At 35.2% G+C, this 72,089-nt stretch overlaps 3 protein-coding genes and 2 long non-coding RNA genes across 8 annotated transcripts; 4 read left to right on the top strand and 1 right to left on the bottom strand.

Annotated features, from left to right (window-relative positions):
- Positions 1–18,318: 18,318 nt before the first annotated feature.
- LOC113710152 (lecithin-cholesterol acyltransferase-like 4) lies at positions 18,319–25,552 on the bottom strand. Its single transcript, XM_027232993.2, has 11 exons — positions 25,108–25,552; positions 24,560–24,651; positions 23,963–24,081; positions 22,477–22,612; positions 22,340–22,391; positions 21,530–21,630; positions 20,731–20,913; positions 19,931–20,088; positions 19,792–19,846; positions 19,591–19,644; positions 18,319–19,091 (listed from the first exon to the last, which is right to left on the bottom strand). Exons 1-11 carry the CDS (start codon positions 25,358–25,360, stop codon positions 18,672–18,674), a joined length of 1,623 nt encoding a protein of 540 aa, XP_027088794.1. The 5' UTR covers positions 25,361–25,552; the 3' UTR covers positions 18,319–18,671.
- Positions 25,553–26,303: 751 nt separating this feature from the next.
- On the top strand, positions 26,304–31,736 carry LOC113709559 (cytochrome c6, chloroplastic-like). 4 transcript variants are annotated; one of them, XM_027232350.2, is made up of 7 exons: positions 26,304–26,462; positions 26,540–26,675; positions 29,805–29,902; positions 29,990–30,021; positions 30,604–30,667; positions 30,747–30,899; positions 31,352–31,736. In XM_027232350.2, the coding sequence occupies exons 1-6, from the start codon at positions 26,403–26,405 to the stop codon at positions 30,885–30,887; spliced, it is 531 nt and encodes a 176-aa protein (XP_027088151.1). In that variant the 5' UTR covers positions 26,304–26,402; the 3' UTR covers positions 30,888–30,899; positions 31,352–31,736. The 4 variants fall into 4 exon arrangements, with proteins under 4 accessions (XP_027088151.1, XP_027088152.1, XP_071921447.1 ...); XM_027232351.2 differs by lacking the exon at positions 31,352–31,736 and adding an exon at positions 31,004–31,046; XM_072065346.1 differs by lacking the exon at positions 31,352–31,736 and adding an exon at positions 30,988–31,046.
- Positions 31,737–43,663: 11,927 nt separating this feature from the next.
- On the top strand, positions 43,664–45,506 carry LOC113709498 (uncharacterized). Its single transcript, XR_003452721.2, has 2 exons — positions 43,664–43,924; positions 44,204–45,506. It is a non-coding gene; the product is annotated as an uncharacterized lncRNA (long non-coding RNA).
- Positions 45,507–60,808: 15,302 nt separating this feature from the next.
- On the top strand, positions 60,809–62,694 carry LOC140014542 (uncharacterized). The gene is made up of 2 exons (XR_011821319.1): positions 60,809–61,459; positions 61,949–62,694. It is a non-coding gene; the product is annotated as an uncharacterized lncRNA (long non-coding RNA).
- Positions 62,695–65,620: 2,926 nt separating this feature from the next.
- LOC140014695 (uncharacterized) lies at positions 65,621–66,067 on the top strand. The gene has a single exon (XM_072065789.1). It carries the CDS (start codon positions 65,621–65,623, stop codon positions 66,065–66,067), a length of 447 nt encoding a protein of 148 aa, XP_071921890.1.
- The last annotated feature ends 6,022 nt before the right edge of the window (positions 66,068–72,089 follow it).

Raw genomic sequence — 72,089 nt, 5'->3', positions numbered from 1 at the left:
TATTATTTGTACCAAGTTTTTCCGTCACTCATATCCTCATCACATGAGAATGGAACCTTAACAAATAATAATGGACAACATTCAATCAAATCTAAACCAAGAATAATTGAATCAAGAAGTGCCATTTTATTTTAATCAAGACAATAATTATTAATGCTCTAGGGCATACTGCTAACAGTCTCCCACTTGCACTAGAGCCATTCAATACAATATTTGAGTCCCATCTTCTCAAGATGGTGATCTAACTGTCGTTGTGTCATGGCCTTAGTAAGCGGATCAGCTACGTTATCAGCTGAAGCTATCTTGTGCACGTTGACATCACCTCTTCCGATTATCTCTCGGATAATATGGAAACGACGCTCAATATGTTTAGACTTCTGGTGAGACCTCGGTTCCTTAGCCTGAGCTATTGCACCATTATTGTCACAGTAGAGAGGTACCGGCAATTCAATGGTAGGAACCACTCCTAGTTCTGTGACGAACTTTCTCATTCAAACAGCTTCCTTTGCTGCATTTGATGCAGCAATATACTCAGCTTCCGTAGAAGAATCAGCAGTCGTATCTTGTTTGGAACTTTTCCAACTCACTGCTCCTCCATTACAGAGAAAAATGAACCCAGAGATAGATTTTCTATCATCTACATCTGATTGAAAATCAGAATCTGTAAAACCATCTAGTCTTAAATCACCTCCTCCATAAGTCAAGATCATATCTTTAGTCCTTCTTAAGTACTTAAAGATTGCCTTGACTGCACCCCAGTGTTCTAAACCTGGATTAGACTGAAACCTGCTAGTAACACTAACAGCGTAAGCTATGTCTGGTCTTGTACACAACATTGCATACATTAGACTTCCAATTGCCGAAGCATATGGAATCTTAGCCATTCTTTCTCTATCTTCAGATGTCTGAGGTGACATCTTTTTCGATAGGTGAATGCCATGTCTAGCAGGTAACAGTCCTTTCTTAGATTCAAGCATATTGAATTTTTTCAATATCTTGTTTATATAAAGACTTTGGGATAACCCTATAGTTCTTTTCGCTCTATCTCTATAGATACGAATTCCTAGAATATAGGTCGCTTCTCCCAAATCCTTCATAGAGAAGGTGTTTGATAACCATAATTTTACAGAACTAAGCATCCCTATGTCATTGCCCAATAATAAGATGTCGTCAACATACAAAATTAGGAAAGTGACTGCACTCCCACTGACCTTTTTGTAAACACACGGTTCATCCTCATTTCTAATGAAACCAAACGTTTTGATTGCATCATCAAATCGGATATTCCAATTCCTCGAAGCTTGCTTAAGACCATAGATGGATCTCTTAAGCTTGCACACTTTATGTTGCTCACCCTCAGATACAAAACCTTTGGGCTGATCCATATAAACGTTTTCCTCAATGTAACCATTAAGAAAAGCTGTCTTGACGTCCATCTGCCAGATTTCATAGTCAAGGTACGCTGCTATGGCTAATAGAATCCTAATAGATTTGAGCATGGCTACAGGCGAGAAAGTCTCCTCATAGTCAATTCCCTGCCTTTGGCGATACCCTTTCGCCACTAGCCTAGCTTTGAAGGTTTCGACCTTGCCATCAGAACCAATCTTTCTCTTATAGACCCATTTGTTCCCTATAGGTATTATACCTTCGGGTGGCTCCACAAGTTCCCAGACTTGGTTTGTGTACATCGAATCCATTTCAGATTTCATAGCTTCTAGCCATTTTGAGGAATCTATATCAGATATAGCTTCTTCGTAAGTAGTAGGATCATCTGTATGATCAGTGTCTCCATGTATGAATAATTCTTGCATATTCTCATGGAGATACCCGTACCTTTGAGTAGGACGAGACACTCTACTAGATCGTCGAGGCTCTTGTGTTGTGACATTATTATCAATGGACATTGGCTCTTTACCAGGCACATCATTCTTTTCCTGATCATTTTGTTGCTCATGTGAAATTTCATTAAGCTCTATCCTCCTTCCAGCACCACCTTCTTGAATAAATTCTTTTTCAAGAAAGGTAGCATCTCTACTGATGACAACAATTTGTTCATCTGGAAGATAAAATTGATATCCAATACAATCCTTTGGATATCCAACAAAATGACCTTTGACAGATCTTGATTCCAACTTGTCTGTCTTTAGTTTCCTGATATGAGCAGGACAACCAAAAATTTTAACATGATTAAGGCTTGGCTTTCTTCCAGTCCACATCTCATATGGAGTGGTAGGGACGGACTTAGATGGTACTCTATTGAGTATATAACATGCTGTAAGAAGTGCATAATTCCAAAATGAAATAGGGATATCAGTATAGCTCATCATGGAGCGAACCATGTCCATATAGGTACGGTTCCTCCTTTCAGATACGCCATTCAATTGTGGCGTTCTTGGAGGAGTAAGTTGAGAAATAATACCTTGATCTTTAAGGTATTCCCTGAAACCAGTGTCTAAGTATTCACCTCCTCGATCTGATCGGAGAGTTTTAATACTCTTACCAAGCTGATTTTCTACTTCAGCCTTGAACTCTTTGAATTTTTCAAAGCATTCATGCTTGTACTTCATTAAGTACACATAACCATACCGAGAGTAATCATCAGTAAAAGTTATGAAGTAAATAAATCCACCTCTAGCCACTTTGGTAAATGGCCCACATACATCACTATGTATGATTTCTAGAACATCATTGGCTCTTATACTTTGTCCCACAAAAGGCAACCGAGTCATTTTGCCTTGAATACAAGGTTCACAAGTTGGATAAGGTTCAGAACCCATGGGTTTGAGTAATCCCATTTTCTCCATCTTTGAAATTCTGTCTCCCGCGATGTGACCCAGTCTAAGATGCCAAAGATGTTTTTGATTGAGGTTAAATTTAGTCACGACGTTTAAATTCTCAAACTCAGTTCCATCTTTATCATCAGACATGTGGTATAAACCATTTTTCTTGTACGCCAAACCAATACAATCATTATTGTAATAAATCCTACAAATATTACCTTTGAATAAAAATTCATATCCCACATCAGTCAAAACCGAAATAGAAATAATATTCGTAAAAGTGTTTGGCAGACATAAAACATTGTTTAGGAATAAAACATGTCCTGAAGATAAAGCTAAAGAAGTAGATCCTATAGCAGTAGCAGCAACTGTTGCTCCATTTCCGACCTTTAGGATCACCTCGTCCTTCCCAAGGACTCTACTTTTGGTTAGTTCCTGTAAAGATGCACAAACATGATATGATGCACCTGAGTCAAGAACCCAAGAAGTAGAATGAGAGCTAACTGTACACAGAGGATTGAGGAAACATGAAATGGTACTACCTTCATTTGTCTTTCCTTTTCCCTTGTCCTTTATCGACTCAAGGTACTTAGGACAATTCCTCTTCCAATGTCCTTCCATTTGGCAGTGGAAACATTTTGCACCAACCTTGAAGTTGCCCTTCTTTTTAGAGACACCTCCTGTAGGCTTAGGATGAGAAGATTTAATTGATTTCTTCTTCTTCTTTTTGGACTCTCCAGAAGAAGAAGCAATCATTAAAGCCGCTTCCTTTCCGTTTCCTTTCATCGTAGACTGAGCAGTAACAAGATGGTTATGAAGTTCTGAAAGCGATACCTCAATCTTGTTCAAGTGAAAATTTACAATGAATTGGGCAAAGGAATCTGGTAGAGACTGCAAAATCAAGTCTGTCTGAAGGTTAGCATCCATGGAAAAATCCAAGTTTTCAAGACGCTCAATCATATTGATCATCTTGAGAACATGAACTGACACATCAGCTCCTTCAGTCAGACGAGTTCTAAACAACTCCTTAGATATCTCATATCTGGCAGTTCTGGATTGTTCACCATACAATTCTTGTAGGTGAATCAAAATATCTTTTGCGGTCCCCATCTTTTCATGCTGCCTTTGCAATTCATTGTTCATAGACGCTAGCATGTAGCACCTAGTTTGCATGTCATCCTCCTCCCACTTTCTAAAAGTGGTTTGTTGCGGCTCAGTCGCCCCTTCAGGCAAGGGATTAGGAACTGGAGTCTCTAAAATATACCCAATTTTTTCGGAATTAAGAACAATTCTTAGATTCCTCAGCCAATCAGTGAAATTGGGCCCAGTGAGTGTATTTTTTTCAAGGATAGTTGAGAGAGGGTTCATGGGTGCCATAATATCCAAATATTAGAAACTGCAGAAGATAATAAAATTGCTTAGCAATTATCCTGATAGATCCAATTTGTTTTTGGCCTTTAAAACAAACTGGTCCTCCCACTAAATTTTTCGAATGTCATACTTCCAAAATGATAGACAGAAATCTTTATTAAAAAGATCTCTAGTGGGAGATGGGATTCTTATAAAATATTTAATATACCTCAGGTGATTCCTATATTGGTACAATAATATTTTGTAAGTGACAACTCTTTGTCAATACATCTCATGTATACCCCAACCGAGACTTGGCTCCTAATACTTAGGACCTCAGGCATATCCAATCTTGGCCCATCATATTAGTTAAATTGAATCCACTAGACAGTAGGCAAGATAATTTGAATATCAATCACCTCAGGTGTTTCCTATCTTGATAATTAATATATTATCCGACCCACAACATCACATGCTTTATAAAATCTACAAGAGTACCCCTTACATATTTATACTATCCCTATGTGTTCATAGCCAATAGTACAAATTGTAAAATATTCTTTAGATCTTAATCCAGTGGAAAGCCATGATACTATATCAAAAACAGGTGGATTTTCTGGTCTTACTGTTGTGCTCATTAATATCTTTTGATGAACACGCATCATATACATATATCAAAAGCGAATAAATAAACTCAGATAATGATGGTTAATTAAATGAACAATTACAACCCAACAAAACAACTGAATTAGTCTTCCTGAGCCCATGATTATCGTTTAATTTCATTGCCTTTCAAAATTAAATTACTAACATTTAGTTAATCAATTTTGAACAAAAATTGTTTTCAATAGTTAAGATTCTTAACATTTTAAGAATACTTAATTACTAGAAGGAAACCTTTTTGGAATGTAACCTTAACCCATTTAAGATAAGTCCGAAACTGAAACAATATGAACCCTTTGTTTAGTACCACGGCCGAGACAGCAACTATTGTAGCCTTTGTGGCATCATGCAAAGGTGCTGCACATTGTCATTTTGTTTCCTTTCCTTTCTTTCTCGTTTAAACAATTTTGCAATGAAACCAATATAATCAATTGCAAATTCGAAGCAAGGTGGCTCTGATACCACTGAAAGAAAAAATTATTTGCGCAGCGGAATGAGCAAACAGTTTTGTTTTGTTCTTCTTGCTTGAAGTTGCAATTTGATTCAGGCCTTGATATTTCAAAACAAATAAGTACTTACTTGTTCAGACGAATTTGCGATGCCTGATGTAGATGTTTGAATTCCAGCAATAAGCCTTCCACACGTCAGGCCTCTAGTTCGTCCACACAGACTCAAACCAATAGGTAACAGAATTTTGGAGTTTTGTTTCGGTAGTGAAGAAACAACGATATTGCTTTGTTCCTATTCAAAACAATCCTGATTGTTTTGCACCCTAGTAGACCCCTTAACAACTCTTTGTCAATAAGGCTTATTTATACTGTTGTTTTGATTAGATCAATATCTTGTATCATCTTGACCAAATCATAACAATCAGTTTATATTTTTATTCTTATCTTGATCAAATCAAAAATAGAATACAATTAATATAATTATTTAATTCATGTTTTAGTTTTGATCACATCAAAATATAAACACAATTAATATAATTATATTAACTATTATTTTCATCTTTATAATATTTGAGTCATACTCAAATACCACCTCCAAATTCCGTCTAGCTTGGGTTTCAAGATGTGCTAGCATCCTTATCAAAGTCTAAACCCATTCTAATCAAACTTCCCTATTAGTTCAAATCCTTTTTGTGTGTGACTATCTAGGTCCATTACCCAGTTGGCAATGTAATAAACGTTAGCCTATTAACGTTAGTTAGAACATTTCTAACACTTGAGAAGTTCTCCAAATATACCTCAAGTTAACATAGTTCATGAGTGATGCCTAGCAGCATATCATGACACCCAACCGGTGATGAAAAGATTGGAATCCTTTTATGTGAACCATGACTGCAATTGTTTTGCATACAAATCCTTCTATTACTATATCCCTATTGAGTTCAGTTTAGTAATAATGTCAAACTCTAAAACTCAATCGTATGACTTAATCTATCAAATTACTTGACTATAAAATTGATCATCTACATGAATCAATTTGTCTTGGCCAAGAACTCCTTTAGTCAAGATTGATAGATTTCATAAGATATCAAACCATTCATGATGGAATAATAGATCCCATTTTGCATAAACACTTGGCTCCATGCATAACTAATTAGAGGTACCATATGCCAATACTCATCCGTGATTAGAACAAGTATTTTCTGCATTGATAGACTTTAACCACCCATGAATGAGCCAACCGTGTCATCTCAGGTCTAAGGATCACATGCACCATTGCAATCAATAATGAATCATTGACATTAATAAGCTAATGATTCATTATTTAAATTAGTCAGTGTTCAAGCCAACTTGTCACACAAGTGCCTCTCATATTTGTTCTAGTATCACATACTTAATGGTATGAGACTCGCCATTCTATTATCATTAATATCTCATATTAATCATAGAAAATAAATATGAGACTAATCTTCCGGATTAAACTTGCCCAATTAATAATCCTATGATTAGGAACAATTTAATATTATTTGTACCAAGTTTTTCCGTCACTCATATCCTCATCACATGAGAATGGAACCTTAACAAATAATAATGGACAACATTCAATCAAATCTAAACCAAGAATAATTTGAATCAAGAAGTGCCATTTTATTTTAATCAAGACAATAATTATTAATGCTCTAGGGCATACTGCTAACAAAAATTTGCAGTCCAAACTAGATAGCACCTTTAACCTTTTGCTGGAATATGCCTCCTGTCTCTTGCATTCTCCCACCTTTAACTAGTTAGCATTCTTTTTGTGTACGGTTAGCATCCTGTCCACATTAGGGTCAAAGGGTAATATGGGAATGGTTCTTATTGATACCAGTAGTACGAGCGCGTTTTGCCCACGAACCGTCACGATGAGTTCATTCCGTCTATTTGACAGTTTAACCCAAACCACAGAGAGTTTATGTATAGCTTTTTGAATCATGGGGGGGTTATGTGGTTTTTGCGAAAATCACAGGAGGCTAAAATGTAATTTGCCCAAACAAAAATGTTTTCCTAGAGAGAAAAAAAAAAGTGAAAATGACTTGACAATATTGATTTGAAGTTTGAACTCTTAGTCTTAAGGGGCAGCTCAACAAATTATCTAAGAATTCCTGGTTTTGCTTCCCAAAAAATTGCCTATTTTATTTTCCTTTTTCTCTTTCTCTTTTTTTTTTTTTGTTTTTTCTCTATATGATTATTAGCAATTGGACTGCTGGGATTCAAAACTTTATATACGCAATGATTACCTGATATTAGTTGGTTTTAAATTTTGGCACTGTGAATGATTTGTCGAACGTCATTAATAATTGCATGCACTATAAGCCAATTTCTGATCAGCCCAGTAAAGTTGAGCAATTCTTCCTGTTATTCCACACTTAAACATTGAACCCAGATTTAAATTATTACTGCTTCTTGTTTCATTGATAGTAAATGTAATGGAGAAATGATCTTGAACATTTAATATCTCTTCATCATTAATAAATGTGATCCAATGCTAGAATTGACGAAATAATTGAAAAAAACTACTTAAGAATTAATTTTTCTTTAAAATTAAAGGACTAAACAACGTTTGTTGGCTTTAAGCTGGCTAAAATTTTCTGTTGGTTCATTAGCATAGAATAAGAGCACATAATGAACTATAGCTTCTGGAAAGCTATCATCCTTATTATTCTTTTAATCATACTATGACTAAATTTGGAAAACAATTTGGTAAACTTAGTATAAGAATCTAATTAAAAAAAAAAAAAGTCCCTCATTCGTGTTTCTACTTCTTTGATGTCTCAAGGTCAGAGTTTATATATTTTAAAGTTAAAGAAGATATTGATTACCTTTGTAATTTTGCCTATTTGAAAATTGATATTTTCACATCTTGATTGATCCTGTGACTAGATTAAACCAAATGGTGAGTGATTACGTTCAATAGCAACTGTATGATCAATCTGGGACCAAATTGTAGATGTAGAGCTGCTGTTTTGCTAGGTCCGGTGGCATATTTCACAAAGAGCACAAGCCAAATTCAGCTTGAAAGAGTCCATCTTCGTTCTTCTCCAATATTTGATCCCATTGCTCTGCATTTTCCTCTCAAAAGTCCCAATTCCCAACTGTTTCATTCTTCTTGATCCTCCAATCTTGAAAAAATTATAAAACAAAAAAACTACTGAAGTAAAAAAAAGAAAGAAAAATGCCAAGAATCGTACTACTGCTTGTAGAAAATTTCTGGCTTTTTCAGTCACTACTCTCACTTGTTCTGGGATTCTATCTAGATCAAAAAGGATACCAGTTCCCTTCCTCATGCCCATTGCAGGTCCCAACAGCCTCTGCCAATTTTCTCTGCTGCCTCGTCGGAACCCAACGCTTTAACTATGACATGGCATTCATATTTTTCCTGCATTATATATTCCTCGGTTGCCTGCCCTTTGCTGCCGTCCTCAACTGGATACTGCTAACAGTGCTGATTTTCAACGCCATTCCCTTGCTCTTCTATAGCATTGTTGCCTACTTGTTTAACACGCAGGGACTGGCTCCTCCTCGTCTAAATCAGCTCGGATATTGGACCATAGCCTTGAGTCACATCTCAAGCGTTAGTGTTTTAATCTGGAGATGTGATTATCACAAAGACGGCGGGGATCGAGTTTTGGAGGATTATATTGGCATTGTTGTGATGATATGTAGCGTCCAATTTCTCCTGTCTAATGTTCTAAGCCTTCTGAAGCATCGCTTTTTTCCAGGCCTAGTTGCTGCTGCTGAACTCATCAAGGACTGCTGCTATTGTTTTTCTTTCTTTAATCTTTTTGTTTTTTTGGTTTTGAATTATTTTGGGTTTGATGTTTTGATTGCTTCTTCTATCTTTCGATCATTCTCTGCTTGCTCTTGTAACAACAGTGCCACCTTTTCTTCCTTTCTTTCAACTTCGGCAATTTTATATACAATGAAAATCTGTTCAGCAGAAAAATTATACTACTTGTTCATGAGTTACAATGGTGTATTTTTTTTTTTTTTGAATCGAACTTGGAAATTCCTCAACAATTACTTAAAAGATGCTATCTGTTCAACTCTCAAGTTTTGAAACCTCAAAAAGGGCTCGTATTAAATAAAAGAATTTTCTCTATGCAATTAGTTAGACAATATTTGTGATTACAATAACATGACAAGTATTGTTCTTTTATTATTCTTAGTGTGGCATTTTTGGTACATATTTCAGTTCTGGTTTATATATGATTTGTAAAAGCTTTTTCCTTCCACATTAAGAAGCATAAAATATATTGCAAGACCGGCATAATTTGGTGCAATATGTAATAGTAGTAAGATTCCTAAGAGCTAAAGAGCAAAGCTTTATTAGTAAATGTTCTGTTCTCAGCTTTCCTTTTATCGATTCCGTGTTCTTTCAACTCTTAATCATTTCTGGATAAAGGATAGTAACAGAGAGTAATAATAGCTTTGCCATGTTTTCATAGTAACATTTTTGGGTATATATAAGATAATCAGAGAGTAATTGCTTAGTCATTTTCACATCCCAAGTATGGGAAATGAGACAACTGACATTTGAATAAAGGGTTTCTTCTGGCTGCTTCATTGGCATACGATGCTGAAGAGCTTTAATTACTTGAACCAATTCAAGAAACACTTAGCAGCTTAATTGAGTGTCTATATATATGAATCAAATGCACAAACAGTTGTTTTGGGATACAGTCTCTCAATAGTTTTAAAGGATCATGACAATTTGCACCATTTCATGCGAGATGTGGCAAGGGCCAGGCTTAATTACATTTGGAAGACACATAAATTACTACTTAATTGTTTTATTTAAAAGAAAGACTGGTTGAGATTTGTTAATCTAACGAAATAGTTATTTCATCTGGATAATTTATTTCATCATTCAAGATAATTGCATGGCCATGTTAATTATTTAGGCCCAGAGTCCGCAATCAAGTCAAAGAGACTTGTGTAAGAGATCCATAATTCTTGAGCATCTACAACATTAAATTATCTTCTTCGTGTCTGGCCTTTAAAATAAACTATCATGATTTGGTCTTCAAGTATATAATTAGTGTGCCACTCTCTAGTTAATTATCGAGGTCACTTGCAAAATGTATGGAGAATAAAAATGGTGCGCATTTCTATGCTTAAAGCCTTGAAGATAATCATGAATGATTTTATGGCACTAACGAACCAATGAAGCAGCATTTCTTAGGGATGGCAACGGGGCGAATTTGGGACGGGATCCCGGCATCCCCGCCTATGTGTGATTCAACCGATTTTGCACGATTCCTGCCCTATGTGTAGTGCTGTTAATCGAGTCGAGTCGAGCCGAATATCTAAACGCCGAGCTCGACTTGTGACGAATTCGAGCCAAACTCGAGCTCGCTCGATAGCACAGACGAGCCATGATATGTACTCGAACTCGACTCGAAAAATGGAAATGTGACTCGAACTCGACTCGTTTATCACAAACGAGCCAGGCTCTGACGAGCTCGAGTTTGAGGCTCGAGGCTCGATTTAAGACTCGAGTTCGAAGCTCGAGGCTCGATTTTGAGGCTCGATTTCGAAATTCAACAATCAGTTATTACGAAGTTCTACTCCAGCATATCCAGATTTAGGCTATCCATTTTTATAATCATCCCAACTCCACATATAAGAATTGGTATAGGGCTAAATTTTTTAATGGTTTTAATTAGTCTAATGCAGAAAGTGAACGAAACAGGAAATTGGCCAGGTTATTCCGTTCTGTCCTAGTTACATGACCCAAACCAGGTCCTGAAGCTTGCAAGTAGTACATGCAAAAAGGGAAATTGGGTACATGGAAAGGGGAAACGTGGTAATTCTTTATTTGGTTTTTCTTTCTAGCTAAGACATTGTAGAAAAGGAAAATGGGGTCTTTTAATGACAATAATGTCGGCCTGTAATTCTTGCTGTGGATGTAATTGACAAAAATACGAGATGTAATACGAGATGTAATCCGTAAGCATATAGCATTGACCCGTGTAGTCCACTTTTGATTGCATCATTTCATGGAATAATACAATAAGATTATCCGAAAAGAAGAAAAGATATGGCATAGTGGTGAGGGAAAAGCTTTTAGAGTTCTCTTCACCTTCGTCAGATTTACGGCTGGAATCCTGCCTACAGTTGGAAATGAAAAGAGTTTAAGGAGAGATGGAGGTAAAAATAATAAAATAAATTAAAATTTGACCATTTTATCCAAAATTATGAACTAAGTAAAAGAGATAAACGCATTTAAGAAATTCAAAATTTATGAAATATAACAAGAACTTTTGCACATATTTCAGAAATTCAAAACTTATAAAATATAACAAGAACTTTTACAAGTATGCAGCCAGACATTAGAATCAAGCACTTATTAAGTACTTCTACTGCTGTATTTCTTCACAAATTATAAAAAAGTTTTAACACGGGGCTCTCGCTGTGACTTGGCTAATAACCCTACTAGATATGTTGGGTCTTAAGGGCAGCTAGTATGAACTTTGAAATCTTATATTTAGAATTGTCAATTGGTCAATCACTAACTAGATTATAATATGTTATGGTCGATGTTAATGTTGATACTAAAAAAAATTACTATGTTCAAATCGACCGACGAAGACTCTTCAGAGTTCTAATTTTGTTGGTGTATATTGGTGGGAGAGAATTGAAGCAGGAACAATTGTTAGTGTAATCGTTTCCGAATGGTGTAAAAGTGCTTCATCAGGCTGTAACTCACTATCTACTGCTTGTAAATTTTTAGAATGGAGATGTTATTATTAAGTACAATTCATGTGGGTGCATACAAAGTTGGTAGAGTTAGAGTTAAGCATCACTATCTCGTCCTTACCATTTGAATTTTTGCCTTGTTGATAAAATCTGTACCGTAAACCTTTTAGTGACAACCGGTCATGTCCTTCATCCTAAATTGGTTTAATATACCCAAGAAATAAACTTATTTAAATATAAACAATGATTATTCCAAGCATTTTTTTTATTAAAGTTGAAGTTGTTAATAATTTTCTATTTGGCAGCCCTGCTTTAGGTAGGCCTGTCAACGGGTCGGGTCTAGACCCGGATCCGGACCGGATCCGTGAAATTATTGCGGGTATGGGTAGGGATTTAATTCCGTTTCCCGAATCCGGATCTGGATCCGTTTTGTCAAACAAAAAACGGGTCGGATACGGAATATAGTATTCCGACCCGTATTAGACCCGGATCCGGATATAAATGAATTAATAATTTAAAAAATGTATATTTATCAATATAATTTGATTAGGGTGATGTATTTTAATAAAGTTAATTTCATTTCTTTTCTTATTTGGTTTTTTCTTTGCATTAGTTAGAAATTAGTTTACAAATATATTTTTTTCTCATTTTTATTAGAAATTATAAATTTTGGTAAATTTGTTTGGGTAGACCCGGATCCGGATCCGGGACCCGCCGGATCCGGATCCGGGACCCGCCGGATCCGGATTCGGAACATAGAATAAAAGACCCGTCGGGTAAACGGGTCGGATCCAGATCCGGCATAGTAATTCGGGTCCGGGTCCGGAATAATGAATTCCGGCCCGGACCCGACCCGTTGACAGCCCTAGCTTTAGGGATGTTTTAAAAAGAAAAGGTTTAATAAAAGATCATTTACAGTAACATTCTAAAACATCCAACAACCCTATTTTAGGGATGTTTTGAAAAGAAAATTTTTAATAAAAGATCATCTATAGTAATATTCTAAAACATCCAGCAGCCTTGTTTTAGAGATGTTTTAAAAAAGAAAGGTTTTAATAAAAGATCATCTATAGTAATATTCTAAAACATCCACAAGTTTTAGAAAAGCTCTACAAAAAATTATAAATAGGTGCCAGTGGTTAAAACATCCACAAGTTTTAGAGAAGCTCTAAAAAAAATTATAAATAGGTGCCCATGCTAGAGGTGGGGGCGGCGATGGCAGGTTGCCGGTAATGAGTGGTAGGCGGTAGGTAGGGGAGAGGGCTTTTTTGAGGAAAAAAACATATAGTGTTTTTGGCATTTTAGACAAATACCAACATTTTTTTAAAACGGATATAATAAATTATAGTAAAGTTTTAAACAAATATCCAAAAAATATACATCCAAATATATTGGTTTGAAGGGACATGACTAATGCATGTCAATGGGGATGTGACTAATATCACCAACCCAATATATTCCCTAGGTTCCATTAGAGCAGCCCACCACAAAACAACCCTCCTTGATGAGCTTCTGCATTATTTTAGATTCTAGGAAGGTAGTGAATGCCAGAAAATAAACCTGACAATGGAAGCAAACTTGGACCTAGGGATGCTGTCGAGTCGAGTTCGAGTAGTACCATACTCGAGCTGGAGCTCGAAGGTTATGGGAACTACTCGAATTTGAGCTCGAGCTCGAACAAGACTCTGACTCCAAACTCGAACTCAACTCGATGTAGTTGAAAAAAACTTGAACTCGAGGTCGTATCAGATTTGAGTTCGTGTACTCGACTTTAGCTCAAAAAATGAGCTTGAAAACCTTTGTTAAATTAGATCTTTTCCTTCTTAATGTTTTCAAATTAAGTTCTCTTTAAAAACAAGGAATAAGAATTATGATTTATAAAATTCCTACTTTGCCCACACAAATAAATAAAGGTGGTAGAATGATTCATTGTAAATTTCATAAGTTGCTTACCTGTATTAGTAATTTTCTATATATTATATATAATTTTTTTTTATTAGATACTCGATAGAGCTCGTCGAGCTCTTGAATATCTCATAACTGAGCTCGAGCTCGACTCGCTACTTTGTCAAGAACTAGAGTACTTGAGTGAGGAGCTGCTAACAAGAATAGCAGCCGGAACTGGTCTAAGAGAGAGAGAGCGAAAATGAGAGAAAGAGAGAGAAGGAAACAAGAGAATGATACAGATTTCTTACTACTCAAACTGCCTCATGACAATGCTTTTGGAGCTCTATATTCAACTCAATCACCTAACTAACTAGATCACAAATATCTATAACTAACTTCTTGACAGTTATGAACAATTGATATTAGCAATTAAGTCCTGCTAACAATATCTTGCACATGAGTCCTTGAAAGCCTGACATGTTTCTATCAAGCAGTTCGAGCTCGGTCAGAACAAGCTCGAGCCGAGTTGTTGACCAAGTAGCTCGCGAGCTCGAGTTAAGCTGCTCGGATCAACTCCACCCCTACTTGGACCCAATTTATAAATTTTACAGTTTTATAGTCACGACATAAATGGGCTCCGTAGAGGTGCTGATTCCAAGTTTTGGAAAGACACTTGAATCTCAATAAATATTTGAGTTTTGGAATTTTAAGGAACATCGCAGTCAAATTATCATCAACTAAGAATTTGCTCCTCATTATCAGCCATTCTATCTTTTCTCATAGTAGAATTTTTCATGATCGTCAAGCTTTCTAATCATGGTTCACTTGCAGGAAAGAACCAAGCAAATTCCAAATTCCAAATTTCAATTCCACTTATAAGCAAGAATGGACGGACCAAAGCTTGCGTATTTTTATCTAGTCCCTCAATTTGTATTTCCAAACAAATTTACAACAACATTGTGCTTCATTCCCAGTCATAATTGGAATCGGGCCATAATCATAGTTTTCAAGGCAAACACAATTCCATATATGACATATTTTCCTATTCCAATTCCAATACGACCATAAACTACGTGTTTATATTTAGTTTCTCAATCTGTGTTCCCAAATAATTCTAAATTGATCAGGTTGTACTTCATTCCCTCTCAAAATTGGAATTCGGCAATAATGATAACTAGTTATACAAAATCAAGAAAAAAAGGGACACCAATCACTCTTAATGTGTTAGCCTAGCTTAATAAAATTTTCACTTTTTTCAAAGAAATGTCCAGCTCGAAATTGATCTTTTTCCAGAGGCGAAACAAAAAGTAATATGCAACCGAAATTTTGTACCTGTGGATGGTTGATTGGTTATACCATATAGTTGTTTTATACTCAATCTTGTGTTGACAGCTTTATACTAATTGAATAAATAAACTTTTTGGCCACTAGATCTCCAAATAATTCAAATGTACAAGTTACTAGTTTCTCAAGATCATTTTTGTAGGGTCAAGAAAATTGTGGGAAAAAAATCCGTTTGAACTAACCTATTTTTCAAAAACTAGTTTTTTAGATATAATGTTACAATAATGCACAAACAAAAACAATTCAAAAATTTTTTATCTATACAATATATCAAAAATGACTTGCAAATATACACAAAAAGCTAAAAAAAAATGCTACAATATTTTTCACCTATTACCACCACCCCTTCTCTCCTCCTTTCTCCTACCCGTCCTTTTTCCTTCTCCTCCTCCTCCCCCTTTCTCTTCCCCTTCCCTCTTCCTTCTCCCCTCCCTTTCCACTGCACCCACTGGCCCTCCCCTCCCCTCCCCCTGTACAGATCAAGGCCTCCAAGTCGCAACTAGAGGCCGCAATCTGATCGCCACCAAAAGGATGCAATTTTCTGGTCGCGATCTAGCCGCGACTAGATCAAGAGGGGGAGAGAAGGGGAAGGGAAGAGGGAGAAGGAGGAGGAGGAAGAGGGAGGAGAAAGGAGGAGGGAAGAGGTGGTGATGGTGGTTGTGGGTGGTAGTATTAATTTTTAAAAAGTACCCTAAAAATATTTTAATTTTAAAAGGTACCTCAAAATATATTCCAAAAACCCCTCCAAAAACATAAAAAAAATATCTACAGTAAAAGTTTTTCATATACATTGTTACAATAAAATATTTCAAAAACACTCCAAAAACAACAAATCCAAACGTCCTGGAGTAACTTTATTTAATAACTCAATTCAGCACTTAATAAATTCAAGTCTTAACATGTTTAAATATATTTGATTACCAAAAAAGAATATTTTAATTAATTAAATGGCCCTAAATTGTCTAGGAAAAAATTTATTCTAAAAAAATAAGGCATAATCTATTAACTTATCAGTTAATACACAATACACTCAAATGTTAGGATTTCAGTGTTTAACAATTCATTAACTTAATAGATTCAAATTTCGGATGTCAAATTTTAGATTTCAATTTGATCAAACGCGCTTCTAATTTAATTGGGCAAGATAAAGAGAGTTATTAAGTAATTTTAAATAAATTGAACTACTTTTAAGTGTCAACCACTAACAAATACCGCTATGCTTAAAAGCCAATGTGTATAGTTTGAGCGATGGTACACTAGCCGATTTCTGAAAATATCCGAACGCGTGGTCTTGAAATATAAGCTTCACGTAGAGCACAAAAAATAGTTTTACCTATGAAAGCCTAGGAGTATTCAGCAATCACAAAATGTACGTGCTCAATCAACAAATCAATTAAGGATCTTTATCATGGTTTTGAACATTTTCCCATCAATTAAAAACGCAATGAAATATTGATTAAGGCAGTATTTCTTTCTTTTAGGTCAAGGGCATTGAGGGAGGGGAGGGAAGGATCTGGGTTAGAGAGTTGGATGTTGGGGTAGGAGATGAGAATGTGAGTTGGTTTTAGCTAGAATCACTAGGTGAAGAGAGAAATAAAACAAGCTGAGACTCCCTACATTTTTTTTTTTTACATCATAATCTCAATATTACTTCTACTCCTACTTTATATTAAGGAGAAGGGGTGGATCCAAAAGAATTAATGGAGATTCAGAGAGGATTGAACTGCAACCAAACGAAATGGGTGCCTTGTGCATGATTTGACGAAATTTTCCAGGAAAGTCTGGATAAGAATGTAGGTCAGGGAATTTGATTCCCTCTGGTGGATGGATTAGAAATCATAGGTAGTGGGATGGTGCCATAGCCATTAGGACAGAGGACAGCATCATGCTTGTTCCTTGAAGTTCCTTAATTCAGAGAAAGGGCAAAGGAGGCCTTGGGTTATTACCAAATCATTCGGTCATCTTTGTCCGAATTATTTGCTCGGACTTAACAGCATCATTTTTCATATGGTTTTATATGCAATGTGGCATGAACACCCCTAGATCAAATTGTAATTCAATAAGTTGGCTAAATTGGTAAGATCAGGCCATTTCTCAACTAAGGTAGTGTATTCGACTCTCACCGTCGATGTGAGAACTGTATTGATGAGTGGTATATAAGAACTCCTAAAACGACTTATAATCTCGAAGGTATCTTTTATAATCTCGAAGGTATCTTCTATTATATGGTGGTGATCAAAGTTGAAACCACCCATACTTTTATTTGCAGTACAATATCTAGTTTCTGGGAACCTCTCTAATCAACATCCTGGAGCACACCTTTACAGTCGATTCCCGTACAACAGCATTGAACTGAAAACATCTTTTGAATGCTATTATCCATTCCCATCTTACATTTCAGTTTGGACCTTCTGTTTTCAGTCTGTATTAGTACAAAGTTATCCAGCACCATTTTTGCCTGAAGGTGTACAATAACATTCGCAAAGTCGGATACAGATTTGTTTTCTGAACGTGACTGGAACTGGGCTGTAAAAACCATGAATTCAGGGTCAAAATTATATGCAATCTTACCCGAAAATTTTGTAGCTAAAGCCAGACCTAACTTTGTAATTCTCAAGCATCACATTAGACATACTTTGGAGGTGGGGCAGGGACGGTTACTGTCCCTGGCAGTTTATGGCCAAGATTTGGCCAAACAAAATTGTAAGGTCCAGATTTCAATATGTGTAAGACCCACAAAATTTTGTTCTAGAGTTACGCATTGTTAAAAGTAAATTACACCTTGTGCAAACAGAGTTACGCCATGTGCAAAATGCACATAACCTTCCGGAAACGGTTGTTTCTGCAACTGTTCCAGCCTCGAGTCCGACATACTTTACATTTATTTTTACCTTAACCAAACTTGTAATATTGACCAAACTAACATGTGTTCCCCCTTGACTGCAATAGAATTTGAACATTAACAAAACTTGATAAATTGTCCACAGAAAAACCAATAATATGAGGGAAAAAGACACTTTTGAATATTAGCTTTCGTATACCCAACTCACCAACCTCTGCCTCAGAAAATCAAAGCCCAAAGCCAGCAGAACGGGAATCATTACAAATGGCACAAGCCTCGAACAAGCAAGGCAAATGATTCATTCATATTCAAAGATCTTTATATGTACAGAAATTTCTCTCTAAAGGGATAGAGTTGTGATTTACAGCCAATGGAGATGATAAGAGACAATATACATATTATTACAGACACACTGGTTCTATGATTACATCGGTTCTGCCAGAGCTCTGCTTGTGTGATAAGAGACATCAGATATATATTATTAAACATCATACTAGTTCTCTGATTACATCATTCTGCCAGAGCTCTGCTTGTAGCAAGCCAGAAACAGACTAGCATAAAAGAAATCCTTTTCACTAGTAATATTATAACATGTATTTACACCGAAGCAGCAGCTCTCTAAGCATTTGCTGAGAGAGACATGGCATTGAGTTCCACGTGCTTCTTACCGTTATGTTGAGGGTGAACAACAATGGTGCCACAAGCCTCCTCCCTCGATCCCTCGTGACCTCCAACATGGGAGACAGATACCGAAGCAACCAAAGGCTTTTCTTGATGGGCCATTTCATCCTGCTCATCTGAGTCATCTTCAATCATTTCCCATTCCTCCTTGAGCGAAGTTACTTCTAAGCCTTTTTCTTGAAATCTTTCAATCTCAAATGCAGTCGGAAGTATAACATAATCGTTTATTGGATTGTAGAAAGGGTCATTATCTGCCCTCAGCCAGTGCTTGACAATTCTAAAAACATGGCGATCACACAGGATTTCTCTGTGCTCACCAGGGACTCCAACTCTTGCCTCCGCATTGAGACCATCCGCCTGCAACAAAGATTGAGAATTAACGACTTCTCACATCCAGTCAGCATCAGAATATCTATTAACCCATAATTGATTTCTCAAAAGAATAGCTACATAAGAAAAACCCCAACAATTCCAAACTGTTCTTTCCTAGAGGATATTTGAGCCACAGAAGTTTGGCTAAATATGAACTTTAGCTCTAGCATCAAACATATAACCAAACAAAGCTCCACTAATACTCAATCCCAGAATAAACACAATGAAAAAGGTACTCGAAAACAGTTTTGGACCCACAAGGCTGGAAAAAATTCAGAATGAATTTAAGAAAACCTAAAGGTGATAAAGAGGATATCTTGCACAGAAGCGGATGAGGACAATAAAAATAAAAAAATGAGAGAGAGAAAGAGAGAGATGTTTGGAAAGTACAAAGATTTGTAAAAAGGCTCAATTATAAGTGCCCATAGGCCACAACTCCCACATATTAAAAGATAGCTGTTGAAATGACCAAACCAATCAATACCTTTGCCGATTCCACTGGAACAGTCCCATCTCCATCTACATTCACATAATTTGCCTGCAAAATAAGCAGAAGGTGAAGCATATCAGATACACAGATCAGGAGCAGATTACCCAATAGACAGAACGTCATTTGTTGTGTCAAAGATAAAAAAAACAGTAAGATAAATCAGTTTTGTCAAGGAGCTAACCAAAAAAACTTTACCAGGTCTGTTGGTAACTGCCTCAGATCAGACACAGGTGCATCCTCGCTTCCATAACTGCCAAAAAGGAAATCAAAGATGAAGCCATGGTTTTTTCAATCTATCAAGGAATGCAACAAGATAGAAAGTAAAGGACCGTACCAAACAGTGTGAGGGGTCTCAATATTGGTCCCATAAATGTTGTAGAATTTAACTGTCTGGGGAACTTTAGCAGAACTCAATACTTTTCGGGTTTCATTAGACCATCTTAGAATCTCCATATTGAATGGTAAAGGAATTTTCAAGTCGCCACAACTAGCCTGCAGAAGAAACCAAACATCAATGGCAAACTTTTTATAAGAAATAAAGCAGAAAAAAAGGAGCCTAAGAATTAGAGCCCAAGATCTATTTTCAAAATCACATAGCAGACACATGTTGCCACCAGAAAAAGTGAAACATAAGGCCCAACATTTCACTGCACAGCAGTTGCACCAAAAAATCTATATGGCCTTCTTATAGCTAAACAAAACTGTTGACATGACAGGTTAGATATAATATTTTAGGATACCAAGGTAATCAAACATTGTGGTGTTATACACTGTTAATTCATTGAAAATATGTATCAAAAATTCAAATTAATATTTTATTGGTTGATCATCATATGGTTCGAAGAGTAGACATAATAGGAGATTATTCGAAATATTATTTGAAATAATTACTGTATCACTTTTTGCGATGTGATGTATGTGAGATACAAAAGTTGTTGGGAGATAAAAAGATGTGTTGGAAAATGTGTTTGGGATGCAAGCAAATAAATTTTTGACCAATAATTTCTATCCAAACACACCCATTATCATCAAGTCTCCATGCATCTCATTATCCTATAAAATCATGATAGCATAATCAAGTTTCATCAGTGCAGACATTCAATCTGTATGCAAGAAAAGACAGTAATAGCTCACCATATTGCATGCTAGAGCTTCTGTAAAAATCGGTACAGCTTCTACTGGCGGAAAGGACTCCAACATCACAGTGGAGTTTCCATTAACACTGGTTTTCTCCCTCCAAACTTCTAAAAGTGGAGGGTTTTCCCAATGAAAATCTGGACATGGCATCAATTCATAGATGGATGGACATTCAATCAGCTGAAACACAAAAGGTTGCAAATTAAACTCCAGTGATTAAATGATCAATCATAAAGCAACTATAAGCAAAACCAAACAGCAGAATTTCATTACTGTTATAATGAAATAGCAAGAGACTTTCCCAAACTAACTTAAGAAAAAAGTACAATTTCAAAACAGGAGTGTTTGCCTGGGACTCCTTGTTAGATGGCCATCAGCTGCACTAGAATGCAGGGGGCCATGTATTCTTTTGGATGGCCACCCTCCATTTCAGTGCAGGTAGGACCTATCAAGTAGCATAGATTCCCTCCCTAAAACCGCGAAAAAAGTCAAAAAGGGATGTAAAGTCCTTATTGTATTCAAAACATCAGGGTCACAACAGAACTGAACAAAGCAATATCACAATAGAAGTCATTTCTAGTACAATATTATCTAGGGTAATATGAACAGGATGCTTATATCTAAACTGCACACAGTAGTCCAAAGCACAAGTTTTTTTTTTTTAATGTGAAGAATGTATCTGTATACTTTTAAAACAAAAGCTGAAGTATAGATATATCAAATTACGAAACTATTCAACAAAGTTTAATGATGTAGAGGGAGAAGGGGGCCAACAGAGAAAAGGAAGAGTTTATACCAACTGGTGCATGCTCCATTTTGAAATAAAAAAATTCTGCTGCCATCCTTCCACAAAAGACATTCCATTCAACAGTGTAGAGGTAATATATCCAGGGGCACCTGTTAAATGACAGCAATCAATGTAGATTTATGACCATATTAATTTGTGAAGGGAGTCAGCATGAAAAATATATAAATCAGTTGTTTCTTTCAAGAAAAGTTTTTAAAAGATTTTTTTATTATTATCTTATAAAGCTACACTATATAGCTATAAGAAATCATCTTTGAAATGAGGAAACTCTCCGGGCCTCACTTCACTTTATGATCAGAAGAATATTTCACTGACAAATAAAGGCATCCATTCACAGGTACCAGCATGATGATGCTAGCAATAAAAATCATTCCCTTCTGGATCTAGATATGCACTAAATGTGTCAAGAACTTTCAGCAAAATAAGAGTGCAAGAATTAAACCTTTGACCAATCTAGCATAAACTTTCGCAGGCAGGAGCTACTTCACAGCTGAAGAATCATGTAAATTTAGAAGAATATTTATATCCTTCAGTGCAAAACAATCACAAACTTTGGGCCCATCTCTACTCAATTTTCAGATATCAAAATACTTGAAACGTATGAACATCAAGAAGAATCCTTATAGCCTTGATTTGCTTGTAGATTGCCAGTATTGTTGAAAAATAGAAAAGATCAAAGAAATCTCAATATAATGATTTATGCTACACCAATTGACTTGGGAATGCAGAAAGACTTTTATCATATACCAATATTTGGTCCTCCATTGTATCTTCATAGAAAATGTCAGAGCCACTTACCCCTAAATGGTGCAGCTATAGCTATCCAACTCTTCACATACTTCTCAAAGATCTGCAGAAGAATGGCATCACCATGAGATACTGAACCCACAGGCAATGAAACATAAAATAGGGAGATAATCCAGCATAAAATTTACATCGCTGTGCAAAGACAGAAAACACTTCACAAGAAGTCCCCCCATAGAATGGCTTATAATGTTTATCTTTTTCCCTCCAGATGCTGTATATACAGACTCCAGCTTTGCAGCAAACCGCTCCAGTGTGCCCTGAAACCTGGCAACATCAAGGATTTCCACAGCTTTACAACATGGAATCATTACAATATTGCAAAAGGAAAAGAGCATATTTTTCCCCATGCGATCCACAGTCAAATAAGTGTATAAACCCCAACAAAAAATTTAAATATATTAAGAGGTCACAAGATTGTTTTCTACAATTGCAAGGATAAAATTCAGAGAGACCAACATTTACAGTTCCTGTATTACGTTCTTGAGAATAAGTAAGATGAATTCCAACCACCACTGAACCAAGCTAACAAGGAAAACAATGTCCAACCTTTTGGACACAAATTTCAATTTTGTAAAAAAATGCAAACTCCATTCTGAAAATAAGCTAAACCCATATCATGCATGTAGTCACCAAATCACTGCCACTATGAAAATAGTAGACCGAAATTTGCATACTTAATAGTTCATGTGAATGGAACAGCCCAAAATAGCCTCAAAATAAAATGGATTTATGCATGATAGGACTGTCTGGACACAACACAAATTCTGAATAACATATACAATGAGATATCTTACAAGCTTCATGGAAAAGTCACTTCCCAACACTTTTAGCTAACAAGAATATAAAGTAGACATCAGGAATTTCAAAAACGTTTTGAAGCAATTAAAGAGTAAGACAGCTTCATCATGTGGATGAACAGATTCAACTCATGAAAATAAGAAGTACGCAATACACCACTTTCAGTGCTTCCAAGAGGAATTAACCACAAAACCAATTTGTGAAACAAAGTCTGAAATTTTTGAGCATTTAGATGGAAGCTATATATTTTAAAACATGTTCCATAAGACAACTAGGCTAAACATCACCAATTTAAGCTGTTAAGTGGTTTTGATGAATAAAAAGCTGCATGGTGATAAAAGTAACATATTTATCTCTCTCCAAAATGCCCCTGAATATTGCAGGACCACTATATATTTCATTATGAAGTCCAAGGAAAAGTTGGAGAACTTCATATTCCCTTGCACCATTTAATAATGTTCAAACTTAAAAGCTAGATCCTCCGTCCCCATCCACCAAGTCATACGACATCAGACATATCATCATGAACAACATGAACAGGACAGAAAAGCACAAACACTGGAAGCACTTACAAGAAGCCCCAAGCAATTCAAATACTCAAAATCCCTAGATGCTATAGTAGATCTAAAACTTTTCCACAACATGTTCACGACTTTGACCAAATTGTATACAGTGTTTCATCAAAGCTCACACATATAGTTGAACCAGTAAGCGGCAATGGACAACATCGCAATATAAAACGGTTAAACAGTATTACTCTCCAGGGGGAAGCAAAACATGAACATAGAGTCAAATGGAATAAAAATGAGCATCTACCTGTTGCTCTGGCGGAAATCATATCCAAAGCCAAAGAGTGTTTTTCCTTCCTGGTAACCCCACTTGAGCATTTCAACTATCATGTCATGGAAATAGTAGACACTTTCACGCCCAATAATCTACAGGAAATAAAATAGAAAAGAAAGTGAACAGAAATCAGGTTATTCCAGTACCCAAATAAGTCTTGGTCAAATGCTACAATGGTACTTTTGTTGACAACACTGAACTTATAGCACTGATTGTAGATACCAAAAACCAATATGCAAGTTCATGCAGCAATCACTGTTAGGCAAATTTAGACGAAGTTGATAGATTTGATTCTGTGTATGCATGACTCATTATCCTTAATCAGAAGTATGATGTGTTACACTACTAAATGCTGGTGCCACTTGACCCATCAGAGTGGGGACGGGGGTGGTTGAGGAAGAGTTTTGAAGTAAGAAAAAAAGATTGAAATACTAACTTAGTGCAATGCCGCTCGGATGGTTCAAATCATGTGATACAAACAATGGACAAAAAGAAAGAAATGTAAACACAAAAGCATTCAACCATGAAAAATAGGAAATAAAACAAAGGAAGCATTAGAACAAATGTTACCATATCAGGATCTAATACATCTATTGCATACAAGCCGAATCTGTCCTCCGGTACCTCAATCCTCGAGCCTCTGTCTATTGATATAGTTTCACCTGTTTCATATTGAGACAACCATTTCATCCTAATATCCAATAAATCCGATAACCAGAAAGCAAAAACTACAAACCACAGTCAGATGAACAAGAACAATTATTCCTCATCAATTACAGAACTAAAGCTCTTAATAAAGCTAGAACCAAATCCCTTGCCCGATTCACAGATTTTTTTCCTTTTCCTGAACAACTTTTTCCCTATTCCTACTAATAATTCATACTTAATTCTACCATTACCACTGTGAAATTAACAAAAGAGCAAGCTTTTCAATATTAAACAATCCTATCCGGATTCAGATTCAGCGCACCAGGTAATTCCAAGCAAGGAATTAGACTACAAAATTCAAGACAAAGACCAAAAGATATAAAGAAACGAATTTCACAAAACTACGGTACCCAAAATTCCACAAATTGTACACTACTAACAAAAAAATGTGGAATAAACATAGTAATTACCAGTGGAAGGATCAAAAAGGGACCAAAGCTTGGTCCGGAACTCATGGTCCGCCCCGAGAATCCGAACCCAGATCCGTTCTTCATTTCCGGTTTTCTCATCGACCGCGTTGAGGATAGAACCAGCGATCCCGGGTACCAAAAGAACCGGGTCAAGTGTGGGGTCCACGTAGTCCTGCGGAGTTTTCTTAATCAGCTTCATCCATAGCTCCAAAGCCTCCAATGTCTTCACCAATTCTTCCAACAACGCCGCCATCTCTGCACACTTTTATCTACTTGCTATAAAAAAATTTACAGTTGACTCTTGGAGGGATTATTTACAGGGGTCTTCTGGGAGTATTTAGGGCAAATTTTTCTGGTGGCCGGCGGTGGTTGGTGGTGGTGGTGGACGGAGGAGGAAGAGCCGTGGGGTTAAAGGGAGAACTGACAAAGAAGAATGAAAAGTCATAGATTATTTATGAGAGTCCTATCCATCCATACGTACTGATTGAACATTGGTAGGACCCTTCAGTGGAATTACATTTGTACCCCTAATAACGTGATGCATGTCAGCATGTGGCCTGTTTTATTTTAGATGCACGGGTGATAAGGGGTACATATGGGTTTTCACAACTTTTGCTTTTCTTGTATTTAACGTTTTCTTACCAGTCAAAGCTATCCATCATTTGGGGGTTAATAATCGATTTTGTCTGTGCTAGAAGATTGACCTTTAGGCTTTTAGCCCAAAACAATTGGACTTTATGCAGATAACTCAGCTTTTTTCTTTTTTTTTCTCTCCTCTTCTCTAGAGATAAAAATTACTAATGCGCCTTTTTGGAAATTCATTTTTTTGATTGATAGATAACCAAAAGGATATAAACCACGGCTGGCCACCACCAAGCCCTTAAGGCTTTGGTGGGGTGGGAAATCAAAATGCCACTCTCGTGGCTCTGCTTCAAATCCAAACAGGTACACTATGCATCTGTCTGATCCGGTGGTGATTTTGTTCCCATTGATCTTCATAGGTTCAGTTAAACCTCCCCGTAAATAGAGTAGGAGTAGGAGTAAAGATGACAATTGACAAAAAAAAAAAAAAATTACCAAAAGGATATATATCTATTTTTATTTTTTTTGGATACTATTCTTTCTTTCTTTTTGACGAGAAATGTTTGCCTAGTTTAAAATTCTTGAAAAAAAAAAGGGATTTATTTTGGTGAAGTGAAACACCCCAAGTTTATGGTCTCTGTTTGATAACCTCTCTTTAATCCCCTCTCTCCAATCTCATCTCCCTGCTCTCTGCCCAGAACAGCGGAAGAGACATGCAGCTCCTCTCTTTGATGCCCAGTAGTAACACCAACATCTGTTCCTTCTCAACACAGGTACCCCCTTACCTATTCTTCATTACTATATACATCTCCACAGCTGCATGCCACTGATAATTCTCATCTATTTTCAGAGTAAATATGTGAGTTCTAGGAGGCAAAACCAGGTAGCCCAAATACCAAAAGAACAGCAGCTGAACTTCTTGAAAACCGTGGCTCCACCCCTTATGGCTGCCATTCTTGCCTTTTCTCCATTACTCCATCCTCCGGGTAACAGAACTTCTCCCAATTGTCATTATCCCACTTGATTTAGTTGCTTCATGCACATTGGTTTTCTGTCTAAGTACTACCACAATGCAATTTCAGTTTTCTGCTGCTACATTACCACCAGTTAGTTGGCAATTTGCAACACAAGATTTAACTTGTAGACTTGAAGAATTTTATTCTGGCAATCTGTAACGTGAAGTTCTTCTAAATTGTCTCAAGTCACATTCAGTACCGGAACTGAAGTGACAATTTAATGTGATTACTGAGTGGTGGCCGCAGTGCTTGACAGGCAATTGCCCGTAACTTGTAGCTTTCTTTCTCGATATTTTGCTGCAATTTTGCAAATTGATAACTCTGGAAAGTTCTTGTATCCAAAGTTTCAATGTGCTGGCGGGGTAATGCATTTAGCAGCTTATCAACCCATTGGGATGATTTTTTGGGGCTTCCTTTGCTTTTTCTTTGTCTCTTGCTGATAAGTTTAAAGCAATAATCTGGATGGGAGTCAGTGTTAAACCCCTTAGGTTTGTATCTACATAGCTGCACAAAGTTTATAGAATCGACAAGCTATGATGAGTTGTTCCACATGATAGTTAGAAGTTCAGATAAATCACCCGGCCATTGGATGCTTCATGACATCCTCAGTGGTATGGACAAAAAAGAGGTTGTGTATTCCATCTTATACTAAACTTGGTTTACACTTATACATATCACTGTTTTCTTGTAATGGCAGTTCTTTAAAGGAACAGGGAATATGAATGGAATTAGAATACATGTGATTGCTAATATTATTTCTTGAAATATCCAGGGGAATTATAGGCAGATGAGTTTGTATTGCCATTTCTTGAAATATCACGGTTGTTGTTTTTTACTAGAGTTAAGAGCTTTAACATAGATAAGTCAACTTATGTTTTGAGTGCTAAGATTGCACACTTCTACTCTTTGATTGATAAAAGTTACTCTAATATGAAGAATGACAGCAAAACTAAATCGAGATAAAAAAAGGAAAAGACCCTGCTTAATAAGGTGCCTAATTATTGTTTATCTTTCCTAAAGATTTTATTGGCATTCTACCCCTAATGATTGTTCCACTACTAGTTCCATGAGTATTTGACTTCTCTAACACCAAAAAGCTGGGTATGGTAACCTAGCTCCCTGTAAATTAGTTGACAATAGAAATCAAACTCCTAACTTGGCACTAACAGCTTCCCCTAGTAGGCAAGTCCATTTGAGGAGAGTAAGACAGAATAAAATTACATTCTATTCAGATGAGTGAGTTGTGGAATATGATATTGAAAGAAGCCAAACAGTATCTGGCAGAAGAGAATCATATTATCTGTATTAACACAAGCAGTATATTGAGCATCCTTGCTAGCTAGGACTTTCTTGAGAATTCAGTCAAAACCAGATTTCAGTGGCACACTCACTATTTGCTAATAAATCCTACAAGAAGTAAAGGGAACAATGATAATGTTATATCAAGTTTCACCATGCTAATAGCCTCTTGCATCTTCCACTAGTTGGATGCTTACAGTGATTGAGAATGTCAAGCAGAGTTATAACTAGGTCCTTAGCACCTCTAGAGTTGTGTGTTAAAGTGGCTCAATATATAGAAACATCTGCTGGTCCACTTTTTGCTAAAGGTGGAGAGAGAGGGATATTAATTATTCATGAATAAGGTAAAATAAAAGACTCCATATCTTGGTGAATCTCACATCGACATATGGACTAGGTTCTTAGGTTCATGATTTGATGCTTTAAGTGGGTTATTGCTCATCTTCATGGTATACACAAGCTTTCAGTTCTGCTTTCTTTGTATCTTAACTACATTAGTTAAGAATGCCAGAAGGGGCAATTAGCAACTCTACAAAATTTGGTTCAGAATTAAAATCAAGAAGCCTTTCAAGGCTTGTGCATGTGTTATGCAATCACTTGATTTGTCATGGTGAAGTTGTTGTACAGTGGCTTCTTGCACCAGTGTATTGCTCGTATTATTCCTCTAATGAAGTTAGGGGACAAAGAGCATCCACTGAACTTCAGTATTTTCAAATACATTAGAAAATGTAATAGGATTTTTCAGTGGTAGGTCCTCTTTCATGTATAAAATGTATGCTGCGTGAATAAGGCAAGGCAATAGAGGATAGATTTTAGTTGATCATTTAAACTTGAGAGCTTTTGGGTCCTTAAGAAACAGCAGTAATACGTTCCATTCTAGTTCTTATTTCATCTATGAGTCTATATCATAGAAAGACATACAACTTCAGCTCTGCTGATAACAACATAAGCGTGATGGGTGGGAAGAGGTGGAATAGGAAAATGTGACAGCAATTTATGCCTCAAACTATAGGGCATCTGATGAAGTCTTCAAAGAAGTGCAATTGTACTTGAGCCAACAAAATAAATGGTCAGTCAAATTAAATGGTTGTATGACTACATCATAGAGATATAGATTTGGTGATTGAGTGATATGAAGAGCTTGCAAGAAGCAAAAACTAGTTGTGCCCTAGCAGTTTGGAAAATGTCAAATTGCATTTAGTCTTGGCATGTATATAGTAACAGAACAACATTTGGAAACCAGTGGTGTTCTTGTATTGATTCTCTACTTCTGAGTTACCTACGTAGCTTTGTACTCTTACATATGGTACAAGAATTTGTTAACTGTGTCTCTACATGCAGTGAAAGTTTTATGTTGGAACACTGCTGTACATGGTTTCCTTATCAAGATAGCAGTAGCATTAATATTTACTATGTGAATTGTGCTTTTGAGGAAAGGATGAGTATTGACTAGTTTAATTTTCTTGTTACACTTCTGGTTGACTTCTGATGCTTATTCTGTAACAAAAATACCTTTTGTACTTGCATCCACTTATGCTTTTTGGTAACTTATGTGCCGGGTCACGAACATGCTTTTTGGTACCCATGTTTTCTGCAGAACATTTTTATCAGCCATTCTTGTTTTCTCGTTATCAATTCATTTTCTTTAAAGAAGATCATTGTTGTTTTATTAGGGACTTTCTGAAGTCCCACAGAAGTTCAGTAACTTTTGTAAGTTTCTTGATCTCTTTTAGCATAGATAGATGGATATATGCTCTTTCTAATAGATGTTTATTTCTTTGCTTTTTTATTTTTTAACAGTTTCACTTGGGCAAACGATAGACATACAAAAAGGAGCTAACTTGTTTCGTCAAGCTTGCATTGGTTGCCATGATGCAGGTGGAAACATAATACAACCGGTGAGCATAATCCAGTTCCATGTGTTCCAGATAACTGTCTACAGTATCAGGCTAAGCTTAAACTTCTTTGATTTGGTTGTGCGCTAGGGTGAAACACTCTTCTTGAAAGATCTGCAGAGGTAACTATCCACATTTAATCTATCCATGAGGTGGAAAGTGATGGATGAGTCGTATTTCTCTCTTTCCCTAGTCTGATTCTTTCTGTGTAAGGCTGTAAATAATTAGCTATTTACTGGTTTGTGTGTCTGTGTTCTGTGGGCAGATCATGTACATGCTCCCATAAGCATATGTGGGCATTTTTGTTCTGTTCAATCTAAACATAGCAATAAGATGAACCAGCAAGCTTATGATATAAGCATCAACCAAAGTCAGGAATTAAATGATATGAACAGGCAATGAACGGAAAACTCGAAAATAACTAAGAAATAGTCTCCTTCTAAAAAAAACTAAGAAATAGTCAAGAGTCCAATCTGTGTTTTACCTTGTGCCAGTATGTCATTTGCTTTTTCAATCACTCTTTGAAGGTTACTTTTAACACTTGTTAGAAAATAGTTGTAACTCAAATTTAACACTAATAAGAACAAAACTTTTGAACATTAAAATTTATGCGGTAGATATACTTTGTAGCGACATAAAAAATGTAAGCAATTACAAGGGCTTGTTGCAGGTTGGATGTACTAACCAATCTCCTGATTACACAGAAACGGCATTGACACGGAAGAGGAAATATATCGTGTAACATACTCTGGCAAGGGAAGAATGCCCGTAAGTTTATAATAAGAGGTACATCTGATCATTTGGATCTTCTAGATGACAATAGTGTATGCCCTTATTCCTGCTGTAGGGATTTGGTCAGAATTGTACACCAAGGGGCCAATGCACATTCGGTCCCAGATTACAAGAAGAGGACATTAAACTTTTAGCTGCATTTGTGAAGCTTCAAGCAGATCAAGGCTGGCCTAATGTTGAAACCACTGGAGATTAGCCCTTCAAAATGGTGAACTTTCGCATCTAATTAACCACCTTGCTGATCTATCATAGGACAATGTAAAAAGCTTTGTGCGTTTTCATTAATTTTCATTCAGACCATTGCAAGTGCAGGGATGGGTACCCCCAATTGAGCTGAAATGGACTTCTTTCTGCATGTTTGTCTGTTTATGGAGCACTATTTGCGTCACCATTGTCTGCACAACATCAATGTCACATCAGGAATCCATTTTAGCACATCAGTTAATGAAAATAAAAACTTTTAGTCCTGAAATTGTTCCACAAGTATCCGATAATAAATGACAAACAGGGTAAATTTCAAACATGACAATCATAGTTTGAGTCCTCGACTAGGTGAGATGTTAGAAGATGACAATAACTTAGAATATCTTGTCAAACTTGGTGACTGAGTATTTTAGTTACAGATTCTGTACTAACAACCATAGAGGTTCATTGCTCCAGGCATGCTGGCTGGACTTGTGAGCTTTTATCTGGAAAAGGAAGAGCGACGGAGGATTATCTCTAGTCTTCTATATGTTTTAAGATTCTTAGGTAGAAATATGCTAACAAGAAGTTATGTTTAGCATACAAATCATGATGTTAATGAGGCCGTTTGAATTGGTAGATGATGGAGATTAATGTGGTGCTCTGAGAACGGAAATAAGAAGTTTTCAAGAAGCAATGGTGATCCTTTGTCCATTAAAAAGGTGGTTTCTCTGACATAGCCATACTACGTATTGAAGGGCTTGGACCAAAGGTTGGCTCCCCCTTCCCTGTAGAATATGATAGACTGGGTTGTAGGAATGTTATCGTTGCGGAAATAAAAAACTGTAGAAAAGATTACCTATTGGCCCAAAAGTTCCATGTTAGAAACATTACAAGATGTTAACTGTTAAACCTATTACGAAGATTCTGTGGCATTAATATGTGAAGCAACAATTTATGTGTCCTAAACCGTGACCCACAAAAAAGAAAAAAAAAACAACATAAAGAGTAAACAAAGAGATGGAAGTAAATATAAGGTCTTGAACGACCAAACTCCACCAAGTTAAAGTGCTCAAGACGTTGTCACAAATCCAGAAGTTAATTTGCCAAACTGAAAACACAAAGTAATTCTTATAAAGCATGGAAATTAATTGTATTTGGATGAACAAATTCTACCAATTCTAATGTTCTAACATCAGCAAATTCTACCAAAGTAGGGTCCTATTACTTGGCCGTGCTCCAACTCCATAGTCAATCCATATTCCATACCATAACAAATGCTTAAAAAGAATTTAGAAAGGAGTACATGGAAGGATTTGAAAATGACAAGTAAATTAGGAGAACTTAAAATCCACTCTTTTTAGCTATAAACTTCCCTTCCACTTTTTAGTAGATTTCATATTCCCAATCAATCACCCTAACTTGTTTGGCTAATTTAGGAGGAATTTGGATTTCACCCCAATCCATCCATTCAAACGGACCTTATTGAACACTGCTACAAAGTATCGTTTATTAACTAGGACTTATGAGACTAGGCACTAATTATGCAAAAATTAATACTTATTTGAAATGCCCTACTTAATCTTAATTAATGTTCTATCATCTATGTATTGATTTATTTGATTGTATGTGCTTCAAATAACCATTGTAATTTGGTTGATTTGATGAATATTGATTATGTGCTTCTTGCAAGTTCAAGGTGGCTCGAAATCGCAAATTCGTAATGGCAAGAGTTAATTCTATAGAATGAATCAAAAAGTTTGTGCAACGGATCTTCTGTCTCACTCCCTGTGCCACTCTTTGTCCCACTTTTTATTATATTACTATTTCTCATTCATAAACATCATGTTTTAATTCTTATTTGTTTTCTTAAGATCCAATAACTATTAATTGCGTAAAAATAAGATACAACAGTCTATTTGTGCAGAAGATCCGTTGCGAAAAGCTTGTTTGTGCAGGTTTCTGCATTACGTTTTAGCTGTAGCGTGGAAGCTAATTTGGATAGTTCTCAACCATTATTCGCCAAATTTACTTTTCATGGAGGGTCTTTCGTGGCAGGTTTTTGACAGTTCTTTCTGCCTTAATTATCTAGTGACGAAGTGCTGGTGTTTTTTTGGCTTATATATTGATGGAGGTTTCCTACTTAATCATCTGATATTTTACCAATGAAATAAGATGAAACCAAAATTTCTAAATGCGTTGTGAAAATAAAACAAAGCTGAGTACGTTACTTTCTCGTGGAGATTTTCATTTAGTGCCAAATGAAGTAAAGCTCTTCGATCATTTGCAGGATGTGTTTTGTGTATACGCTTGTATCTTTTCTAAACTATGGTCTCTCAATCCATGGTATTTACTCGACAGATTTTAAGTTAATTTTCCTTCAAAACAAGGCAGAGAAAAATTACTTCTTTTTGCATAGATTATTTAGGAAAAAAACTAATCTAGTCAATACATAAAACTAGCAGCAACTACAAGAATTTCGTGTGTTTTTGGATGATAGAGAGGCCGAATGTTTCCTGTCAAATGCATGCAATAGATGGATTTTCTTTTTCTCCATTTGTCCTTTTTCGTTCAGCCAGTGCTCAAGGGAGTAAAAAGTCCATTTCTTGCATTATTCCTTTGAGTTTTACCCTTGTGATCATTATAGAAGTTTTCACCTATGCTAGATTGTGCCAACTTTTGTTGATGTTGGAAATATGTGATGAAGATTAGGTGAGGCAGTGAAAAGAGAGATTAAATTACGGTTGGATAAACATCAAGGACACGAAAAGAAATGTAGGGTAACGTGCCAATTAGAGTTGCAAAGTAAATTATTAATCCAAGGTAAAAGCTTTTCTCCTATTTTCTTGTTACACGTGGGTTCTAGTGATTAGGAGCAATTATGTCTAATAATTAAGATTGAAGGTTCAAGATCACTAAATCCTAGATTCAAGTCTCACTAATAGAACTTTCTTATATAAGCTAAGTTTGTAGTATTGAATTGTAATTCTCACAATTGGTCAATTATCTTGAGTTGTCCTTTGTGTGTATTACTTTCACTAATGTGAGTTCTTGAATTTCAATAGTTTTATATAAAAAAAGGATTAATCTATTTTACGCTGATATATTGTCAGAGTTGGATGAATGATAACTATGTAAATTTTAAATTTAAATTTTACACATATATTATAAATTTAACGATGATAATGTACATAATGTCAGACTACAAAAGAATTACCGGAAAAGAAGGATTCAATTGTGTGGTTTTCACCAAATTGTCTGTAACTATAACGTTCCACCAAAAACACACCATATTGTACTTATGGCCTATATAGCCCACAATCTCTGGGAGGGCAGCTGAGCCCATTTGACGAAATTCTGTGGAGTGATTTTGTCGAAAGGCTATAATAAGTGGGACTCAATGGATAGCCCCCTGGCCCAGATAATTTATGGGCCCATGAAAAACAGAAAAGTAATGGAAGTATTTAAATATCAAAATCTGCTGGAAAATTGGAATGATTCATGATTAATCAATTTCATAATGGTCACGCAAAAAAAAATGTTTAAACTTATTTATAAACAGATTTATTGATGCAGCTGTGATCATTCAAGCTTTTTTTTTTTTTTTTTTCCTTTGTGACCATTCCGCATGTCCTTGCACTCTTTTCATCTCCAACTGTCAAATATAGAATTCGAACCTTAAATCTGACAGTAAGAAAAATTCTAAGAACTCTCTTTTGATTGCTGGTTCAACTCCAATAATTTACAGAATTCGAACCCTAAATCTCACAGCAGAAAAGATTTTAAGAACGCTCTTCTCTGATTATTAGCCCAACCCCAATAGTTTACTCAAGCTTTGCTTTAGAAGGAAGAGGATTTCAGTTTTGCATGTCTATTGTTGGATGATGCCAAGACATTGCTTACTGGTTTGTTGACTATATATGAATCACTAATTGTCTGTGTCCATCCATAACTTTCCAGATTCATGCTAAAAAATGTGCTTAGTTGTCTAGATATAAAGTCTAGGAAATAATTTAAGGTGGACAGAAACATCTAAGACTGTTAATGTAATCAAATTATACTTTACAAACCAAACCTATATTCCCTTATATAATGACTTTTGGGACTCCAGACGGAGTCATTAATGGAAAGTGGATAAAGTTTTTAAATGCCTCATGGATTCGTTAAAAATTGCACGCTAGAAACATCACAGCTATTAAAGCAATTTTGCCTTTTTTTAGAGCCCAAGAACAAAGAAAGAAAGAAAAAAAGGTGGAAAGATCCTCTAACATTAATGTATTTTTAGCAGCATCACTAAAAACCACAATAATTTTGGAAGTTACAAAACATATTAAAACCCTCCCAATCCTTAATTGTATAGGGATTTTAAAGATGTGAAAAGTACTTTCAAATCAGAACAAGTGGACAAGAGTTCTACGTAACTTTTTTAAGTTACAACGTCTACAATATTCTTATTTTTCAATATCAATTTGAGAAGCAACAATTTTAGAGTTTTAAATTGTGTCAGAAAAATAAAAACAAAATAAAAAAAAAAAGAGTACAAGAAGATGTAAAATTATCCTAAAACCAAACCGGTAAAACACATAATTCTGAAAAAGAAAAAGACTAGAAATTAAATTAGTTTGTCTTTGGATGAACACAAACCAATTCTAATGTCCCAACATCAGCAAACCAGAAATTAATTAACTACAATTGATAGCAAAACTAGGAATCCTAGTATTAATCAAACTTTGATTACAAAGACGGTTTAAGCAATACTTCCCATCTGGACCGTTTCAGCATTGTTGCCCGCAGATGTCGTAGCAGATGTTCTACATTTACACCCCACCACAGCTCCAACCACAAAGGAAACTACGAAACATAAAGAATTGATTACAACAGCCCGAGGATCTTTATTAAACCCACCATTCATTATTTGGATGCCTGTCATTGCACTAAGGCTAAGTTTGGGAGTTTAGGATAGAAAAGAGAAGAAGGGAAAACTTAAGTTATGAGAGAAGAGAAGAGGAGAGAAATGATTGTTATGTTGTTTGGGAGTTTTGAGAATTAGTGGACTGGTTTTGGATATGAAAGTCATTAAGTATTTGTTCAAGGCATTTTTTAAGGATAGAAGAGGCATTTTAAAAAATTTTTACAAGGTTCCTCCAACTTTCTCTTCATTTCTCTCCAATTTGGGAGGAAAAATTTTGCCCACTATTCATCCTCCAATTTCCTTTCTTTTCTCACTTACTTAAAACTCAGAAACAAAGAAAAATCGGACTTTCTCTTCTTTCCCTTTTTCTTCCGTTCAAATCCTCAATTCCCAAAGGCACCCTAAAGCCGATTAAGCAAATGGCAGCGAACACGTAAAGCTAGCATATATTACTGTCCTTGAAAGTAGCCATTTTTTCTTCTTGCAACTATCACTACGTTTTCTTTCTCCTGCCAAATTGTGGAATTCAATATTTGAAATTACGAGGGGAAAAACGATTAATCTTAGCGTATATGCCGTCAGGAATTTTAGATGAATGATAACTATATAAATTTGAATTTGTTAAAATAGAAGTTCAAGTTTTATAAATTCAATACATTCCGTGTATAGAAAATCACATTACAATAAAATTGTATAGACTCTTCTAAACCCTCTTTGAAAAAATATCACAATTAATCGTCTATTTATAACCTACCAGACTGTTGGGTAAGAAACCACTTACATCAACAATTATTGAATAAAACACATACACGCTCCTAACTGATACAATTACTAAATACCTAACTCCAATAAAACTAGTGAATAACCAAATAAATACTTCTAAACTTGGTTTATTTTGCTGATAATTCGCATTGCAAAGATTTGCTATTCCACACTTCTTAATAATTTTATCCATCTCAACAATAAAATCAATAATACTATTCAAATTTTTATTCGAACAGATACTTTCTTTGACAAAATCCTGATCCATGGCAACTCACAAACAAACTTACGTACCTCCACAAAATTTAAGTGTCTCTGAAAGGAAAGGGTTATATTGGCAGTGACAATGGTTTTTTGCATGGTTGCTTCGTTGAATAAATAAATGATCATACATCTTCTTCACAACCGACCCTGTGTGGAAACGGTTCCTCTTTGGGAAATGCTTCGAGTAATACACTACTATTTGGCACTTGCCAAATTCGGCAATTCAACGAATTGCGCAACCCATTGGGAATGTCCAGAATGCGCGCTACTAAGAAGGATCCATGCGGGTTGCAGGAATGGTAACGTTGAAACGTGTCATTTGGGGTGTCAAAGGATTTCCTTTTATTGTCTCTTGCCCTAAACAAAACTTATTTCACTAATGTTGGACTGGCGGGATGCTACAAATGAATCAAGTTGAGCCGAGTCACAGAACAACAAGTTCTATGCCTTCATTTATGTATACTTTGAGTAATACATGAAAATATTCAAGTAAAACAAAGAAAAAAAAAGCAATGATAGGGGAAGAGAGAATCGATTATAACATGCAAAATAAAATTAATTTAGAACACTGACTCAACTAAGTACTAAACACTAAATAGTATTTTTAAGGTCCGTATATATATATGTATGTATGTATTTCAGTGGGGAGTTATTGTACAAGTGCAACCAACTCCTATGTTCTCAAAATTTTAACTTCAAGTAATTATATTTAATAAACTTTCAAAAAAATAAAATTGCTACTCATACTCTAAAATAGTAGGCCAGTGTTTGAGCTATGTGCTGGAAAGATACAAAGGTTTCCCACGTCCTGTAACCTTTCATCTTCAGGCCAAATCTTCCGCAGGATCTATGGAGTGGAAGATTGGATTCCTTCTTGTCAAATAGTCCTTTTCTCCAATTAAGTTACATTTTGTCAAGGTCAAAGCTTAATCAAACTACTTAGGATTGAATAAGATGAATAGTATACAAATGAATGCACAAGTAATTAATATGCCATAGAGATTGAAATTGTTAATCCAACTTAAGAGCTTTCCCCCCATCTTCTTGTTGTTACACGTGGTTCTAGTGATTAAGAACAATTATGTCTAATCCAATGTCATTTGTGGTGGTTAAGGTGTATAATTATGTGGTTTTCACCAAATTGTTTATAGCTATAATGCTTAATTGCTTTGAAAGAACTTGTTCCCCACCATCACTTATCAAACTTTGACGTTATTTATCTCCTGCCTCCCAGCATCAACATCACAAAAAAAAAAATCTATATTTTGCTTTTGAAAAAAAAATCACAAAAAGCACATCATTGTGCACCTATGGCCCATAGCCCACAATCTTTAAACTGCTATGTGAGCCCATTTAAGGAAATTCAACTTCATACGTATGTCTCGGACTGAAAAAAGAGTATAGGTGGACTCAACGGGTAGCTCCCAAAAAGGCGGATGCTATATGGGCCCATAGAAAGTAAAGCAATAATGCAAATATCAAAATCCGTTTCAATGATTTATATTTAAAAAAGTTCTATAATGGCCACTGAAAAAAATGTTTATTTAATACGATAACTGGATACATGCCATATGCCCTAGGGTCTACTAAAATGTTTTAAAGGGGATATTGTTACCAAGAACTGCCTAAGATTTTTTTTCTTTCAGTGTAAGTGGAAGGTTTTGAATTCGAAATCTTTCAATACACTCATTTTCTCTCATACTATCGAACTCGTTATTTAAAAGTTTAATAAGCAATTTATTAGTGTATTTAATACAGATATAAGTATAGAAGCAATATCCGAACACTGTTCATTAATGAAAGATGAAGAAGTGCCTTATTACATTAAACTTATATGAATGAATTTTTTTCCAATGGGCACCTAAGTTCATGAAGAAAAAAAGAGAAAAAAAAATGGAAAAATTTGAAAAGAAATAAAGAATGGCAGGTAGAAGAAGGCGAAGAGTGGAGAGACAAGAAATACACAATCTCAACCTTGGGATAATGCTCAAGGCATCTGGATTTCCCAACTTGCTAAAACTAGAAAGAGTTGACCCAATTATTGAGGAAAATCAGACAAGGCCAGTGCTAATTGCAACTCCCAATGACCATGAATTAAAGAAGTAGGACGCATAGGGTTTGCTACAACTACAGTAAGTGCAATCTCACATGGATGAGATCTCCCTCCGACCTAATCAAAGCTGCAGAGACAATGCTGTCTCTTGATGAAGCGCAAAGCTCGGATAGATTGAGACTATTTTTAATTGATTTAAAGGCTTTTTCACCAACTACTCGTCCAACTTCAACCCGTTTTGGGATTCGACTGTAGGAATCTTTAATCAAGTTAAATTGTCATTTGCAATTTTCTTAATCTTTTGCTACTTGTAAGATCAAGTTTGTCATTATCATTTAAACTGTTCTCAGTCTTTTCCTAGCTACTTGCTAAACCGAGTTAGTCAAAGGTGAAAAAAATATCAGATCACCAGGGTTTGATCATTGTCAGATTTAGGGTTCGAATTCTGGACGTGGCAGTCGAGGGTGGAAAGGGTTTTAAGAGAGGTGACGGGTAAAACAAAAAGAAAATATCAGTATTATAAGGCGGGTACGAGCTTTTCATCTTTTGAAATGTCAATTTAGTCAATTTCCATGCTTTTCTTGGGCTTTTCTTTTCTTTTTTATTTCAAAAATTAGGAAATAAAAGTTTATAGGAACTATTATCAGCACATTACTAATTAATGCAATATGTACTCACATCATTTGTTATTTGATAAGTACTTCTAGTAATAAAAATTCCGAACTGAATGTTTAGGGGTTACTTATCTTGCTAGCCATTTAACCTTGTCAAAAAAAAAAAAAATGTTGGTTGTCAGTTTCCATCATATATATTCTTCTGTGGGTACTAACGAAAATGTTCTAATCCAAGTTTCACCTTAAAATTGGTTATGCAGACTTGTAGTTTATTGGAACCCATAATATTTTTTTTTTAGTTGAAATTGATTAAACACTTCACCTCAAGTTCTTATATATTCTTAACTTCTTGTTAGGATTGCTGTTACTACTTCATTTGCCTATTCTTGCTCTGAGTACTGTACTGCGGTCCCCATGGTTAAAAGGCCATATAACATTTTACATAATGCAAATGTTATTTACTACGTTTTTGCAATGTCTCCTTAAACCTCAAAATTTAAAACAAAAAAAAATACACATAAAAGACAAGAAAAGATTTCTACTCTTATTCACTATAAATGATCGCTCTATTTCGTTCTATAATTTGCAGTTTTTCATTTGATAGGGACTCATGCTTAATTCACCGAATTTCTGTCACGTTATATTCGACAACACTATAAATTGACAGGAAAATTTCTTTAAGTTTACTTCATGTATTGTCTAACTTCATTTTTCTGTTTCTCTCAATCTCTTTCTCCATTGTCTAGCTGCATTTCTTTTTGGTTTCTAGGAAACTACTTTCGTCTACTTTCTATAATCACATCCTGCTTTTCTTGCATGCTATTTCGTATTTTACATTTATGAAAATGATGTCTATATTTATATATATGCATTATTCACCTTCTATTTTCTTTATGAATTTCCGTTTGGATTGGTCATTTTTTGAAAAACAAGTTTGGTATATACAATGCTACATTAATACAAAAACAAAAACAACTTAAGAAACACCAAAAACAACCTAAAAAACAACCCCATCTACAGTAAAAGTTTTTTGCCTATATTACTATAGTAAAATATTTCAAAAACACTTTCAAAAATAATTAATCCAAACGGAGGCAGTGTATACACCGGCAGCGTTGAATGAATGACAACTGTGCAAAAATTGAATTTCTAACAATGATAGTGTATGCAAAACTTGAATTTAAAATTCAATTTTTGCACCTATGTCATGGATTCAACAATGATAGTGTATGCACTGTTAGTGTATATAAGATTTACTCTTTCTTTATAAGTCGAAACTTCCTAGCATTGATAATTTCTAACATATTCGGTTTGGCAAAAAAAAGTTGTCATGTGACAGAAAGTACCCCTGTACTGCACCATTATACCACTGGGGACGTACATATGTGCTGTGGAGGCTTGAGGCCTTGTGCAGCCATAGGACAGCTGATAAGTGTTCTTTTGTCCCACTTGCTGTGAGTCATTCTAAATTACATGTTCAATAATTACTAAACTTTGGAAGAGTTTGGTTATGAAAATCCTTTAAGGTGCACCTGAATTTTCCCTTTTCTGGTATTGAACTCCATGAGAATTTTATACTAAAACTCCTTTCTATTTTATTTGGATATACATACATACACATATACATAGATATATACATACATATGTCTGTATGTGCGTGTCAACACACACAGACATGCATATATATATATATATATATATATATAAAATTAGGTTCGAGCTTTATTAACTGCATAGAGATAAAGAAATGGTCCATGCATTGTCATGGCAAAATTTGCAACTTTTATTTTGCTCCATTTTAGGCAATTTTAGATTGTCAGATTACTAAATCGATATAGTTCAAAATTTGAAGATGAGTGAAGGACCAGTAAATGATTATTAAGAGTCAGTTCATGCCTCACAGGTCCCATGAATTGGTTCAACTGGTTGACAAGTACTAAACATAATTTAATAATTAGAATTAAGCAAAGTATTGGAGATTAAAGTCAAGATTGAAAGTACTAAGCATTGTTTGCAAATCAGAATTGCCGAATTTTCCAGAGTCAGCAAGGCTTGACTTCTGTGACCCTGAGGATGTAGAGTTTTCAACCCCTCTTCCGAATATTATGAAGATAGATGAAGATGGCTTTCTCAGTGCTGTGATGAGGAAGACAAGGAGATGTCAAGATTATTTCAACAACCCTAATCACATGATTATTTGGTATGGTTGGAACAAGTCTTTTCTAAATCGACAAGCTTATGGACGACTATGCTTTGATTTTCTTCATAGGAAAAACCATTAATATCCCTTATCGTACTCGATTTCTCGATTTTAATAAGACAGATAAGGGTATTTGTCAAACTTTTACAAGAATTAGGTGGTTTTAATTTTAAAAGAAAATTGGAACTTAATTAAGAAGATATTGTTAACACTACTAGGCACACACTAGCATCAAGCTTGACATTGTTTTGCAAGTTTATTAGTAGTTCTTTAACTGCAGTTCCTTTTCTTCATGTCTGGCAATGCATCAAAAAAAAAAAAAAAAAAACACACACACACACATGCAAAATCAGGACCAAATAATTATACATCACTATGACTATAATTTATTGAGTTCAAGAAAACCACTTTTTGAATTTTACCTGATAATGCATTCCAAAGACTGATAACAATTGTTGCACAAACAAAAGGGAGCTGCTATATATGCTTGAATAATATAGTTAAAAAAAACAAAGGTGGGACTAAAAGGTAATAGGTGGAAGGGAAACATTAGATTTTTTGAGAGAAGAAAGAAAACCCTCTTTTGGACGGCTTTATCTACAACCACCACCATACGAACCTTAATCAAATGTAGATTCAACTCTTTTGAAGTAGATTACAAAGCAAAACCATGTGACTCTATCCACTAATCAAACTATAAAATAAAGTTGTGGTCCTTCCTTTAATTAGAGCTTGTCTAGATGTCATTGTTTGTCAAACCATGGACACCAAAGACGAAAGAACCACCCAAAGCTAAAGACAAAAGGGTGCCCTCATTTGATTCCACCAACATGGCCAATGCAATAGACATTATATAAATCATCAACCGCTATTAATTGATAGGAGGGGTACTGCTATTCTACCCTTTGGTGGTTTGTGCCAACCGCATGATTCCACGACATGAGCCCCATTTTTGTTTTCTTTTCTTTTTCCCCAAATGATCTGTAGTCAGTGATGTTTAGGGCTGTTTATAATTAACCACCTCAGACTAATCTGCCTGCTTAATTCATCTAGCCTTGCCATATTGTAATGACCAATTTTATGTCAGTTTTCAATTCGAATTAGCAAAAGCAACTTATCTTTGCATGATATACAATACCATCATTCATAATTTGACTGTGAATGAGTTGAATTACTTATTTCAAGTCTTTTAGTGAAAGATACTTCACTAGAAATATTATTGTTATTGCTTTGACTCATATTCCTCAAAAAAAAAAAAAAAAGGGATTCTGTTGTAGTAGTTTCCAGTAAATTAAATGGCGCATCACTTTTTGACTTTAACTCTTTACGATTTGAGCTATTCCCTAACACAACTAGCCCGCAATTTAAAAGGTACAAGAAAGAAAATTATTTGACAGGAGGACAGTTTCACTGTCGTCTTAAAATTTCCTGGATCCTGAAAACAACCGCTAAGAATACAGCATCATCAAGCAGCTGGACAAGCCTGCAGATGTCTCTAAGGCCAAAGGACATTGGCATGTGACAGAAGCAAGCATGCGCAAAATTTATTCTTCTTCTTCAAAGTTCCAAAACTATGAAAATTGCCACCTATGGATTATATTATCCCTTTAGCCAAACGTACTTTTATGTGCAACACTTGTTTTCGGAATTTCACTGTTCTCAACTTCGTGATTTAACCAGCTCATTTTTCATTAGTCTAATTTGTCTCAACTTCTTTGTACATGTTATGTTGCTAATTCCTAGAAAAGTTGGATCAAACCACTTTTGTATTTTTAACATAACATGGACCAATCACCTTTTGTTTTCACCTTTCAACTATTAAGTATTTTTCTAGAATGCTGGAAAAACATACTAGAAGGCCAGTGGTCCCCATGGTAAATTTCTTTTAGCAAGACTAATAGATTTCTCAAGTATACACAAGAGAGAGAAGGAGGGGACTAGGCGGCAACATGTCAATATCAATAGCTGTAAGTAAGGACCAAAACTGGCCATGAAAACACTATATATGGTACTGTTTAAGAAGAGGGCAGAGTGCATTTATAATGTTGAAGAGGAGAGTCACGAGGGATTTCAGGCAAAGTCATGCATGGCTTGTGTTACTGTACCAGCAATCTCACCTTAAAAGCTTCCAAAAATACACAAAAATCCCTATTGGTATTCAATTCTACTTCCTTTATCATCAAGTTCATTTATGTTCTTTCTGATGTATTTTGGTCTGAGAGCTTGAAGCTGCCAGCATGATCTGGTAAGAACAAGTCCATGAATCTTTTGGTGATTCCTGTACTACTTCCATTAAGATCATGAAAATCTTGAATTAGATACCACTAGACTAAAGTTCCAAATCATATTTCATAACCTTTAAAGGATGTATAATTGGCAACAGATCGGCAAGATTTGATCTATATGTTCAAATTTTCTTGCTGTTCTTTCTTACCATGTTTTAGTTTTAAGGGGTTAATCAGAAGGCGTTTGAGAGTAAAGAAACATGTTAGGAAATCTAGCTTCTTAGATTTGGTTTCATCAGGTCATCTAGCAGCTTCAATCGCTCACCAACAATACAATCCAATGAATTTGCAACTCGATTATATCAGGTAATTAATCTTTTTCTTCATTAAATCTTCCAGATTATAATCTCCCTTGATGGTTAGCTTTTAGTGCATTCTTTAATTATTGCATAAAATATATGTTGTTTCCTATCTTTATAATGTTGATAAATCTCTTTAAGATCCAAGTATAAAACTTGGCATTCGCGTGTAAGGTCTTGTTGTGTAATTAGCTGCATTAGGACCACATTTATCTATTAATGTCCACTTAAAATCTAGGCCAGCATTATCTAATTGAATTAAAATTTATACTTTTCAACAATCAAGATAATGACTCAAAACACAATAGATCCCTTTCCTTATATGCAATAGGCCTATACATGCTTGCATGCGCATTGATAAACTTTATGCATCTCCTTGCGCGCACCGTGGGCTGTTGTGTCTGTATGACTCATTTCTTTGTCTCCGGACTGCATATGATCCAGGAGTCAGTACAATATTAAAACAATCCCAAGACTCAAGAAAAGCATACTTTTTTTTTTTTTGTTTTGCAAGAAGTAACTAGTTAGAATCCTAGTGATTCGTGTCCTTCCAAAATCAAATGATTGTGATTATGATCTACTTCCTTGATCTCAAAATTGCATATCCCGGGGGCGGGGGAGTGTTGATTTGTTTGGACATCCCATATAATCTGTTATGTTGACTAGTAAACAAACTTCTATCGGATTTTGTGTTTCATTGTGGCTTTAGATTGAAATGATGATGATGCAATAAGTTTTGGTTATCATGATATTCTGTGATTGTAGTTGTTTATAGGCTGTGGAAGCAAAAGCATTACTCTGGAGATGTTAACTCTTCTTGTTTCTATAGTTGTTGTAGTAGCTATTGCAAATGGATGCATTCAATTTTTTGATAGTAATTTTGTGCCTGATAATTTGCAGCTTTTCTGTAAATTTGGACAGGTGTCCAAATGCTTTCACATGATGCCCTTTAGCCTTTACAGTAGTCTTACTGTCTCCTAGTGATGTAACATAAAAAATGCAGAGCAAAATAGCTTATTTATTTGGACCAGAAAGAAAAGAAATTAAACCTCTTGTCTGTGTCTTTCAGTGGTTCCGATGGATGAGCATAGAAAGTCTCTATCATTGATTCATCCTCTTTGTCTATTTTTACGACAAGCAGTCACATTCATTTTTAAGAAGAGATTTATGGTACAAATTCTGTACAAGTTAAATTATACAGATGTATTTCATACTACAATCAACTGTACTTTTCAAGTTTCTACTTTCCTTGTTCAACGGGAGATGTTTGTTTGTTTCTCTACTTAAATGATACGATCATTGTGGAAAAGAATCCATAAAAACTCGGAGGTTAGGTGCCAATGATAAGCGAAGAGAGTGAAAATATAATACATGAAAGCTATCTGCATTTCATTGAATGTTTGCTGTTAGTTCACTGAAACACATTAGACAAAGTTCGGGATGAAGTACTGTGTGGCTGTAATCCCATACCCTATTGTGCTCAGAGCTTGAAATTCAATTTCAATTCATTTAATTTAGCCAAAAAGCAAAAAAGAAAAGAAAATAAATAGAGAGATCTAAGTTCAAGTTATTGAAGTTCCTGGAATATTAGCTACATATGGTTGTAGCTGTTTCAATCTGATTTATGTATGCTTGGAAAATGCTTGAACTCCGAATGGCGAGTAGTAAGAATCTACAAGCTGCTCTGATTATAATGAAATATCTGATTAAGTTCCCTGTTGCAAGTCTTAACACCCGCAGCTTCTGAATTTGATTCATTTCTACGATTGATTTATCAAGTATTAAAATTGTAATGGTACCGATGAATGACCTTTTTACTGATGATACATGAATGGTTCATGAATATTGAAAAAATTCACTGTTTTATTCTCCCATGTTAGCTATGTCACTTCCCTTGTGTCCGCTATCTATGGCTGAATAAAGATTTCTGTTCTGAGAAAAACAAGAAGTGGTCCGACTGTCTCTTCTGTCGTATTATCATCAAGGGGTCCTAAATTTAAGATAGATATAGCTGAAGGAGTGAGTTTTGGAGGCTTTATATTTCACTGACAAATGCATCAGCACAAATTTGGTCTATTTTGTAGATCATACTGATCATCGTTGGATGTAAATTGTGTGGTTGCCTTTCTTTTCCTTGTGAAGCCGTTTTCTTCTAAAATTGTCAAGATCATTACTTAAGCTCTAATTTACTATTTCTACCGCATTTCAAGTTCTTTTTCTTGAAAATAAAGGGAGAACAGATGCGTTCTCTCGTGCACTAGTTCATTCTCCATTTAGTTTTTTGTTCTCCACGAATTTTGTAATGGCATCAGTATATTGCCTTGCCTCGCCTTGCATCATTCATTTAGATTCTAAAGTTAGATATTGATGACACAATATGTCCCTGAGTTGATTGTGTGAGTAATTTTTCAGCTGATGTAGCATCTGCATTCGTTTGAAGGGACTTCCAAAAGTGAAAGAAAGGCTTGTTAAAGCGCAGTTGACTTTAGTAGATGACCTTTCTTTCCTCTACTCTTATGCTTGTCAAAGTGCACCTAACCTTGAGTTCCTTCGTAAATTAAAAATAGAAAAAGACTTCACTAGACATGGTACATAGTTTCAAAATGCAAAAACATAAAGATACTACTCATTTTCACAGCTTAGAGCGAAAATTATTAGATTGAACAGATGAACCTATTCATCTTAGTCCTCCCTTTTTATGCCTCATTTATCATGATTAACTAGAAGGCTCATACTACCTTGTAGTTGATAATTCTCTAAGCTGATGTGAGGATCAAACTCCAAAAAAAAAAAAGAAGAAGATGGTTTAAAAATCAATTTATTTATCTTTTATAGGCAGGTTTTTTGAGGCCTCTCTCTTTTTTTTTTTTGTTTTGTTTTGTTTGAGTAGCTACTAGCCTGTTCACCATGATCATCATTATCATCATCATGGCATCAAAGTTGGAGTCATAGGGAACAAATTAATGAATTAGAGTCCAAGAGTGGTTGTTCAAACTTAAGAATCTGGTTGTGCTTTCACTTATTTTCCATGTGAGGTTGGAGTTGTTCATTCTTGATTAGCTTTTCAGGCAAGTATAAGTCATGTCAAAGACTGAACTCCACGGCTTTAACGAGGAGCAGTTGATAGATACTGCATCATTAGGAAGATTGATTAGTCTGTTTTTGAGCAAAGAAGTTTGGTTACGCAAAATCTTGTGACCCAAATCTATCTAAGCTCAAGCAAATGACATGAATTACCACCGACAAGAAGAACATTGCTTGATGCTCGTGGAGTTTGATCTCTATCTCTTCTTTTTTTTTTTTTTGGTTGACAATTACATGACTATAGATGATCTTTTTACTTTTGTGGTTGAAGGACTACAATTTCGATTGAAGTAAATACTTACTTCCTTTATAACACACGTGTTATGACTAGGGGAGAATTTGAGGTTCAACTTCTTACCAGTATCACGTCCAAATAATATGTATATGATAAACAACACACACACACACACATATATATATATATGTATATGTATATATAAGGAGTTTTATTATTTTTTTGGCCTCATGGAAGTTAGATCTGTGTGCTGTAGTGATTTGTCTATAGCACTTGAACCAAATTTCATTGAAGATCAATATGGTGCGTCTACTACTAAATTTCAGTAGGACTAATTTTATTTTGTACCCTCTAAATCAAGTGTTGAGTTAGGATTTTTTTTTTTTTCTGATTTTAGGTCTTGATTCTGTATATTCTAATAGGACTTATACAGCATACTTGTCTGATAGGATGATGATTTAACTTCTTGGAATGGCTGATGTTGTGTTCAAGGGGTATGCTGCTTCACTTGTGTATTCTTTTTTGTTTATCAATATAAAGATGAGGAAGTTTAAATGTTTTTTTTTTATTTTGTGCCCTCTAAATCTACACTTTTTCATAGACACCCTTAGTTTTATTTTACAAACTTGCACCTAAATTTATCAAAAAGTCTCAAGTTAGCCCAACCACTCATATTGTAGGTGGAAGTAGACAAAATATATATGCACCGACTCGTCTTTTTTGTCCAATTCTTGTGTATTGATGCCAAGTTTGATCATTTAGAAGGAAGAATGGCCTCTTACATTGACATATACTTTCCTCATGCTTCCCTTGATAGCATGCAAGATTTTACTGATCACTTGTAATAAACTTAAAACTTATAGGGTATAAAGTACCCAGTTAAAAAATTCAAGGTGTTACATGGCAATAATTAGTAAATTTGAGTTACAAAATGTCTGAAATAAGAGTGCAAAATGAGAATAATTGAAAACATTAAAAGTATAGAGTAGAAAAAGTCCATTAATTTGAGTAATTAGCAATCATCTTTATAGTCAACCAGTTCAATAAGTAAATAAATATAGTTTAGAAAAGCTAATTAACAGGCTTCCCAAGAAAATGCACTGTATCAATGGCTAATCTAAGAAAAAAATTATCCTGGTTAAGGGCGATTTAATTCTGCTTAATTTTTTATTTTACTTTCACATGAATGGCCATGAAAAGTATTGAGTCCATGCAAGCTGCTGCATGCCTCGGCTTCCAATACGTAAAATTCTATCAGAGATGATTTTTCCTTTCCAATCGGCATCCGGCCTCCTGTATATAGAGCATGTCAGAATAGGGATGAAGATCTTGCTTTTAAAAATCAAGATTTTACTAACTCTGCTTTTACAGCTATTTAATCCATCCATCTCCAATTTGACCAACCTTAATGATGAGGGAAATTGTTAACTTTGTCTATAATGACATCTTTTAATGTGGTGATTATCAATAATCAGTATGGTAATAGAAGCTTGTCAGAGGCCAAATCATGCATGGCCCTGTTATTAAACTACCACATGGAGGACAAGCTTTATCACTGTCTTGTTGCAATATATCACATTCTTGCCAGGTCTCATAGGGGACAAGCTTTGACATAATACAAGCAATTAGAAGCCATCAAGTTATCATTATTTGATCCAAAGTAGCTTAATGATTAACAATCCCTATTAGCAAGTAAATTAGTGAAGATTGTCATTCTGGTCCCCAACCACTTCATCCTCCTATAACAGCAAACCCCCAAAAAAAAAGGGAAAAGAGAGGAAAGGATGTAACCTTTTTCTTCAGTTGCAAGATTTTTTTTTTCTTTATCCTGCATCTTTTGTACTCCTTGAAGAGATAAATCAGCTTTTACGCAGATAGACAAGTATTTGTACTTCAATGCAATACAACTGAGTTTCTTAATTTTGAAATAGTATGATATATACCTGCTTGAAAATGTTAGGATGCAGAAAAAAAAAATTTGCTAGCTTTTATATATAAAAAGAATTTAATGCCTGAGTGTGTTCTTGGGAAAGTTGTACTATAATTGTGGGTGACATGCATCTTGGATTCATGGAAGGATGCTATAAGAATATTGGGCTAAATTATATGAACCAACCAAGATTTGGTTGGTGATGACATAATGGGGAGTAAATATAGACAAATCTGTTACAGAAATACAGATTTAATTATGAAGCTTATAAAATAGCTAAAAATTCTGGATTACATGTATTAATTACGATAACTAATAACGAATTTGTTAATGAACATATTAGTTATTTAGAAAGGAAAAATCTTTCAATGAAAATAGGAAAGAAATATTTGTTATTTCTAACTCTATGTTGTGATTTGGTTTAGTTAATTGATATCACTCATCAAATTAGGAACTTGAAGCTGTCAGAATGAAAATTCCATGTTGTTCAATAAATGATATGCTGATTGTGTAGAATATATACATATATATATATATATATATATATATATATATATATATGTTCTAGATTTAAAAGATTTTGCTTAGACAGCATAAGAGTAGATATATATAAATTGAATATTTAGGAAAGAAATTACTGTGTAAGGAATATATTACTAAAGTTAAAATTTTCTTTTCTCATAAAATGTTTATTTTGATAGAGAAATACAATCTTGCATTCATCATGCGAATTCATTGATCAGCAGCTTTTAATAGAGAAATAGTAATGACTGTGAACATGGATGCATTTCTTAGTTGCTATTCAAGAAGAATGAGCAGAGATTTTTTTTTTTTTTTTTCTCTTTATAACATAAACTTCTACTTTTATTATTGATAATCAATAAGTTTTGCACAAGGAAATACATGTGAAACTAGTGCTAATAGCAGTATCTATATAAGATGAATCTAAACTTTCCTTTTAGCAGAAATCAATTGTGTAAAATAGCTATTGAAACCAAGTATCCAATTATCCCTAGAGTTCAATACATTGTTCCCAGTAGCAACATAACTGCCAATTAATCTCCTTTAGAACCCTTTTCGTGCAATTCACTTTCTTGCCTGATCTGATAGACAACAGCACCAAGAACCAACATCTTAATCAGATTACCAAATGAATCAGCTTTGGATTAACCAACCCAACTCAGTTTTACACGAAAGCATCTTTATACAAAAGACAGAAAGCATGGATCCTCAATCAAGTGTAGGCAGCGTAATCACATTTTTGAGGACAAGTGATCACAAGATTCAACATCAACATTGCACAGAACACACCTCATATCAGAAAAGTTTCTCAACTTCATCAACCTATCTTTAGTGTTTAACCTCTCCATGCATAACATCCACATGATAAAGGGGTGTTTTAAGAACTTTTATAAACCATACTAGGATGATGCGAAGCCACTTCAGCTGCAGGATGTCTCAGCAGAGATCAATTATAAACTTGACAGAGAAGATGTCAAAGCTGCAAGATCGATTCAAATTCTGTATAAGATCCTCAACAGCTGCATTTCTTCTCCTCTCTACTAAGGCATTCCATTCACCAAGCATTGCCAATAATTGAGGAGACTTTAGCTTGAAGAGAGGCTACCAAACTGTCTTGAGATGTGCCAAATCATAATAAGACAGTAAGGGTCCTATTGACTGTTGGTTGTCAAACCAAACATAAGTTTCCTCACCACTGCCAATTACTGAAAAGATATATGGTTGCATAACCTGTCTAAGCTTGAGGAGCTTTTATCAATACCAAGAGCAATCACTAGGTGTTGGCACAACCCAAGAAGAAATGACGCTTAAGCTTAACAACATGAACACATGCTATTCATAGACAGTCTTTCTTTAGTGCAATGGCCTAGATATATTTAAAGCAAAGCTCTTTGTCATACTTCTGAGCTGGTCAAGCCCAATCCACCATATTCAGAAGGCTTACTCATTTCCTTCCAACATACTCTGATTCCTGTTACCTGAATCAAAACCTTTTCAGAGAAATACAATCGGCATATCTTCAAACTCAATAACACTTAAATTAACCGTAACATACCAGCATAAGTCCATATTTAGAACTCCAACCATAAATCCTTTTCTGAATCTTTCCTAACAAGACTAGATAATCAGAAAAAGATAATCCGGTGCTGATCAAAGGGGCACCTAGATATCTGACAGGAAGGCACCCTTCCCCATCCCCAGCTCATGCAAAGCTTCACTGGTAAGTCTTTACTTACATCTGCAACGGAAACCTCACTTTTGTCCTAAGTTAGGAGAAAGCCCTGAAAGGACAGCGAACTTCCATAGTACTAAGTTCATAATAGCCACAGAATCAGGAGTAGCAGTAGATACAAGAAGTAGATCATGTGCAAAAATCTGTAAGGAATTCCAAGAGGTTGATACATACTTTAGGTGATACTGGAACTCAGGTCTTTAAGCAGCTTTAATCCAACAACAAAGAAAAAACTTTCCATCGCTAGAAGAAAAGGGTAGGGAGAAATGGGGTCCCCTTGCTTAGTTCCCTAGAGTTGCCAAAGCACCTCATTAATGCATTGGAATTCGAAGAAAATCCAACAGAACATACTCCAATATTCTTTACCCAATCAATGAATCTACTAGGAGAAGCCATGAACTCATAATAGCAAAGATGAATTCCTGCTTCACAGTATCTTGCTTTGCCATCATTAATCTGATACCCGCAAACGATATAACGTATTAAAAGTATTTTATCGGTAATTGCTCTATCATTAAAAAAAGCATTACGCCTGTTGCTAATTCTATTGAGGCAGCACTTTCTTCATCCTTTTTGGTTAGAACTTTAGAATAGACCATGTCAATTATATTAGAACCAAGAAATGGCCATGTGCACTTTCGTAGATAACATTCTAAGCCTTTGGAATCAAAAAAGTTATAGTCCTATTAGGAGAGTTTTCTGTTATTGACCGGGGTATATAAGTGTATCGCGAAACAAACATAAGAAACATGTAAGGCCCACATTTTTGTCTCATAGTGTACACTGGCCCGTCATAGACATTCTCATAAGGAAGCACGCATTCAACTTGAAAGCAGTAAAAGACAGCAATTATCACCCCATTTTTCACAGTATCCCCATTCTTACTAAAAAGTTCATCTGGAAAATCATTGGGTCGAGAGGCCTAACCTTGCTTCGTGGAGAATAGAGCCAATTCTACCTCCTCAAGAATAATAGTGTTTTTTTTTTTTTTTTTTGTAAATTAACATCTTGGCTAACACTTTACAGTCAATATTTTAGTAATCAGATTTTGTAACCCTCTTCTGAGCATCAGAAAAAACCTCAGATTCAGCAAAATGATGCTTGTGAAATTCTACTGCCATCTTCTTCACGGTCTGTGAAATTATTTCCATTGCCATCCTGCAGAGCTAAAATTTTTTAATATTTTTATTTAGTAGAGATACTGAATGTCATGTTCGAGATTCGTCCACTAAGATACGTGAAGTTGAAATCTAAAATTTGGCATATAACATTTTTTGGCATGTAGTTAAGTATTCAAATGGGGCTTTGTGTGCCATCATTAGACATGATTTTATTAGGAGCTTGGCTAAGAAGACATTGATATATTCAAAGCATGCAAATTTGGACTTAAATGTTCTGTTTAAATTCCAAAGTTATACAAATGTTAACTTGTGTAAGTTTAATTCTGTAAATGCTGGGTATCCTACTTTTTCAGTTTTTTATCCCATGTTGTCTCTCCTATTTCAATTGGATTTACTATTCTTTAACCCATGTTGTTTAATTAGCTTGAGAAGGGTAAAGAGAAAAAATTGAAAAGAGTTTAAAGATTCTATAAAGTAGGATATCGTTCAAGAGATAAGAGATGGCTACTTTTATCTGTCAATCCTATGAGTTTTAATTAGTAATTAAGATGCTAAGGAAGTATCCATTCATTGAAGTGATTCTTCTCGTCCATCATATCATACCTGTTGAATTCTTCTCAATGCAATATTTTTATTTTGTTAGTAGTGTACAAAATAGCGTTAAACATTTATAATTTACTAAGGTAAGTATTCATAATTTTCAATTTCAAATTGCGAAATGAAAAAAATAAGAACTAATAAGAAAGTGATTAGGAATAATCATTTGAAGTAAATACTCAAATTTATGTGCATGAAGATCAAGGAGAAACTGAGAGCTTAGTATTAGTTGGGGTCTTGAACAAAACATTTTTCCTGAAGTCTGTTGTAGTTTGTGTTTCAGTTTAGATGTAGTATTAGTTTGATAAGTCCGTGTAGGTAGTGGACCTGTTCCATTTGACATTGAAACTTTCTGTACTTGTGGGGTGTTATTCCTTGTTTGATCTTAGTTAGATATCTATATAATACGGTTTTATATAAATAAATAATTATGCAAACTCTAATAGTTAAAAGTTGAGCTCTTAGAAATTAAAACTTTAATAGTTAAATTTGAGATCTTAGAATTAAAGCGCTTGAGTTAAATTTCTCTTTTCCCATTATTATTTCTCAAATCCTACCATTCCTCTACTAAAAAACTAATAATAATTATGCAACTAATGGTAAAATTGTAAGGCCAATAAACAAAAGCATAAAAGGATCAAATTTATATATTTTTTTTACCACCAGTATCAAGTGTTTGTTTCTATTTTATCATGTTTTTCGCCTATAGTTGTACTTCCTAATTTGTCAATTCTTGCTATATGAGCATAGTTGATAATAGTATCTAATGAAATTTCTTTTACACATTTAAGTCCTAACTGCGAGTATATCTTATATTACAATTTGTTCTAATGCTATAGTCAACAAGATTTTTCTACAAGTTTGGCTAAACACTAAATTTTACAAAAACTATGACAAAATTGTATGATCAAAAAAAATGAAAAAAAAAGTGATCAAGCTTGTACTTTTCGCCACCATTATCAGAGATTTTGTTTCGATTCATGTTATATTTTTGCTTTAGTTTTAAGATAAGAGTAAATCTTATATACACTGACAGTGGATACACTATCACCGTTCGATTCATGACATGTGTGCAAAAATTAAATTTCAAATTCAAATTTTACATAGTTGTCATTTATCCAACGCTGACAGTGTATACACTGTCAGTGTAGGAAAGATTAATCCTACATGAGTTCCTACATTAATACATATTTAAGAAGAAAATAATGTCTTTGTTTGTTTGTTCATAGGTAAGTTGTTCATGACATGATCTGTGAGATTTTGGCAATAAGTGGCTACTAATGTTCTTGTATTATTACTTAAGTGATCTTGAGAATTAAACAAATACATTTCTTCCAACTTTTACTTGAATTCTTACTTCTATTTAGTTGTTTGATATTTACATCAATTATTTTTATTTTGTACCAAGCAAAATTTGTCAATCTAATATTTTCGAAGTAAAAGTACAAAGTACTTTGCGAGATACCATGTTCTTTTATCATTTTTTTTGGTGCGTATGAATCAAATCATGATAGTCAATGGATTTTTGAGGTCTCTAGCTAGAAGCGATTTCATGAACTCGATCTTTTGCATTATTATTGGTTTTGATAGAGAGTCCATACCTTTCTAGAGATGTTTGAGTAGGATTTTTGTCAAAATTCATAGGTTAGGAAAAATCATAATGATTTCTTGTCTTCTAGTTAAAAGTATATGGTAACAAAATTTTGGGATTTCTAAACTCATAAAACTATAACATGATTTGCTTGTTTACTTAACTTTTTAGGGGAAAAATAAACGTGAAGTTTCTTGCTAAAAACAAAAATGATTAGAAGCACACTCTCCCTCACACACACAAGCACCCAAAAAAAAAAAAAAACACACACACACACACACACATAGATGTAAAACATAATTTCATACACATAAATTAACCTTAAACTTGATTTCAGAAATTGTTGGGACCAATACAAAAGTCATACAGATAATAACAACATAATCAACCTAAATATGGAAATTCAACCACTGAAAACTCTTTTTTTTTTTTGGTATGCTACATCAAACTAAGAAAAAGCGGTAGAAACAGTCCCAACAACTTGATCCCGTCTCATAGTCGCAGCTCCAAGTCAATGCTGTTCTTCAGCTGTTGATGGACCTCTACTTCTTTGCCTTTGATATGATTCCAAACCCTTTCATCAACAACGGTAGCCGATGAATCCTGAGATTCTGCTGGCTGCAAACTGGCAAGGTTATGATTTCCCCTGGCCATCTGGTTGGGAAAAGCTTGCCGAAACATATGGTTTGGAACCTTTGCCCTTGCAACTGGTTGACAGCCCTTGACGTTGGTTGATAAAGCAGGCAGATTTGCCATAAGAGGAGAGACACCTGGATTCACAAGTTGCAGGTCCAAAGAAAATGGGATAGGGTTAGATCTTACCATGCTAGCAGGAGGTGGTAGAAATGGTGGTGGAGGAACAACTTCATTGGGTGATACAACCAACCAAGGTTCGGAACACACCAAAGGGTAAGCCATGGGAAGCCTTCTTTGTACCGGAACAGGAATCCGTAGATGGTGGATTCCTTTCCGCCAGTTTGTATCAAAGCGGTGGGCTTTCTGGTGCCCTGCAATGGCTTGGCTGGTCCAAAATATGCGTGAGCAGTAGAGACAACGATACCCTAAGGTATCCCTTCTAAGTGGTGCCTTTCTTTTCATGGGATACATGATGTCTTGCATGTTGTTGAAGAGAAAGGATGGGAAATGTTTTGGGTTCGAGTTGTAAGCTCTTGAATCGATATACACGTATATGTGTGTGTGTATATATAGGACAGATGCAAAACTGAAACGTACATTAGCAATACATGGCTATGCACATAAGAACAAATCTCTCGTGAATTCTTGTCATGTTATTTATGAGATTAGTAAGATTACATGGGCCAAATTGAAAATGCCTAACAAAATTTTCCAAATTATGTGTGGATAGAAGCAAGCAACAACTTTGGTAAGTATCTACGACCAGGACCATCTCTAATTTCTTTTACATTTAGTGGGGGGTCCTTGTGATAAGCATGAAATTGCTTACTAAGGATATTACAAAAATCACTTGTCATTTAGTATGTGTTTTTACAGTCCTAGCTTTGAAATTGTATGTTTTCATTTTAGATTGACATGGGATTTTCTTATTTGAGTTCTTTAATTATTTTTTTACCTGAGTTTTTTAATTTACTTTGAACTACTCAGTAAAATTGTTTTTAACACACTCTACCTTGAAGTTATTTCTGTAAAATTACTCTAATTGTTCGTGCACGACTTTGGTGAAGTTGCTTGTAGGAAATCTTGCTTTTTGAAAAGAAATACGTCATGCATTTTGGCATATGCAAAATTTGGAACCTAGGGATTGAAGAAGCTTTTCAAAAATCCAATGTGTCCCTAGAAAATACAGGTCGAAATTTGAAAGAAAATACACTTTAACGGATCATACTTGTGAGGAATCTACAATCCCTTTTGAGTACTATTAAATACACCATTAGATGATGAAATAAGTGTTTAGACCCTTGAATTGTAATGATTTCAAATATTTAAAATATATAGTACTATCATCATTAAAGGATATAAATGGAATGAATGGTTCTCTAAAGACACCGTAAAATTTTAAATCTACAAAGGAGCACAAAAAGATCATTAGGTCAAGTCTTCATCGTTTAAACTTGAAATTTGAATCCAGCACACAGCACACACACACACAAAAATGTACCTTGTAAGTATAATTACTAGAATAACTTAAAAATACTTAGCCAAGTGGAACAAAGATTGCCGTTTGAGAAATTTTTTTTTGAAAATGAACAATAAGTAGAAAAGAATATCTACATAGCTTTAAGGATAAAAACTAGAAAGAAGTAGCTTATTGAAATTTCTATATCTTATTCTTGCCTGATAAGATCTGTATGTATGTTATATATTCTTTTTTAGATTGAATTACTAGTTACTACTGGAATTTGTAAAAGCGTTATAATTTTGTAGCAAATTTGGAATACAAAATAGCAATAACTTTGAGAGACACATCAAACTATTCAACTTGGAACCCATGATAGATGTCTTATAAATGTTACTTTCTTTCTTTCTTTTATTTTTTCTTCGTAATATGTATTACGACCTTTAAATTAAATTTTGTTTCAATTTTAATTTGAGCTACTTTTGCCCTGGTGAAAAGTTCGGCCTCGTTGTTGCGTGGTTTACTCTGGAAGACAACAGTTCTGGCGAGCCAAGTAATGTAATTAGCTTAACAAACCTAGAGGATTATCCGATTGAAGCTCAAACTGAGAAATTGATTAACTTTAGCATCAAAACATTCATAATTTCCTAGTATATTATGATAATAATATATGCAGATTTTCCTTCCATCCAACTCAGAGGTAAGTCGTAAATTTGACTTAGGTTGGATGTTGCTAATGGAACCACTCATCCAAGCAAGTTTCCATCAAACACCCAAGGACTGCCTGAGAATACCTTTTTCTTATGTAGTGAACGTTGGCTGAGCTTGAAAAGGAAAAAATTTTCTTATGCACAGGATCTTTATGAAGGCAATTAACCCCTGGGATTTCTCTGCTTTTTTTTTAGCAAAGTTGATGATTAAAAAACTATCCAAAAGGAGGCTTTGACGATTAAAAAACTATTCAAAAGGAGGCTTTGATGATATCAGGGATTAATTGCCTTCATAAAGATCCTGGCCATAAGCATTACCTCATCTTCATTATATCAAAGGTTAAGATTTTGGGGCTGTTGAGGTTTCAATTCCTCAGCCATGAAACTGAACATATTGGTCTAGTCGTGGTAAAGGAGAACTAATTAATAACCAAGCCAGGAAATATTCACAGATGAGAAAATTGATGAAACCAGCTGCATAGAAAGGAAAAAAGAAGAAACCAAAGAAAAGATTAACATATACAACAAAAAAAAAAAAAAAAAAGATTTGATGTATGGTGTTGTTGGGATTATTGAGACATGAATCGAAAATGAGATATTAGAAACTTTGGCTATATGACTGGGGAAGGAGTCGATATGCATAGGCAAGAAGAAGGCCCACTGAGAGCAAGGGACTCGTAGGAGTTAAAAAAAAAAAAAAAAAGGAGTTTCTGTGCATGCATCCGATTTACCCTGTTCAACATCTATATATATTATTAGACTTCAAATAAGTTTAATAATGCAGTGATAAATAAAATAATGGTTGAAAGTATTTGAAATGCAGAATGATGTTCACTTGATAGAAGTCAAGGTTTATTTAGACATTTTAATTTAAGATCAGCTTAAATAGTACTAATGTCTTTACAGACCATTGTTTTCTTTATTGAATAATCTTCTCTGCCCTAAACTTGTGAATCCTCAAAACTAATAACAAGCAAAAGAAAGAAAAAATGATTTGCGACTCTGAATCCTTTTGTATATTCTCAATAAACGCGATTCAACTTGGGAAAAGATTTATTTTCTTAAGTTAAATGGTGTCAAAACCTAAAAATTTTTAGGTGTACTAGAATCATGCCAATAGTTACGCTATAATTCTTCTTATAACATGGCATAACCTACTCTAAAGGAAAAGAAAAACATTCAAAGTAGTCATAGACAAATTGATGTTTGCAAATACGAGAGTTAAAAGGACTTTACATCAGGAATTAATTAAAAGAATTTTGTTTTTAGAAAATTTTTGGAATTAAAGCATGTTTTAACAAAATCTCTATGAGGCAGCAAACTTACTATTGGCTCATACGAGGACTTGAATATGAGACAAGATTATGTGCATTGATATAAGAATCTTCGAGCCTAATATGGATTGGTAATCTATAGAAATGATTCGTTTCTTAGTTTGAAAAACCAAAGAGAAAGCCAGAAAGGAAGATTAGTGAGTGCTAATCATACTAGACACCCAAATCATTAACGTTGTTAGTGCTATATTTCTTTCCTGTTTAGTTTATTATTTCCTTTTTTTTTTCAGTTGGTTAAGCCTTACAAAACGAAAGACCTGATGAATGTTATGACATATGAATGTGTGTGTGCATTTTTTTTTTTTTTTTTGGTAAATAATGTTATGAATGTTAGCCATCAGTGGTGCAACAATGCGTAACTTCGGCCTCTAATTTACAAAGATCTGTCATTTGGCCAAAAGGGTAACTACTTAATGTTGAAAATATGAATAACAAGAAAATGACAATCCTGGTCTAAGTCATGCAGTATTGACTTCAAAAAAAAATTATAGCATCAAATAGGTTAAATTATGTTTGAAGAGCTAAACCTTATAGCAAATCCTTTATTTGGTCCCTCATCTCTTACATCCCCAAGTTTGTGCTTAATCTTCAAATCAAATAAGTCCTCATAATGCCTTTGTAAATCAAATAAGTCCTTTTATCAAAAGAGTGTGTAATTTTTGACCCACTATTGTGAAAGAAGCAATTACAGAGCCAGAACTTTAGTTCAAAAGGTGAAGATCCGACATATGATATTAAAAATCACAATAGCAAATGATGCATGATGAATGAACTCAAAACTAAAAATTTAGAAGATCATAAACCATCAACCCTATATTTTTTATGACAAAAGAAAATATTATAAAGCAGAAATAAAAAAATGTATTTGAAATATGGAAAACTTCAACTACTTGAGAACACAACAATGGAGTTAAGAAAATGATCGATGCTAGAAAACACACATAAAAAAGTTTTCTCTTTTTTTTTGTTTTTTCATTTTCAAACGAACACTCCTTCAACTATTTCCTTGTGTTTGCTTTTGCTATTTTGTGATTGGCTTCATTAATGGTCATTAAAAGAGGTCTCAAGGATTAGTTTTTTTTAAAAAAAAGTGTAATTAATATAGAAAAATGTATGTGTTCATATAATAAGTAAATATAATTTAGGTGTGTTAATGAATTATCAGTGGGCACCTGTTAGAAAAATTCTTTTATGTTATATTTATCGTTTACAAGGGAATTCAAAAGTTGGTTTGTGAAAAAGACTTGTGTAGAAAGAAATTAAACGTAACAAGAGATAATTTGAAACAAAATGTGTTGAAAGTAAAAGCATATTCATTATGAGGACTATTAAAGTTTTGCGGTGCAACATTTGGGGCGGGATCCCTTGGATCACGTTCCCTTGCTATTGACGGCACTGTCTAGGCTCGATAATAAGCCGAGATCTTTTTGATTTCTGAATGTGTGGACGTCTAAACTGGAGTTATTGGATATTATTTAAAGAATGTATATAAACCGGGAAGGGGGTGCCAAAGCATGGTCGTCCTCCATGTCTTGCTCACGTGCGGGTTGTTATCAAAGTGGCTGAGATGGAAATCTTTTTTTTTTCTTCTTTTCTCTTTTCTTCTTTTTCTTTTTTTTTTCTTTCTTCTTTCTTGGAACCCGACGTCTTTCTTTTCTTTTCTTTCTTTGTTTTGAAAGTTATCAGCGTGCTCCATCAAACGCCTTTTGTCCTTGGAACCCAACACTAATCATAGCATCTCTGCTAGCAACCTTATAAGAAAGGTCCTTGGAACCCAACACTAATTATAGCATCTTTGCTGAGCAGCGTGCTTTTTATATTGTATTTATTGAGCTGTTAAAATTGGGATGGTGATGATTATTAGCTTCCTATTAAAAGCAGATAATAGGACCCTAGAATCGTAATATATCGCTGCCCAACAATAATCAATGTATAATCTTACAGTTTACACGGCAGCTATACATCCAACCCGCCTGTGCGCTGATTTCGGCCGTCTTAATGGTTCCCCGGATTTCAGACAAAGGCACTCTTTACGCCTTTTCATGGATCTTCTGGGCCCGACTTTCTATGACCAGAGGTGGAGAGTAGCTTTTTCAGTCCTTCTTCTTGCCGGCGTCTCTCGCCTTTTCTTCCTCTCCTCCACCTTATTTTGGACCTGTTCCTCAACCTTTGCTGGTTCTGTTGCATTTCTTTGGGCTCTTACTCTCACCATCAATATACTCCTTGCTGCTATTAGCTGGAAGAGGTTCTCGTTCTATTTTTACTTTTCGATTCTTTTTTTGTTATATTTCTTGCTTCCTGCCTATCCAGGTTCTGAGCTTAATTAGCCTGTGCTTCTATCACTCTGCACTCATTTTCGCTTGTTTACTTATTAGCGTTTTCCCTTAGTTAGATTAGCTCCTGTCCCTATACTGCTTTTCCATTGTGCCTGCTGCTTAGATGCTTTACGTTTGTCTGCGCCTTGGCTGACTATGTTGTGTGCGTTCACTTTGTTAGCTCCTTGCTTGCTTCTTTCTTTATTTTTAGCACCGTTGTTTTACATGCTGGTGTTTTTAAAGCTACTGCTATTCCTCTTGTTTGTATATCTTTGGTTTTATTTACTTATTTTTCTCATTACATGTGTCCTTGTTCGTAGAAATGTTCTTTATCATTTCTTCCTAAAAGTGCCACTGCTGTTTTGCTCAGTTCATCTGTCGTTTACGTTCGGTCCGTTTCTTCTGTTTCTTGCATGCAGGTTGTTCGTTCCATCTCCTACAGTTAAAAGGTACTCTCTTCTCTTCCACTGTGTGAACTTTGCTGCTAAAACTTCGTTATCATTCACTCTTCTTTGTTGCTGCTTAGCCTTCATGCTCATTCCATCTTTTGTCGATTTGTTTAGCCTCTTTTTTTTTTTTTCTCTTTTCCCACTTTATGACCTTTGCTGCTAAGCCTTCGTCATCATTCAAACTTTTTGTTGCTGATTGACCTTTATGCTCACTCCCACTTTTGTCGATTTGTTTGGCCTCTTCTGTTTTCCCTTTTCCAGTTTTCTTGCTTTCTTCTTCTGCTATTTCCTTTTCCTTCCTTGTTTCTATTAATTCTGCCTATTCCGTTGAATGGCTTGTCTGCTACGGACGTTGTGTGGTATGGAAATAAAAGACATATTTCCTACCTTGTCGATATTCTGCTGCTTTATGGCTGATAGATGCCTTCTGTCTGGGAAAGCATGAGTTTTTTACTTCAGTAGTACCAGCTTCATGGATAGAAATGCCAAGCGTCGCAAACGTTATGCCGAGATGCCCCAGGAAAAGAAGGCAGATCTCTTGCGGCGCCGCAGGGAATCTATGCTAGACAGTAATTTTGTCGCACTGCCGACCTCAAAAAAACTATATCCATTAGTTGTTCTTTCTTATCGAGTTGCTGTATTGAGTGCTGGAATTGTTAGCTCCTTCATAATGTCTTCTGTGGTGGCGCATCTGCAACTACAGGTATTAGCGCTAATCTGCTGTTCGATGCAGCAATTGCCTTCCTGCATATTTCCAACATAAGTCAATACATTTTTTTTTTTTAGGAAGGCAAATGAAATGTCCAGGGCTCAAAAATTTTTTTTTTTCACAATGCTAAAACTATTCCTTCCAAGTCCAGAAAAAGTATATTTCGACTTCAAAAGAGTTTAAAATGATAAAACTTAATTTGGTATTTTATGCAAAAATTGCCGTGGAAATTTGATTTGGTCTGCTGCATTTACAACCAATGGAAAAAGCCTGCGGAAATGTGATAGTTGGAGTAATTATTCTCTCTCTCATATGTATTAGAAGATAAGTTTCCAAATTTCACCACTTAAAGAGCTCTAAATCTTCCATCCTTTTTTCTTGGAATTTTGATTTAACTGGATCATGTAATTACGATGTTGAAGCTATCAATTAGCAGCATTTCCTAAAGTCCACTAATTAAAAAAACCTAGCACATCACTTGAATTTGAAAACTTACCAAACTTATAAATGACTATAATTCAAAAAGGATATAAATGACTATAACAAAAAACAAAATAACAAAATTAATTAATTTAGCAACACTAAATTTAATTTTGACTTAAAACATAAACATGTTCTCTCCAAAAAAAATGAAAAAACCATTAGTGTGCCCGTTGTGATTATTACATGTTTCCTTTTCCAATGACCGGTAATGGTTCAGCTGTTGCTATTAAATAGTTAATGAGTCCCAAGATTTTTAAGCATGCTTTCTCTATAACCAATAGCACGCCTTCAGGTAATAACTCACTCACTTAATTTCATCTCACTATTCACCAGACACTTTCACAACAAACTTATTCAGTCTTACGTATTTCTCCTATATATACCCACACAACAAAACAACTACTGCAACTTAGACTTAACAACTACTAGCAGATGTTCACTGCAGCTCATATATTATTCCATTCTCGGCAGCTTCTTTTTTCTTTGCCAGTTTAGACTTAACAAATGAAAAACTCTCCTGCTGAAAAAAATGCCCACAACACATGCCTTCTTCGAGACATTTCATTTACTTGTTCCTAAAAATATCCAAGGTACGTGTCGAAGGTTATAGGAGAAAAAATATTTTCCTTACATTTCCAGTATATAGTCTATAACCATGCTATGAATCCAAAAAAAACTTTCAAACGAACTAAATAATTTCTCTGTATGACAAATTTTCTTCTGAAATACAAGTTCACTGTCCCCTCAACCTGGGCATATTTACACCGTACCACCGTGCGCAAGCACGGTGAACATCTCCTAGTTCGAGGATGTTGGGGTGGATCGTTTTGGGCCCATATGATCGATAATAAGCCGTGACTTTTCAAGTTTTTTTTTTTAACAATGGACTTTTGGTTTTCGGTCAAACAACTCAATGCTTTTGATTACATAAGTCTTCACACACGGCTTTCAATCTAATGTTCACAAATTGGTAAATCAAGTGATGATTTACGTGGGACCCGCAATCCTCTTGTTTTCTGGCTTCGGGAAGTGGTTTGTCTTTTCCTCCACTGTTAATGATTAAGCTATCGAAGTGTGATGCAATCCAGTAACTGTTTCTGTACTCTTAAATAGCCGAGAGTTTCTCAAATACTCCCTCCATCCCAAAATTTGGGACGCTTTTTGGGAAACGCACTTTTTATGTACAATAGCATTACAGGACAGGCTTATCTAACTCTTCCAAGCATACCCTTTGCTGTTTGTGGAGTGAAACAACAAATTGGTGGGACCACTTGCCATTAAGTCACTTTGTCTAAAAGGCAAAGACAATCAGAAGGGTATAACTTCCGACGATGTGTTGTGGTTGGGTCCATCAGAATTGGTTAGTGCAATCTTGACTTGTCAATAGAAGGGTATAACTGGAAAATAATTGTAAAAGTGATTTGACTTTTTCAAAGTGACTCAAATTTTGGGACAAGCAAAAAGTGGAAATATGACATTAATAATGGGACAGAGGGAGTAAATTATTAACATGGTGATCTATGTTTTAAGTTTCGGGTACACAATTTCTTGCATTGATTGTGCCGTGATTTGTATTTTCCTTTTGACTTGTTTTAGTATATAAGAGGATATACATATATTTTTATGTTAAGAAAATTAGGGTTTCTTTAATTTAAGTGAACCCTAATAAAGTTAATAAGATATTTAAGCCCTACAAAGTCCATATGTTTGGCCCACCATATATATAATTTTATAAAGTATTTATGGACTTCAAAAAAAAAAATTGGGCTTGAATAATAAATTGGGTCAAATTATGGATATGGACCTTTGGTCCAATAAGTTTTGATCCAATTGATTGTTTGATCAGAGTTAACTAAAGTTGACTTTGATCAAAATTTTGTTTAATTTGTATAATTTTAAATTTGAATATTGGTATGATTATATATATATTTTGGAATAAATTAATTGAAATAATATGCCACCAAAGTGACCTCTATTATGAAAATTTATTTATTTTAGAATATAACTAGTTGAGTACTTGTAATTTTATGAATATTGATCGACCCAAAGGAAGGTCCATATTTAATAAAATTGCATGTGCACTTGTGGTAATAAATACGTGATAATTATTTGAATTTTACATGTGATTTATAAATTGGCCCAAAGGAAAATTTATTTTTCGACATGTTATTATTATCAGTATTTATTACTGCACCAAGATATCATTTAGAAATTAATATTTTTGTCCAAAGACAAAATATTAATGGAATATCGATATCTTGATATGGGGTTACCTTTATTTAAATTTATTATTATTTTGATTTATGTGAGCATAGTTTTAATTATATTATGTTTTCTGTTCAGTTGCGAATGATCTTACAAATATCACTTCCAACATCAATAATATTCCTATGTTGAATGGCACAAACTTCAAGTCCTAGAAAGAAAATCTCTTGATAGTATTTGAAGTAATGGATCTCGACCTTGCGTTAAGGGATGATTCTTCCCCACCTCTTACAGATCAGAGTACCTCTGATGAAAAGAGAAATAATGAGAGGTGGGAGAGATCAAATCGCTTGTGTCTGATGATCATTAAAAAGGCCGTTCCAGAAGTATTCAGGGGAACAATGTCAGAAACGACTGTAACCGCTAAAGAGTTCCTTCAGGACATTGAAAAAAGATTTGTCAAGAACGAAAAGACTGAAGTTAGTACGCTCTTGACACGCCTAGTTTCAATGAAATATAGTGGTAAAGGCAATATCAGAGAGTACATCATGGAGATGTCTCATCTTGCTTCGAAATTAAATGCACTTAAGTTGAAACTCTCTGAAGAGTTACTAGTGCATTTGATTTTAATATCTCTTCCTACACAGTTTAGCCAGTTTAAGATGAGTTATAACTGTCAAAAGGAGATTTAGTCTTTAAATGAACTCATCTCACACTGTATAGAGGAAGAGGAAATGTTGAAGCAAGAGCAGACAGAAAATGCTCATCTGGTGTCAACCACTAATAATAAAAGCAAGGGACTTAAGAGAAAAAAGAAAAAAGGGCCTGCAGGTACAACGCCACAAAAGAAACAACAAAAGAAATCAGATGATCAGGAAAAAAAATAGTTGTTTTTTCTGTGGAGTTGAAGGGTATCAAAAGAAGTATTGCACCAACTATCACGTTTGGCGTGCTAAGAAAGGTATGCTTCTTAATTTGGTTTGTTTTGAGGTTAATTTAATTTCGGTTCCTAGACACACATGGTAGTTAGATTCTGGTGCAACAACTTACATCAGTGTGTCTATGTAGGGTTGCTTGAATTGCCGAAAGTCTAATGATAATGAAAGATATATCTACGTGGGCGATGACAAAACAATTCAAGTTGAGGCAATTGGAGTTTTTATATTATTGTTAAAAACCGGATTTTATTTGGATCTCTATGAGACATTTGTTATACCGTCTTTTAGACGAAATTTAATTTCTATTTCTACTTTGGACAAATTTGATTATTTTTGTTCATTTGGAAATGGAAAATTTGAATTGTTTCATGATTCAAAATTGATTGGTTCTGGTTCTTTAATGCATTACGATAATCTATATTTAATTGATACGATTGTCTCATTTAATGAATCTCTGCATTTGAGTACTAGAGGAGTTAAAAGAAAATTAGCCAATGAGAATTCAGTTGCATTATGGCACAAGAGTTTGGGACATATCTCCAAACCGGGAATGGAAAGGCTTGTGTCAAATGAAATTCTCGATTCCTTGAATTTTACAGATTTTAATGATTGTATTAACTGTATAAAGGGGAAACAAACCAATAAAAGGAGATTTGAAGCCAATAGGTTTTTAGACGTCTTAGAACTTATACATACAGATATTTGTGGGTCATTTTCTACATATGTTTGGAATGGTCAACAATATTTTATATCGTTCATAGACGATTTTTCAAGATATGACTACATATATCTCATTTCTGAAAAGTCACAGTCACTGAACGTGTTCAAAAATTTTAAGGTTGGAGTTGAGAATCAATTCAACAAAAGAATTAAAAGCATCAGATCTGACCGTGGTGGTGAGTACTATGGTAGATATGACGGTTCAGGTGAACAACGTCCATAACCATTTACTAAATACCTAGAGGAGTGCGATATCGTCCCACAGTACACTATGCCAGGTTCACCCACTATGAATGGTGTAGATGAAAGACGAAATAGAACACATAAAGACATCGTAAGGAGTATGATATGTCATTCTACCTTACCAGAGCCACTCTGGGGTGAAGCACTTGAGACTGCAGCATATATCCTTAATAGAGTTCCAACTAAACTAACTATAAAAACCCCTTATGAGTTTTGAATAGGAAAAAAATCCAGTTTAAAGCATATGCATGTTTGGAGGTGTCCAGCTGAGGCAAGGCCTTACAGGCCAAATGAAAAGAAATTGGATTCAAGAACGATTAGTTGTTATTTTATTGGATACTCTGAAAGATCTAGAGGTTACAAGTTTTATGATCCCACAGCCAAATTAATTTTTGAGACAGGAAATGCTCGGTTCTTTGAGGATGTCGAGTTTGGGGGAGAAAATACAGTAAGAGATATTGTCTTTAAAGAGAAATATATTAATATTCCCACAGGTGTCATTAATCTTATTTAGGATCCTATTCCTGAACAAGATCATGACATGACAAATCAAGACAATGTCGAAGAACAAACTGTTATAGAAGTTCAAACTCTCCCTCTCCAAGAACCAGTGCCATTAAGAAGATCCACTAGAGAAAGGAAAAGTGCAGTGCCAAATGATTACATTATTTTTCTCCAAGAACATGAGGATGACATTGGATTGATGGAAGATGATCCAATCAACTTTCGTCAAGCCATGGAAAGTTCAAATTCTCAAAAGTGGATCGATGCCATGAATGAGGAGATTAAATCCATGAAGGACAATGATATTTGAGATTTTGTCCCATTGCCAGAAGGTGCGAAACCCATTGGTTGTAAATGGATATTTAAAATCAAAAGGGATTCGAAAGGCAATGTGAAAAGATACAAAGCTCGTCTTGTCGCTAAGAGATTTACACAAAAAGAAGGTATTGACTATAAAAAAACCTTCTCTCCGGTCTTTTCAAATGACTCTTTTAGAATTATCATGGCACTAGTGGCACATTTCGATCTTGAGTTACATCAAATGGATGTAAAGACAGCGTTTCTCAATGGTAACATTGATGAGACGATTTATATGGTGCAACCAGAAAACTTTGTATCAGGAGATCCAAAGAATATGGTTTACAAACTTAAAAAAATCCATCTATAGGATCAAACAAGCGTCTCGATAATGGTATTTCAAATTTCATCAAGTGGTCATCTCATTTGGTTTTGAGATGAATTTAGTAGATGATTGCATATACCATAAGTTCTGTGGGAGCAAGTATATTTTTCTGGTATTGTATGTTGATGACATTTTGTTTGCCAGCAACGATATTGATTTATTGCATGAAACCAAGAAATTTCTAACTAAGAATTTTGAGATAAAAGATCTTGGTGATGCATCTTTTGTGTTAGGCATACAGATACACCGTGATCGATCTCGAGGTATTTTAGAGCTATCACAAAAGAGCTATATCGAAAAGGTCCTTAAAAGATATGGCATGCAAAATTGTAAATCAGGTGACACCCCTGTGGCTAAAGGAAACAAATTTAGTCTTGAATAGTGTCCCAAGAATGCTTTTGAGAAAAAAGAGATGCAAAAGATTCCTTATACATCAGCAGTAGGGAGTCTAATGTATGCTCAAGTATGTACGCGTCCAGATATTGCGTACATTATTGGGATGTTGGGTAGATATTTAAGTAATTCTGGATTAGATTATTGGAAAACAACCAAACGGGTCTTACGGTATCTACAGAAAACAAAAGACTACATGCTCACGTATCGGAAGTCAGATGAATTAGAGATCATTGGGTATACTGATTTCGATTATGCTGGATGCCAAGATACTATGAAGTCAACATCAGACTATGTGTACTTGTTGGCTGGAGGTGCTATATCCTGGAAGAGTGCTAAACAGTCCCTCATCGCATCTTCCACTATGGCTGCAGAGTTTATAGCTTGTTATGAGGCATCCAATCAAGGAATTTGGTTGCGAAATTTTGTCACAAGATTACGTGTAGTGGATAGTATTGAACGACCACTCAAATTATTTTGTGAGAATAAATCAGCAGTCTTATATTCCAATAATAACCGGAGCTCGACGAAATCTAAACATATAGATATCAAGTTCCTGGCTGTTAAAGAAAGAGTACAGAGTGGACAGTTATTGATGGAGTATATCGGGACAAACTCCATGGTTGCGGATCCGCTTACTAAGGGATTGCCACCCAAAATGTTTCATGAGCATACTGCTCATATGGGTGTCGTGTTATTAAATGATGTACAATTTTAGTGGGAGTTTGTCATTTTGAACGCTCTTATGATATTTTTCAGTTATTATGGATTTAAGGATATTTTATGCATAAATAAAGTTTGGATTTATTTACACTCTGACTTTGGTTTCATCTCATGAAAATTTAAGGTGGACCAGTTGGAAATAGGCATGTTTTGATCACATTACATGAAATTTTCATGCTACACATCCACATCATGATTCATGTCATTCAATTGCATTGATATATGTGACCATTGATGGGTCGAGTTACGAACAAAGGCCGCTTTGATCCTATATTGGTGTTATTGATGGATCGAATTGGTTACACATACATTATGATAATGACAGTAAAGTTGAACTCATACGGTTAATTGCAAAACATAATTATAAGGTTACACATATAGTCCAAGTGGGAGATTTTTGGATCCTTAATCCAACATTGGACTTATATGTGAATAATTATGTATTGTAAACTGTCAATTAAGGTTACACCCAATTAAAGTGATCAAATATAGTTTGGATTTAATGTATCTAATAGGATGTGGGTCTTTAATGTGTAGAGACTTAAGGGATTCTATTTCTATGATGGGCTGAAATAGGGCTCCAAAAGGTAACAAAATGTTACCTATAAATAGGGTTATGGTCCCCAGATCACAGGTATCGTTTTAGTTGTCATATTTCCTAATACCACAAAATAAGCTCTTCCCTGATATCCCATCGTCAGGAAAGATACCAAAGAGAAACTAAAAGCCTCTCTCAAAGGATCGGTGAATACCTGTTGACCTAGAAAGCCACCCCAAAATCTCTAGGGATTCAAGTGTCAAATTTATCAATATGGATTCAGGTACGCTTCCGCTATTTTATAGTTAATTTATTTCTTAATAATCGCCATATAGATTTTGGGTTTAAAGGTGATGGTTTTCACCAATGGTTAAATTTAGATAACCACCTAACACTCCCTTGCAAAGACTGACTGCCAAATTGCGGGAAGTAAAATGGCAAGTGCAACTGTGGTCTAGGGACGTGTTTGGAGATATTTTTGAGTGGGTGAGGAAGGCAGAGGGGGAGGTGCTAAGGCTAGAGGGTCTTTTTGATAATGATCATTCGGAGTCGAATTTAATTGCACTTCAAGAAGCGCGGGCGGTTCTAAGGAATTCGCTAATGGTAGAGGAAGGATATTGGAGACAAAAAATGAGGATTAAGTGGATTCAGGAGGGGGATAAAAATTTAAAATATTTCCACTCTGTCGTTACGGAACTTAGGGCGAAGGCAGTCATTCATCAGATCAAAGGTGCAACTGGGGATTGGATGGTAGATGATGATCGGATTGCAGTGGAGGCGGTTGAGTATTTTAAAACTTTATTCTCGGCGGAGACTTCGTTAGGTTCCTGGGATACACTGAACGTGCTCCCCCACATGGTTTCTCACACATAGAATAAGGAGTTAGTGAAGGTTCCGGAGATGGAGGAGGTAAGAGAAGTGGTGTTTGGGATGGATGGGGAGATTACAGCAGGACCAGACGGCTTCACTGGGAGGTTGTTTACTTTTGCATGGGAGGTGGTGGCGGGGGACGTATGTGAGGCGGTGGTGAGCTTCTTTTGTGAGTAGGAATTGCCCAGGAGTATCACGGCAACATGAGTAGCTCTTATTCCCAATGTTAGTTCCCCTCAAGATTTTAGTCAATTCAGACCGATTAGCCTGTGCAATTTCCTCAGTAAAGTGATCTTTAAAATTTTAGCGATTACATTGGCCAAGGTGTTTCCTAGCATCATATCACCCCAGCATAGCTGCTTTGTGAAGGGTAGACAGATTTTTGATAATGTTCTGTTAGCTCAGGAGCTCATAGCTGATATTGGGAAGGCTGGTAGAGGGGGTAATGTTGTCTTAAAACCCGACATGGCTAAGGCCTATGATAGGGTTTCATGGCCATTCTTGATTCAGGTACTGAGACGGTTTGGATTTTGTGAAGTTTGGATTGATATGGTTTGGAGACTGATCTCGAATGTGTGGTTCTCAGTTATTGTCAATGGGTCGTCCCAAGGTTTCTTTAAGTCTAGTCGTGGGATTCGTCAAGGGGATCCGATTTCACCAGGCTTTTTTGTTTTGTGTGCTGAGGTGCTTTCTCGTCATCTGAATTCCTTGAGTGAGCGGCAGGGATTTGTGCCTTTTCGGGTCCCACAGGCTTGCCTGATTGTCACGCACTTAGTTTATGCAGACGATATCATTATCTTCTCGAGTGCCATGAAAAGATCGCTTCAGTTGGTTATGAAGGTGTTGGAGGACTATACGTTGATATCGGGACAGAAGGTGAACTATCATAAAAGTAGTTTCCTAACCCATGCTACATTGTCGGATTTGAGGAAGCGGGTTGTGGCACAGGTCATGGAGTTTCGTTCCCAGGCCTTCCCGGTGACATATTTAGGGTGCCCACTATACTCAGATAGACCAAAAAAGAGCTATTTTGCTGCGATTTGTACTTCAGTGGCAAGTAGGGTCTTATCATGGAAGGAGCGACTGTTGTCGGCAGGTGGGAA

The sequence above is a fragment of the Coffea arabica genome, chromosome 9e, assembly GCF_036785885.1.
Source record: "Coffea arabica cultivar ET-39 chromosome 9e, Coffea Arabica ET-39 HiFi, whole genome shotgun sequence".
NCBI classification, from domain to species: Eukaryota; Viridiplantae; Streptophyta; class Magnoliopsida; order Gentianales; family Rubiaceae; genus Coffea; species Coffea arabica.
Note: the sequence above shows the minus strand (reverse complement) of the source record. Positions and strands in the feature narration are given on the sequence as shown.

Coding starts and splice junctions, on each gene's coding strand:
- LOC113710152 (XM_027232993.2), bottom strand. CDS start 25,360: ATGGCGGCGTTGTTGGAAGAATTGGTGAAGACATTGGAGGCTTTGGAG. Junction 24,652..25,107: donor CCTTTTTGATCCTTCCACTG/GTAATTACTATG, acceptor AATATGAAACAG/GTGAAACTATATCAATAGAC. Junction 21,631..22,339: donor TATAGCTGCACCATTTAGGG/GTAAGTGGCTCT, acceptor GTCATTTAACAG/GTGCCCCTGGATATATTACC.
- LOC113709559 (XM_027232350.2), top strand. CDS start 26,403: ATGCAGCTCCTCTCTTTGATGCCCAGTAGTAACACCAACATCTGTTCC. Junction 26,463..26,539: donor TCTGTTCCTTCTCAACACAG/GTACCCCCTTAC, acceptor ATCTATTTTCAG/AGTAAATATGTGAGTTCTAG. Junction 30,668..30,746: donor CTGGCAAGGGAAGAATGCCC/GTAAGTTTATAA, acceptor TTCCTGCTGTAG/GGATTTGGTCAGAATTGTAC.
- LOC140014695 (XM_072065789.1), top strand. CDS start 65,621: ATGGATCTCGACCTTGCGTTAAGGGATGATTCTTCCCCACCTCTTACA.